The sequence below is a fragment of the Falco rusticolus genome, chromosome 10 (assembly GCF_015220075.1).
Source record: "Falco rusticolus isolate bFalRus1 chromosome 10, bFalRus1.pri, whole genome shotgun sequence".
NCBI lineage: Eukaryota > Metazoa > Chordata > Aves > Falconiformes > Falconidae > Falco > Falco rusticolus.
Genome location: NC_051196.1, coordinates 27,874,880 through 27,946,968, shown reverse-complemented (window position 1 = coordinate 27,946,968; position 72,089 = coordinate 27,874,880). Strand labels below are relative to the sequence as shown.

Here is a 72,089-nt window from a genome sequence, read left to right as displayed (position 1 = left end):
TTATTAGGCAGCTGCATGGATGGACTTGGTTGTGGCCCAGTTTGCAGCACTGCGAGGCAGAACAGATCTCGTCAGGTTTTCACGGGAGGGTTTAGGCGTTAACGAACCCTCTCTGCACCTTACAGAAGGGTGAGATAGCACCACCTGAAAAAGCTGCAACATAACACGCACCGGTGTCTGTTTTTCCAGATGTTGCCTTTCCTGCTCTGCTTCATAACTAACAGTAAGATGTGGTTTATTTTTACCTAAACCGAGACAGGCTGCGGCTTCAAACAGGGAGCTGCATCCTAGAGACCTTACGCTGCTAAACCCGTAGGTGTCGGTGAGGACAGGGGGGAGATGGGTGAGAACTTAAGCATTTAACTGAACAAATGACTTCCTAAGGACTCACATCTCCAGATTCTCACTGGCTGGTATTTTTCACACACTGGCTTGCAGGTTTCTAGCAATCTGGATTTCACCAGAGGTTTTTATAGAAACTGCCTGCGACCTTGAGCTGTTCGTAAAGAGCTTTAGCTGCTTGCCTTGAAATGTTGTTTTTTTCTACTTTTAGTCTTCTATTTTGACCTTTAACCTGTCTGTTTAGATCCAGACCACATGCAGATTATGATCCAACATGATGTTTTCCATCAGCAGTAGGATGTTTTTCCTAATATTTTTTTAGTACCAACTTCTCTTGTCACGAGTTCTCTCTCTGTTCATAGTCCTTATAGCACTTACGATCCCTCTCAAATCAGAAAATATCTATTCCCGTAACTAAGTAGAGTCATTTATAAGCTACGTTAACCTCAATTAATTACTGTCAGGCATGTGGTAGTAGTTATGGCTCTGTCAACTGAACTCAAACACGTGCCAGTGTGCTTACCTGGGGTTTTACTTTGGCTATTGGAAACACTGAGCGATGAGCTGATGGAAGCAGGGAAACAAGCTGCAATCCTAGTTGGAGCTGGTTTCCTGTAACCCCTTTCCCACCCTGTATAACACACTCTTTGCCTTCTGTTACTCTTTATCCCCACTCCTTCCCTCAGTGTGCGGATCTGAAGGAGGGTGGCCTTAGTAAATAGTCTGAGGATTATCACAGTAATCTGCTATTTATGTAAAAGTGTATTATCTGTGCACACACAACATGTTCAGAAAACCTTGGCAGACGGCAGTGAGTGGAACTTTATGAAAGCAGTCAGCAGGATGCGGGGGGGATGCTGAGCTCATCAGTGACTCAATATATCTTTGTTAACAATCAGGACTAATTTTGTTCTTGTGCTTGCTTCGTGTTGGAGAATGAAGAATTATCAACCAAGTTCCCCGAAGTGCACCTTTTCTAAGCTGTGGCCACAAACTGGATGCCTGAAGCATCCAAAAAGGACAAGGCAAACAGTTTTGTCATCACCATGCAAAGAAAGCAAGTGCCAGTCCCCCTAGACAGAAATGCCCTGCTAGAAGGTACTTCTCTGTGTCCTTGCTTTTAAGCCTGTTAATTTGACTTCCAATTTTATAGGCTCTGCAGTCCTTCTCATTAAGAAAAGATCTTATCTGTGATGCTGAAATGTCATCAGATCTAGGTTTGGAGAAAGGGTTTGGTTCCAGGTTAGGAATAGACTGAGTCTATATAGTTTTCAGATGCAAATTCATTAGAAAATATCACACTCTCCCTGAGCAATTGCAGACCCAGTAAATTAAAGGCTTCAGCCAAAGGCTCGTGAAAGCAAGTAAGACGATTTTAGCCATGTCAAATAGAAAACAGAAATAAGCAGAGTTGGCCCCGTTTACAGATCAGCAAGTTAGATTCTTGTGAATCAGCCTCTGTATTTGCAAATACGTCTTGCATTTAAAAGGTTCGAACAGCTATCATGAACAAGCTAGCTGTTGGTCTGAAAAGGAGCCAAATACCTGATTCAGTCACTGTATTCATGCTTTACTGGCCATACTAAACTGCGGGGGGGGTTTGCTCTCTGTCCCTGACTGCTGGTTCCTAGAGTAAAGGCTTGCTCAGCCTGCAGCTCTGCACCCGGGGGGGAGCAGGGTGCTGCAAAATGCACTGAGCTGTCCAGTTCCATTGCTGCTCCTTGCTTATGGCTTTTTTTTTTCTTTTTCCCCAAAAAGAAACAGTCTAAGAGACTCAACCAAAGATATAAAGTATATAAATTAGGATTGCACTAAAAATGTTTAATGTTCAGGAGAAAAGTGCCTTAAGTATGGGATAGCATAAACCTCCCAGACACTCCTCTGAAATTCATCTAAGGTTATTTTACCCCTAAACAGAGCGTTCACACTGAGACTTTAACGTGCTGCTTCACAACAAAGACATGGGATGCATAAGGCAGTATAAATTGACCTCCATACCAGTGTCTCAAATACACGAAGTTGCTGACAAATCCCACGTATTTCAAGATAAATCATCCAGCCCATCCTGAGAGCTTTGCAAAGTTGTAAATATGCAGAAACTAACATAAGGATGAATCAAGCTGAAGTTCCGGTATGAAATATGTATGATTTTTTTTTCCCCCCACAATTTCTATAGAAGTAATTCCATTTTGAGTTTGGATATGGCTTTTACTAAAACTGGAGGGGTGAACTAGGACTATGTGTTGAATTTGGTTCCCCCATCCCTAGAAATCTGAAATTCAAGATTGCGACTTAGACCTCCCTTCGCACATCCCTCTGCAATACGTAGCGCTTTCTGCAGCGAGGTTCCTATATCAAGTAAGAACGCTGTATTTTAGGGATCTGTTGGACACACAGATCATCTGTTGAGTGGATCGGTTCTGGCCAGACCAGAGCCATAAAGCATAGGTTTTCCTGGTCTGGTGACCATATTACCAAAAATAAAAAGCAGTAGTGAAGGCTTTTGTCACCTCATTCATGCACCTGACCTTGCTTTATTTCAAACCCCAGACTTGGCAGCCAGTTGTGCTCCTTTTATAGCCCCAAGGCTTGCAAATTAAGTAGCCACAGTGAGTGTGAGTGAGCCCCTATGGTCCCAACTTGAACTGTCCCTTCTTCAGCTCCCCTCACACCGATGGCTTTTGTAGCTGATTTGTAGCTGCCTAGGAGCTGATTTGGACTGAAGCAGAGCCAGCTTTTTTGAGCTCTGACCCTCACTTAGCACATTAATTTATTTATGTGGCTTACAGCCATTTCTGTAGCCTACAGAACCGTAGTAATGAGCACAGAGCTAAGGAAAACTTTGCTAAACTGCACTGTTGAATTCTGTAATAGTTTTGTAAAACAGTAGCTGGGAAGAAAGCTGAGAGCAAAGAAACGTCTCTGTGCTGTCTGGTTCTCACCTTCTCTGTGACCAATTCCAAAATTCTCCAACATCAAAAAGAGGAGAAAAAAAGCATAGTTGATGTTCAATTTTCATTGCCTTTGAACACATTACTCAGTGTTTAAAGGGCAGGCATTTTTTTACTACAACTCCAACAGATGTGGAGATTTGAATTTAGAGTCTGGCCATTAATTAGATGATTTAATCCTGTTTCGTTTCAGTCCTCGTTTCAGTCCTCAGTTCTGGTTTTTACTTATTTAACTAACAAGGATATCCAGCCCCCTCCCATGGAAAACTCATGTGGCAGGTGAATTAAGTGCAGTTGTATGACCAGCACTGAAAGCCATTCATAATTGTCTCTAAAGTCTCTGGTTTAACTACGTTTTAGCCACAGTGCTGTGTCCAAGGCTAGTGACCTGGCAGGTCATTGCCACATAAATTAATCTTGCTTACAAAACAGTTCCTAGCAGTATAGTCATATTCTGCAGTATTATAACTTCACCCAGACTAACATTTATAAGCCTAAATGAGGACTGCTTATCTGTTGGTAAAGAATAAGCATCTAGAAACTATCATGCATAAATACATAAATAATCCTGTTCCTAACCATTTCAAAGATAAATGCCAACCACTCGCCTCGATCTGTGTAGACAACATCAGACGGAATGCCAAAGGGAATCTGTGTATTCCCAATGCCAGTATGAATTTTGAGAAAGCATCTTTAATACATTAAAGGATAATATATTTTGTAACCCCCTCCGTGCACTGGCAATAACCCTGGGTTTGGGGGAATAAAAAAATGTGAAATATTTAGAGATGATAAAGCAAGTATAGATTTCCAAAACGTATATAATGACTCAGGCTTATCAAATCTAGTGTGTCTCTGTATAAAATACAGGACTAGACTGTACAGGAAGGACTGAATTGTAGACTCTCACTCTTGCAAGTCCAGTCAATCCCAGTATGTATATGACAATACTCTGCTTCATCGCCTAGGTCATGCTCCATCAACAAAAGATGTTAAAACTGCATCTTGATGAATTTGCAGGAGGTCAGATTCAACTGACCAGACAGGCTTTGCGCTCCTGTTTCTCTGGAGGTTTTCTGGCATGCCTCTGCGATAGCAATACATTTTTTCCAAGCCATGACCCTGCTCATCTTTCAACCGCATTTTTGCACCTATGTGTTGCATAGTTCTTCATGTAAGTTGAGTTTTCCCTTCTTTACACTGAGCTATATGAGATCATAGTGAAGATCATTGCTTAAAGCAGTTTTAATTGCTAAAGGCAAAGGAATTGGTTAGAGCATTGGAAGGCAGATTTTGGGAACCTGAGTTCTGTGTCCCTTTCCAGTAATTATTCCCTGGATGACTGGGGACAAACCAAACAAATTGTCTAGGACTCAGTTTCACTACAGCTGCAATAAGGACAGCTCTGCAGTGTTAGACTATTTTGAGATAAGAAAGGTTCCACAGATGGAGAAAGCAGTATGAAATGTATTAGCACCGTGACTCATTCAAAGAACAGGAAGACGACTCTTTCACAACACTTCTCCATCTTTTTGCAGTTATGTGAAGGAAGAAATAATGATCAATTCTGCTTGTAGGAAATATTTCTGAATCTTTGCTTTCACTCTTTCTTTTTCTTTGAGCAGAATAGTTTGGCTTGTATAAGTTTGCAGGGGTCCGTTTCACATGCTTTACCTGTTGTGCAGGCAAACTCTGTTGTCACACGCTGCATGGAGAAGTGCAGGGTGGCAGCTTTCTGCCAGCCTGGGCCAACGGGAGGGTCCTGTAGCCACAGGAAGATGCAGCAAGGTCAAACCCATTTCTTAGACCACCTAGAAACAGGTTGGTTCAAGAGCATCCAAAGTAATTTAGGAGCATCCCAGGAGAAGTCTCTAGGCATGGTACCTCTAAGAGACCAAGTGCTCTGGAAAGAAGTTCTCACTGTATTCTTCAGAACTGAAAAAGGCCTCTAGGTAAAGCAAAGAGAAATTCTTGGAGGCCTATCTTCCCACCAGGTGGGCAATGAGGAGTACCCCCAAATGAGGGAGGGCTCACCACTGCTGACTGGCAGACAGTGTCCCCTGGAGATCAGCTCCTTTGGTGCCCGAGAAGAAGAAACTCTACCCTGTGAGAACAACCCTGGAAGAGCCGATGTCATCTTTAGTCCAAAAGAAGGGCAGGGACCTGCCACGAGTCCCATCCTGCGCATTGCTCCTTTCCCAGCCCAGAGCCCAGGTGGGGCTGGGATGTGGGGGGCTGGTAGCAGCTAAAGCAACATCTGCTCCCATAACCCCAGCTGGGCTGAAGGGGGGGGGGGGGGGGGGGGAGGGTTATGTCATATTTATTACCTTGTCGTATCCCTTCCTTTGCTAGAAGACAGCAGATTTTTTTATGAATACTGATGTGAGTCATCATGGCTTTGTCCTTCTCTGAAGACGGGGTCTGGTGCCCGAATCCACCCACACTATTACAGTGCAGAGACTCCTGAAAGAGGGGAGGAGATCGCATCTTTGAGCAACTGCCTTAGTTTAGCACAGTAAGAGAAATTTGGTTGGGTGATCACATGTCGAGTTACTGTTTAAAGCATTACCTATTCCTGTAAAGTGTTTTCTGTTGTGCAGCATAGAATTAAGCAGACACATAACTTTAGATGTGGAAGCCAGGATATCAAAATCCATGAAATCACTTCAGCTTTGAGCATTATATGTGTGCTTAACGGTAAGCAGGATCTTGTCCTGCTTACGTGTGTAATGATTATGTAAAGACTATTCAAGGTATGACTTAGAATTATAAATAGCTATGGGATCTTTTTAAGTCTTTATTTTTCCAGTACCAGAAAGATTATGATACTCAAGAATTTCTCCAGTAGACTGGTTTGCCTTTCACGATTCAGAAGACATAAATAATGCCTATACTTTTCAAGTTAATTTAAGTTGGATTCAGTATGCCATCAGTTTAAATCTCACTCCAAAATTGAATCAATCTTTATTCAGCTTCAAAATGTGCTAAATTGTTCAGATATTCTAAAACTCTTCTTCCTTAAGGATTCTGAGTGAAATTCTACATTTATTTAATAAAGCAGCCAGGATTTACCACACCAGTGGTGGTAAGCACTTTTTACTTTCCTCAAGATAGATTAGAGTTGACTGTATACTTTTTTTGCTACAACTGCACAAGTTTACAAGTCACAATTGAATTACCAAACTGAGGAAAAGAAAGATTATTCCTGTGGGTGCAGTGCAGGTTGCAGGCTTGTTTTCTTTTAAGGAAGGGTTTAAAGAATTAGCAATAAATGTTATCAACTGCAGCTAGAAAATGATGCTGACTTATTACTTTGTGGGGACCCTAAGGGGCATCGTGAAAACCAAATTTCTTAGCTGAGCTTTCCAGAAGAGAACAGGGAAAAAAAAAAAATCTAACTGCCTTTTGAACACCTTAAATTCAGATTTTCTGTAGAGAAAAAGACTAAGTTTATAGGCATCCCTGGCTCACCCCTAAAGTTGCATTGCTCTACGGTGCTTAAACGGTTACTGATTTATTTACTACTTAAACAATATGTTCCCATTGTCACTAACAATGTATGAGATGAGGACGTTTCTATTGACAGTCACACAGAACGGGAAAGCAGCCAGCTCTCTCGCCTTCAGCGGAACCCTCCAGCAAAGCACACACTCTAATAGCCGAGAGGAGCACCAGGCAGGGCTGTAACTTTATTTCATGTCACGCTGGGGTGAATGCTTTGCTGATCTGGAAGCCATTACTTCTCTGAATAACTTCCCCTTGTTACCTACCACCAAATAACCTAGTGGCTTTAAGGATACGTTTGAGGTCTGGAAGACACAAACTCAGGGCAAAGCATAAACTTTGACCTGACTCTTCCATATATCAGTTGGGTGGCCCTAACTTGAGGTAATATCGTGGTGTTCCAACAGGCAGAGCTGTTTTTTAAAAGGCTTTTTGAGTGTTGTTTTGGCAAGTTTTGCTGGTGCTGTTGCACATCAGGGTTTTTTTCCTGCATCTGAAGGAAAACAATATTGTGAGCCGTTATTTTTTTTTTCTCCATAAAAGATACTTACTACATTTTGTCCAGCTCTACAGAGCAGTCTTTCATCTTGAATCCCTTAGACTATATACTCAGTAAAATTTCTCATCCCAGGGTAAGTTTTTGACAAACTATCAGAGTTTAGAAATACTCACAATGTTATCTTGCATGCTGTCATTACTGGACACCCCATTTAAGCCAGCTCTACGTCTTAGCCAGGACTGACACTGACAAGCACCAAAAAACCCTCACAGCCCTTTCCACCAGATGTATGTGCGTAGTGTTCAATACAACTTATATAAACTGGGGACTTGGACTGCAGCCTTCAAATCTGATTTTTAAACTCAACATATTTTCTATTTTTAATATTCTTATTCAGTCAAAGTGATATCCCTCAGCTGTCTTTCAGAGACCTGAAGAAAAATGTCTTCCACACTCATTCAGCTAATTCATTCCAGTACAAAAAGTACATGACAGCTGAATCATGCCCAGTGAATCACTGTTTACAACAGACTAAACCTAGACTATCTTACTTAACCTGTATTAAATTCAAGACAACTAAGACAGATGGTCTTGGAGTTATCTTCTTCAGAAGCCTTTATTATTTTTGTAGGAATCCATTTAAACAGTCCACAAAAACTAAAACACATGATGCCACTGCATAATTCGTTTCTCTTGTACAGCAGTGATACTCCTCCCGTGTTTAGGTATTTATTTTTCATTATTTGCATTAGGTATTCCCGTGGTTTAGGTATTTATTTTTCATTATTTGCATCACAGTTTTGCTTTCTAGAAAGGAACCAGAGCTTATTTCTCCCAAAGAAATAAGAAACAAGGTGTCCTTCAACAGGTTATGTGTACATCAGCTTATTTATGGCTGTTCTAGCTATACATTTGCATTGCATTGAGTAGTTCCACCTGTACACTTAGGACTACGACTGCTCTGTACAACTTTTTGTAGTTGCCACGCCTGGTGCTGAATGCCTTCTGAGGCAGTTGGTTACTTTCTCTCTTCAGTGCCCATAGAGGCTTCTGGTTGTCTTAACTTATTAAAAACAAAAAAAATTTAAAAATTGCCCAACGGGACCAAATCATGTAGAGGTTTGTTAACTGAGCTAACACCTGTACAAATAACTGTTGATCTAAGCCAACAAGTTTACCAATGTTTCAGTATCGATATTGATTGCAATATTTCTGGCTGGCTGCAAGTCCACAGAGAGGAAAGGAATGCAGGACCATGTTGCCTGACGTGCAAAAGGTGAAAGGACAAATGTCCCTCTTTCTGAGCTTTGAAGGGATTGAGTTTGCTTCTTGGCCAGCGACTCACAGTGCTGAGCCAGTTCTGAGCATCTAGCAAGACTACCAGACTGTGAGTCTAGGAGAAAGCTTAAATAAACAACGGAAACAGACTGGCCACCAGCATCATATTAGGAAGCAGTAACTGAGGATGAAGGTGGAGTCAGGTTGTAGGCACAAAGAAAATAATATTTTATGTGAAAGCTGGACCCCTTCTTCTACACCCCCTGACCCTGTAGTGTCAAAGGTCTTCGTGAAAATTTCCCTGAACCTAAATACTAATAGGAGCCTCTAGTGAAATCTTTAAGCCAGGTGTGCTTTACATGATTCAGGTTTTCTCAACAGAGGAAATTTGCAGTGTTTGATCCTCCCTGAAGATGAAAACAGCATTCCCCATGACATTTAAGACACATTCTGAAATTAAACACAGCACAGTTCATGAAATCGTTGTGCAGACTTTTCAAAAGACAGTTCTGTATGCTTTAGTGAATCAATTAATAAGATGAAGATAAAGCCTGTGGGGAAACATTTGCTTTCTGTTAAAAAAATAAGGAAAAAATGATCAGGAAGTACAGTCATCCAAAAAATCTGAACAAACTTCCAAAATTGTATCATTTTTACCCAGATGAAATTCTAGTGACAAAAATCATTTTAGAGAAAAATGGTTTTTGCAGAATTTTATTTCAAAACCTTGGGTGTTTTATTTCAGTTTTAATTCTTTCCCTTTTCTATTTGAACCAACGTAATCTTTTATATAAAGAGTGAGTTTAAAAAGAAATACAAAAGCTTTTTGATCCAAAACAGTTCCCTCCTTTTATTTGCAGAAAAGAAAAAAAAATTCATTTCTTCTAATGCATCTGCTTTTTGCAAGCAGTAATTGAATGTAAATGGTGTTTCCTGGTGGGGTATTGCTTCAAGTAAAATTTTGCAACCTACCATAGGTCAGAGCATATTGAAGGCTGGTCGGGTCTGTCAGGGTGCTTGAGAGGCTCCGGAGGAGCTGCATCAACAACTGTTGTTCCAGGAAAATGCTCCAACACCAGCACCAACCTTCCCCACATGAAAATGCACCTCAGGAGCGGAGCCACGCCAGCGCTGCCAGGTGGGGCTGCCCAGTGGCTGTTTCTGCGGCTGCACAGTGGGAACAGCCACATAACGAGGTGTTACACTGGTGTACCCAGCTTCAGAGCTGGTTTGCAGGTATGTGGGACAGACGCCAGAATCAATTTCGTTCCTTTATGTTTAGTTGTGTAGTAGAGCACAGATGTGTATCTTTAATTTGCTTTGCTACTTAATTGCATGCCCTCAACTTAAGAGAAATTTAGCCTTGCTATATACTTAGAAGAACTTTTTCTTAAATTTATTTTCAGACAGTGTTAATTTCAAAGATTGCCTTTGTTTGAGAAGCCCATATGTTCACTGTAAATAGACCTTCATTTGCAAAGAAAGGGACAAAATAAAACCCCAGGCATTGATTTTTAACTGGAGTAACACTCCAGGACAGCTAACAGCAGCCTGTCATGACACTGCTCTGAGACTCCTAGAGAGACCCCCACCGCTTGGGTCAATCCAGACCATCCATCTGCGGCAGGTCTCGGCCCCTCCACAGGGCTTTGGTCACTCTGCCCAGGCCCCATGAAGATGTGCCTGCCTCCAGCATTAGGACCGTACAGCACATTTCAATGTCCTCACCGCGAGGTCAGGGTACCGTATTTTCCTTGTGTCAGCAGTAATTCAGAAGTACCCATATACCCCCAGCTTGGGTTTGTGTCAGCGTTCAAACACACATTTGCCCTTTGCATCAAAATGCCCCAGGGATGACAGACCTGCTTTGTAGGAGTAAATCCAGGCACACGTGTAAGGACAGAGATAAACTGTTTTATTTGCCAATCTCCAGTGCTCTGCACTTCTACATCTAGTTTCCTCCAGCAGAATTAAAAGCTATCAGATTACAATATGGTGGCCTTAACAGGACGGGTCAGTATCATGCATTGTAGAAAAGTAGTACGCATATAAGCAGAACATTTTTAGGCAATTCACTGAACTGGACGATAGGTCAAGAATGTATTTAGGTTGAGTTTGTCATTTCCCCCCCCTCCCCTGCTCAGTTTTTTCCCCCACAACAGATACTGGCAAAAAAAAAACCCAAAAAAAACCCCTCCCCCATCCCTCTTCAGAAATGAACTTTTCTTAGATCGTTTCTGATCGCTTTTTTTTTTCTCAGCTAAGCCAAAGCACAAGAAAAAAAGGAAAAGAACCTGTTAAAAATGATGCAACTGGCTTTTTCCCTTCCCCCAAACTGTGAAGATTAAAATAGTGATTGCTTCCATCAAACGCCTTAGATCACAGCTTTCACTAAACAGACTGTTCGAGCCACATTTCCATTATTCTCATCATCACTTATATAACAGTGACTGATTTTATCATTATTCCTTGTGTGTATCATTATTCCTTGTGTGTATTTCCCTTAGTGCTCTAGAGTAGGAAAGGTTTTTCCCCCTCTATTCCTAACCAGCAACAGATAAATAACTTCAGCTCAGTGTCTAAGCCAATGTCTTTTCTCAAAGGAGCCTTTTCCATCTGGACAGCAATAGTACAAAAAATATGTTGTTGTGGCATGTGCCAGCCAATAAATTCTGTCACTGGGGATCTTCATTTATTTACATTGAGTCATCTGGTTAACATTGTCTTTAAGAAGACAAAGAGTTTGAATATTATAAAGACCTCTTACAATATGAAGGGCATCTGTAATGAATTGCTAAGGTAAAACATGTTACCAACTCAGAAACCCTTATAAAAGGAGGAGAACATATATCTGCTTCTCTGCTTCAGCTCGTATTTCACATTAATGGTTTGACTTCCTTGTTGTGATTATGATATACTGCTTCTTGCATTTATCTTCTCTATCCTACAAACCTGCTTGTAAAAATGCTGTATGTACTGCAGATGTGTTCCTTTGGGGGCTTGCAAAAAAAAAATAATAATAATGAAAAGACAGAGTTGATTGATAGCTAATTGTGAAGTTCTTAGGGCAGTTACAACTGTCCTGTTTCACTGCATGCATCTTTCTAGACAAACATTGAAATAATGTGGGAAAGGAATTACTGTAGTATTGCATTTACTCAGAAAACATCCTTATTTTTTTTATATGCCTTGTACCAGTAACAGGATCCGTCCAGCAAACTGACCAGGACCAAGCACCAGCAGCGGCTGAGCTGGGAATGGCACCGGTCGTTTCCCAAACCCTGTCCCTGTTTTCTCAGTAGTTAACGCTGAGGCTGCAATACTTCCTCTGCCATGACCTTGCCAAAGTAATTTAATTAACACTCAGAAAATGTTCAGATACTACTAGAAAATGACATAACACAAAACAAATACAAAAATGTTGCTTAAAAAAAAAAAAAAAAGCAGCAGCATCTTTTCCTTCTCTAGGCTTCAAAGTTAGTTTTTCCTTTTTATGTAGAGACAACTGCCTGTGAAATTTTCAGAGCTACCTCAGTGCCTTTTCCAGAAAGATTTTTGTTACCCAGGCTTTTTTGAACGGTACCTTTCTTGTCCCCACAGTCATTTGGCATATGTAGCCTAAACTCTTCATAGCAAATAGGATTCAACAGAACGGAGCAGCTTTCTCCACCAGCTGAACCGAGGAAACCAGAGTATTCCTGGCTCTACCAGAAATACTTACATCACCTGATGAGGACAATATAGTTCTCTTTTTTTCTCTCCTTAGTTTCATAATAAAATATGGATAAAATATAAATAAAACACAGATAAAACCATAAAAATACTGATCTCCTTTGTTAAGAGATCACTGATAATAACAATTGATACATTATGCTCAGAGAAAGTAACTTTTATCTACCACACATGGCCAGAAAGTTTTCTTGCACGATGAAACTTCGCAAGCTACAAAGCTGCCTGCAAAGTGGGTGTATGCTGAAGGAGATGGGTATAGATCCTCAGCGTGTAGCAGGGATACACGGAGCGGGAAGTTCTGCCCTCCCCAAAATCAATAAGGCTGGCATCATCGAATTCAACAGGATCAGAAATTCGGCTCTAACCTTTACAGTGCAGCTCAAAGGTTTAAGTTCTTTCAAAAAAAGTATGAAACCTCTAATCTTAAATACCCTTAGAAATTTGAAGTGTCTCCTGAGCTGTTGCTTCTGAACAAGAAAACGACTGTAGCAGTAACAGAGGAAGGCAGAAGGAAAGGGAATGAGGAACGGGAGCACGGGGAAAAGGTAGCAGCCAGCCCAGCCCCACCTAGGCTCTCTCAGCTCAGCCCCTCTGGGCGACACTCCGGCTGACATAACCGAAGTGTGGAACAATACAATGAAAATGAGCTCAAGATCTGGAAAGTAGCTCAAACTGTAGCCTAAAACCCACAGCTCACTCTTATTTAAATGTTTTGCTGTGAGCCGAGAGAACTGCCACCTCTGCCCGCGGCCCTTGCAGTCACTTCACTGAAACTTTTTTTTAACCCCTGTAACTAGCAAAATAATTAGTAGTAATTCGGATTTTAGAGGCTTAGGAAGAAAAATTGGGACATTTCTATCAAAAAATGCATCTCCTTAATTTAATAACTTTCTAGACTCTCTAAAGTTTAAATAACTGTTAATGGCTGAAAGCAATCAGAAATGCTTTGCCAGGGGAAATCAACAGTATATTAAAATAGTCCAGTATTATTGCCCAAATTCTAAAGGCAACTTTTGAACTTCATCTGTTTACAAACTAAAGAAGTTAGATCCATTGATCATTCTGAAAACGTTATACCGACACCTTTAATGCCATTTTTCTTCTTTTTAGGAACAACGTTTCCTTTACATTACATATATATCAATGGGTAAGGTCAGCTTTCAGATTTTATCAATTTTATACAAAATACTGAATTCCCCTCTGAAGTAAACTCTTATGACAAATAACCTTTTCATAAGATCATGCATACTAATGTCCTGCAATCGCTGCTTTTTTACAATATACACATATATATACAACACACACACACATTTTGGGTGTACAGTGGTAATATGTTTTGGTAGTCATAATGGAAAACTTTGTAAAATTTTCAGTGATGTCAGTCATTCACATTTCTTGCCATGTGTTCCCACTTCCCCCCAAACTGCAGGGTTCTGCACAGAAGCGATATTGCACCTAACAAATGACTTCCCCATCTGACTTATCTCACAGGTGTGCCAATGTACCCACCTATCCTCCTGAAATTCCCAAAACAAATCTTCTACGTTGGGCCTAGAAAAATAAGGAAATTGGGCCAATTCTGTGCCACTGATTCCCTGAAATTTTTCATCAGGCACATCAGCCAGCCAGCCATTAGACTTCAAATCGAGTGAAATATCCATTTGCAGCTGTAGAGCAATATGATACACTGCACTTGGCTAACAAGTCAAGGAAATCAGAAAAAGATTACCTAAAACAGGAAATTGAATCCTAAACTGGCTTTTAGAGAAGGTCCTAGGTTGCTGGATATGCTTCCAACCAGAAACATTCTCAAGTACATAGTATTTTTTTAATTTAGAACCATATCTTTCATGATATGCAAGGCACAATATCCATCAAATTCGGGTAGATTTGGGCATGAGAGATGAAGGTTTCATGAGCAGTTCATGTGAAAATCATTCTTAATTGGTATTCAGTTTGATATCACTGGAGTTTAATGCTGATGACAAAACCTAAAGCACAGGTCTCATCCAAAATCCTTTGGAATCAATGTGATTCTTAACACTAACTTCAGTGAAGCCAGGATTTCTGCCTAAATGGTTTTTTTAAATAAAATGCATAGGTTATTTCTAGATCACTCTGATTACCTCTAGGATTCTGCCAGACTAAATTATGACAGTTTGCCAGCCTCCCAGGACAGTTTCTGTGAATCCCAAAAGCTTACACTTTGCATACAATAATTACATCCAATAAAAAAATAGCATGAAGTGACTTCCAAAATCCAAAGCTCAAAAATTCAGCTAACATACTATTAAATCTTTATTGTGTAACATGATATAATAAATAAGTTTATGAATTCATATGACCTGTACAAAAAAAAAATGTAGATATTGCACCAAGTTAGGTACCAGCTATTTGGATTTAATATTTGTTTTAAACATAAGATCTAAAATTATATACAGTTGTGAAGTTAAGGCAAAACCAGATGATACCTTTAACACAACAGAAGGTTTGAAAAATAGACGTAATTACAAACAAGGGGATCTCATCTCCAGCTAATAAGTGGTTGTGTCTAAGGAAGGAATCCCTTAGGTTTTAATAAGCAGTTATTATCAATCATGTTAATTAAAATTGAAGAACGATGTGTGAGATTTCCTGCAGGGCAAATCTGTTTCACAAAGTTGCACCTGAATGATCACCTTTAACCCTGGTAAGAATATTTTTCCTAACGGTTATAATCTGCTCTCCTTTTTAGAAAACAGCACGTGGAAAAGAGGAATACCTTACATATCCAACTAAAATGCAATCATAACCTCTTAGCTTTACGTAGGCTAGACTTGATTGTGACTGGTGACAGAGCATAAATATATGGGTGAACCATCCAACACACTACACGCAGAGGAGAATTAAAGTCAACCACTTATCAATAATAATTACCTTTCTCAAGACAATGGAACAGATCATGTCAGTTAAGTCCCAATGACAAAAACATGTATGACCAATATATCAATATACAGTTCTTTGGCAGCAACACACTAACTCTTGATTGAAGTCTGAACTCAAACTCTCCTAAATCATAGACCTGGTTGCCAGTCTTTCCACAATTAAAGAAAATCCATTTCTCCCATGAATCCAGTAAGTCCAGTAAATGAAATCGGAATAAATCTTGCAGGCAGCTTTAGACCATAACATTAAGCATAGATATCTATCGTCTGCTTTAGTCTCAATCCGAATTTATTGTATTTAAACACACAAAATTCTGTGAAACTTCTGAGTAGTTCAGATGGGGCCAAAATCCATAAAGAGAATCCATATTCACCCATGAAAAACCAATCAAGAAACATCAATCCCATGATGATAAAATGATCTTCATGTAACAGAGGCAATGATGAGTCCACACCTGGATGAATGTCACAGGAAAATTGACTTTACAGGGGAAAGACCAGAAAGCCAGAAAACGTAGAATACTGCCATCCACCGACCAGATTACCTTTCTCCAATTTCAGGTAAACCTTATCCTCCTTGTCTAGATAGAGTAGGACTCCATTAGTGGCGGCCTCACGTGTGACATCCTTGTCCCCAGCAAAAGCAGAAATGACTGGCTTTCCATTTAGCATCAAATTAACCTACAAGAGAAAAACCACTGAAAAGCTCTAATTAACAGAAAAACATCAGGAACTATCACTGAATATTAACTACAGCATAAGAGGTCTTCTAAGGTCCCAATCTTCGTTGCTTTTTTTAAAAAAAAAAAAAAATACATTTATTTGGAGTGTACAAGCACATCCATTTTGCACGGGCTTGGCCTGCAGCTGCGTGAGGCCAGTGGGACACTGTCCCTGGCTGCCGTGGTCCGGGCTCAGTGGTGTCAGAGGTAACATCCCACTGCTTTCATCTGATGCTTGGGCACCCTACGTGTTGTAACTGTCTGGTAATATGGAACTGTGAGCTGTTACCTCAGTTTGTCTCATTTTGCCCACTTCAACAGGTTATTTAGACACGCGCTAGCAAAGACGACATTTTCAAGAAACTTGGGCAACCAGAAAAGTGATACAGGCACCTAACGAAATGCCAAAGGTACTGCAGCAGGCTGGGGGCTCACACCTCATTGAGAGCAAAATATGTGTCCCTTCCGCTACCGACAGTGGCTTAGTTTTAAAGTCTAGAACAGACTTCTACCTTTACGAACCACTGCACTGTGTTTTGGTCCTAAATCTATTTTTCTATAAAACACTTGTAAAAGTCAGCACAGCCTCTGCTCTGAAAGCAGCATCACATAGACCCTCTGTAAATAAAGATGGGCAGGAGCTGGGGGAATGGACAGATCCAGGCATTTTTCATTTCCTGAATAGCAGACTATTAGCTTTCTTCTGCTTTTTTCTTTTTAAGTGGCTATAATGCAGTCATAGGGGTGAATTATGAAATGCTTATTCATATCAAGTATGCTGGCCTTGCATATGCTCCCATTAATTTTAATGGGAGTCACCACAGAATAAATTAGTGCTCAGCATAAGTCAGGGCAGCAGAATCTGGCCCTGATTTGGGATTCTCCTATCTGGGAAATCCACTTAATCAGATGTCCCCAGGGAACCAATTTCAGTTTAATGATATTTAATGGCACTAACAGATGTTCCAGGGGCATAGTAATATCACTTACGTAGGAAGCCTTCAGGTGATTTAGTGGCATTTAAGTCTGCATGTGGCTGAGACGCAAGCTAGTTTGCTCCACTGCGATGACTTTTTAGTCCTCCCCCCTAGTTATCACACATGCAAAGAAAAGGGCATCAAGAGTTTACTCATTGCTTGGGTTTGGTTCATCTCGTTCCTTCTGCACCATCTCTCTAGGTCAGGTTCCCCTGCAGATCATCTTACGGCTATTTTAATCACAGCAGAAGGCACATCACCGGATGGCTCCAAAATGAGGCCAACCAAACCCATCCATCACTTTAGGGACTCTTGATCTATGGAAGATTTCAGGCCGTGTCACAGGTGGTAACATTCCCTCTTACGAGCCCCAGACCCCCAGGTCTGAGTACCTGGTACATGAACCACCAAAGTCTGCACTGGACTTCCAGAATCCAAGCCTTGACATGTTTTTTGCCAATATGTGTTTAAAACCCAATGAAGCTGGCTGACTTACAGTCACCCTAGGCCATTTCAACCTTCAGTATTTAAGAGAGTGAAAGGAACAAAGTCTGAGCCTACTGAATCTCTTACAAGCTCATTACAGAGATTTTCGTAAGGTCAATATTTCCTTTAAGACTTCTGTCATTGACCTGACTGGAACCACGGTTTCCTGTTGTAAACTGAAGGCGAATGGCACCAGGGATGCAAAGATGTCTCGCACCAGCCTTCTCTGCCAGCTCTACCATTTAGACTTTTCCCAGGAGCTTTCCCGGCAACCCAAAGCCAGAGCAGCCACAAACGGCTCATCACCCCTCCTGCTGAAATCCGCTTCATCTCAGCCTTGTACACCGACAACCACATTCAGGAGCAAGACCAGTCAAGGGAAAAGCATCAGATAACTCTAGGAATCTGGTGGTCTCATGGGTGGAAACAAGGGAAGCCACAGATGTTATTCCAGATCTAGAAAGCCAGTATGTATTTCACAGAAACTGCATGACCTGGCACGAAGATTAAAGAATGTACTTTAAGGAAATTACTGTTGGCTCAGCAAGCGAATATTCAGGAACTTGGAAGCTTTTCCTCTACGCTAGTACATACTTGTATTTAATTAGGTAGTTCAGCTGCTATTAAGCTACACGAGAAAGTGCAGAATCACTCCTTTATTATTTTTTTTAATATATGACACATCTTTTATGTATTATGTGGTGAAAAAAAAAAGTTTAAACTGCTATAAAGGCTCCCTAGAAGACATCCCTATAGAGACATAACATTCTGGTGTAGTTACAGAACAAGCAGACCACCTTAACTAACCTTGGTCCACAGCCGGCTGATGCCATACGCAGCTCCCTGGCATCGCGAGCTGCCAGCCAGGGCACCAAACATTACAGGAACAGTCAAATATGGTACGTAGCCCCAGAACTCTGCTCGAGACAGCGAGTCTAACCTGACTCGTCAATAGTATTTATGCAATTAAGTGAAATTTAGAGCTCTATTTTACTCTTGGATGATTCGCTCTATTTAATACTTTCTATCACCCCAGACATTTAGTTCTTATGGTATAGAAGTGAAGCTATGGCAGTTTAGCTGAACTGAGGATACTGCCTTATTACAGCTGTTCAGTTTAAAAGTATTTATTCTACTGCTAGGAACTCTGCACCACAGGTTGCTTTAAACTAAGCTATTTTTTCTTGACAGTGTGTTAAATACTCCTGTGCTCAGTCAAGACCCTATTGTAAATAAACAATTTAAGTAAAAGATTTTATAATCATACTTGATCAACGTACCTGAATTGTTTGACTCTGATAGACTTTAATTACGTGGAAACTGAAACTGTAAATTCCTTTCCTTGGTGCTACAAAGACAGACTCCAATGTGAAAAAATTGCCCACATTTACTAGGATCTACAAACAAAAAATATAGCATGGGAATTAGTACAGACATTCAGTGCTAAATAAAAAATACAGTCTATTAACTTTAGAAACTATTCACCCATGGAAATTTCTTAATCTACATCTATGCTGTTTTATTCATCATTCTCTCCATTAAGCTGGAATATTACTCATAAAATGGATATTTAGTTATATTTATAGTGCAACTTTACTCTAAACAAACTAGTGTGGAAAATATTTCTTACTTCACTACTATATCGTACCTTCAAGACCTTTCTTCTCTGTGTGCTCAGAGGAGATTAAGGAAAGGCAGTTTTATTCATCATTCCCCAAAAAATGACATCAAAACCCTAATTCAGGGAGTGTCACACTGCTTTTGGCTAAAAAAGTGATGGTCAAGTCAGCACCGTCTTCCCGTAAGTATCAAGCTGTGAGGAAGGACATGCGTGAATGACACAGTTCATTCACCAGTTTATGGCCAAGCCGAGTTAATGGAATACCTGGCACATCTGAGCAAAAACTGCCTGAGAGCCTTCGCCGCTGTATTGGGATTTGTGAGCACTAATAATAATTTGGTTTGATTAAACCGAGACAGGTAACAGAGGGGAACATATTAAATGGGTGCATCAGCCATATGCTAAATAGCTTATTTAACAACTAAATTTTTCTTTCTTTCCACTTAGTTATGCGTTATTTTTAATTGATGTTTTCAGGTTCCTTTATGCCAGGCACAGCCCTAGAAAGCCACTAAGACTGGCCATGAAGTTCAAGTAATTTACACCGCTAGCAATAAGCTGTGTGACATGTCTGGCTTCAGTTGTCACGACAATTTACTGTTCATTGTAATATGGCGTGGGAAGAAAAATAACCATCTGTCTCAATGACTCTGGACGTGCCCTAGGACGGGAGCTGGTACATGAAATGTGTGCTGGCATCTCTACGTTACTGCCAGCGGCTGGGCTGAGCGGAGCTGTGCTATGAACCTCTGAGCCTTAGAGAAAAGTTATGTGGTTTTTCCTTAAATTTTGTCCTTATTTCCCCCCTCGAAGGCTGCACGAGCCGTCTAAAAAGCCAGGCGGGCTGCCTGCCCGGGGCAGCCCTGTCCCCCGGCCTCCCGGGGCCGTGTCCGCGCCCGGCGCCCGGCGGGGGCAGCTCCCGGGGGTCGCCCAGCCCCGGCTGCCGCCCCCCGCCTCCCGGCGCGGACCCGCGGGGACGGCTCAGGGCCCCACGCACCCGGGGGGCCGGGGAGCTGCCGGAGGGGCCGGGGAGCTCCGGGGGCGGGGGGGGCCGCCCATGGCCCCGCCGCCCCGACGGCGGCCGCTCCGCGCCCCGCTCCGCCCCGTCCCGCGGGGAAGCGCCGGGCGGCGAGCCGTGCCCTGGCGGGGGCGGCTGGCCCCGCTCCCCCCGCTGCCACCTGCCCGGCCCCCCCCGGGGGCTCCCCGCAGGCAGCCGCCCCCCGCGCCCCAACTCTTTGCTGGAATTCAGGAAAGGGGCGAAGCGGGGGAGTGGGCGAGCGGGCGGCGGCACCTGTTGATGGAGGCCCCGCGGAGGGGGGACACGGGCACCCCGGCCCCGAGGGGATCCCCCCGGCGCCACCGCTTACCTGGTCGAAGTAGATGATGCGCGTCTTGTTGCTCATCTCGGAGGGCTCGTGGTTGGTGCTCCTCACGGCCGAGAAGGCGACCTTGGAGTTGGCCGCCCGCACGGAGATGCCCAGGGGGGAGGAGGACGAGCCCTTGGCGTCGGTGGCCGGGTTGGAGTCGCAGACCACCAGGCACTTGCCCTCCAGGACGATGGGCTCCGTGTCGTTCTGCGCCCACGCCGCGGGGCCGCCCAGCGCCAGGGCCAGCAGCACGGCGGGCAGCAGCCGCCAGCCCATGGTCCGCACCCGCGGCCGCCCGCGCCGCCGCTCCGCGCCCCGCTCCGGCCACCGCGCCGCGCCGCAGCGGGAGGCAGCGCCGGCAGCAGCCGCAGCCGCTCCGCACACGGGCGCGCACACCCCCGCGCGCACGCCCGCGCCGCCCGGTAACGCGGCGCCCGAAGTCGGGGGTCCTGCGGGCAGCCGCCCCCCCGCGCCGCCCCCCCCCCACCCCCCACCCCCCCTCGCCGCTCGGTGCCGGTTTGTTTTTCCTGTCGTGCTTTTACCCCGCGTCCTTCCGCGAGCTTTTAAACCACGCCGCAAAAAGCTGCCCGGCACCGCACACACTCCCCGATGCCCCCTTTTCTCCCCTCTCTCCGCATCAAAAAAGAGAGCGAGGAGGAGGCGGAGGGTGTGTGTGTGGGGGGAAAGCCCTCAGGTGAATTATTGATGAGCGAGAGAAGAGAGAGGTCATGAAGAAATAAACCCATCTGACGTTGCCATGATCGCCGCTGCCGGCGCGCTCTCCCCTTCGAGCCGGATCCAGGATGCTCCGAGCGGCAGCGCGGAGCGGTGGTACCCGACCCCGAGCTGCAGCTCCGCTGTGATCCCGCTGCCGGGGTGCTGCGGGCTCCGCTGCTCGCTCGCTCTCTTCCCCCCCGCCCCTCTGCCACAGCCCCCCCCCCCCCCCTCCCCAAAGAGTTATGTCATAACAAACCTGCCCAGCTCTCACCTAGCTGAGCAGACACCACGCTTCGTTACTGGAGACCCTCCTCTTGGAATCGCCTGCTATGCAGACACGCACGCCTGTCTTCCCAGGCAACTTTTTCAGCAGCTAGCAAGCCAAAGGGAGAGCAAGAAAACATTGAGACGTCCGTCCCCCGTTTTCCAAAGGAGGCAGCGGAAAGAGCTGCAGCCCCGCTGAAAGGCACCATCTAAACCTGGAGGAGCCTCCCAGGGCACAGCCGTCCGGCGCCTTGCATCTGGGCATGACACCCCAGCCCCATGCACCCTGCCGCCGGCTCCCCATCAGCAGCCGGGAGGGAAGCAGCCCTCCCCAAAGCCGAGCGCTCAGACGCTCACATCACTGACAGGACTTTATTGACTGCTCTTTGAGGATTGATGTTGCCAGGTACCACCTCGTGGTGCTGCCAAATGGCAGCTCCTGGTAATGTTTTGATTAGACATTGCCTAGTATTAGTTTCTTTTGTTAATGTGTGCTGAAAGGATGGCGAGACTGAGCCGGTACCTTAGCTTAGTGCTCCCACATATTTCAAGATTACTAAAAATGTGACTGTTTTGGTGCTGATGATGACTTCTAGAGAAGATCTTTTCTGCATCACCTGGTCCCATTTGAAACAGTGTCATGGCAAAACCTGAACCTTCTTCAGGGACCGGCAGAAATGATACAGTGCTCCCAGAAGCAGCATCAGCTAAATGATTTTCCATCCCAACTAACAACAAAGTGCCTACAGTTTGCAAGAAATTGAGCATATGATTTTTAGATAGATACCTTTCAATCCAACAGGGTTTTGGTGCCTATAACAGCCTTGCAACCCATCTGTCCCATGTCAACCATTAACCACCAGCAGCCTTCATTCATCCACTCCTTGCCCAGAGGCACCTCGCTATCTGCGTGCAGCCCTTGTACCTTTCAAACCCAGCTGGGAAAGGTGCTGATGGGTTGTGGAGCTGTGAACACCGGCACATCTTGCCACCTCCCGTTCTGTGGAGGAAAAGGCTTGGGACACAGACAGCTCACCCAGCACCTCAGCTCCGTGCACTAACAAATGCTGGCCATAAATCTGGACACTAACAGACAAAAGAAATTAAAAGAAGAAACAGAAAACTCAGAGGAGGAATAAAAAGCATCGAAACCCACCCTCCAGTCAACACCAAGGTTTTCTGCAGGCAAACGTGAGCTGGGACTGTTTCTCAGTTGATGTGGAGAACTGAGGGGGAAGCATTAAGTCTGCAGAACTCAGCAGTGTTTGAGAAGCCATAAAACAGCCAAAAGTCCTCTTAGCTAGCAACAAATACAATACCCTTTAAAATTCAGAAAGCCAGACTCAAATTTTAAGGAATCCTCTTTGTCCCACAAAAGGTAAAATGAAAGTTTACTGTTTTCTGGGAATGCATCAACATCATCTTATTCAGTGACACCAACAAAGAGTCAGACTGCAAAGCACCACTTACTGAAGAAAAAGGAAACAAGAAATAAAGCAAATAATACTTGCAGCACAACTCTGTCGCTTTGTAGAACTTGGATCTGCAGTTTAAAACGTTTACGCCAATGCATAGGAACACCTGTCTGGAGGACTCTTGCAAAACAAAGCTGTATGAAAACAGGAAAAGATTCTGTGCCACAATATTTTGTAAATACATATAAATGTAGAACTAATTCCACACTATTTCAAGATCCCGTGCTTAAAAGCTCTTCTGTTCCTCACACTGCTGAGTAGCCTTTTAACACTGCACAAGTAACAGCAAATATATTTATAACGTACATAAATTTGAAACTGCTGACAATTTTGAAAGATCAGTCATTTCTCAGAGACTAAAAACTTTACAATAATTTCAAACATGTGGTTTTAATTTCCTTTTGTTCTGGACAATGACATCAGTTGTCTCGGGGGGGGGGGGGGGGGGGGATGGTAAAACAAGAAAATAACCAAAACTCAGATGAAGACACTGAAAAAAAGGAAACTAACATCAAAAAGGAAACTAACATCAAAAACCCAACTGATCAGCAAGACAAGATATAAGCTGAATCAGATTTTTCAAAGGTTGCCTTTCCTATTTCCTTCTCTGCAGGTGCAGGCACCTGCTAAGTCTGGCCTGGCAACACCATTTTCCCATTCCACTTCTCTCACTCGAGTATCTAAGGACCTGCTTTGCGCAGAGCAGACGCTGAAGTGCAACAAAGTCAAGAGGAGAAGCACCCCTCACTCCTGTGCTTCTCTCCCAGAGCCATGCATGCATTTCTGTGCCGGCAGGTTACTTTAGCTGTGTGAACAAATTAATACATAAGTATGTGTCTCACTGATCACAGCCATTTGTCAACACAGCTGCTTAATTTCAGAGCTTAGTTGCGATAAAGTTAAATGCAAGTTAGGAACAAATTTGCACGCATCTTCTGCATGCAGTTACAAACCTTCTTCTGAGATCAGAGTCTGCCAAAGCTAAGTGCTCCTCATCTCATACAATCTATTCTGGAAAAAACAGAAAAATAGAACAAAAATTCTCTTAGAACTACCTGCCAGTCTGCACAGGGAACGTAAGATACATTAACAATTAACATCCTACTTCTCATCACCTATGAAAGGAGATTGAAGTGGACTCTGTCCTGCGGCACAGAGAACATTTTCAGAAATGTCAACAATTCCCAAAAATGTTTTGGCAGATGGCATTGCATTTTGACATCAGCAGTATCCTAACCTGAAGGAAGTCCAATTAAATGAGGCTGCTAATAAAGATAACACGAAGGCGGCAGCAGATTATACCCCTCTATTTTGCCCACGCTTATGCTGCGCACGTGCCCATAGGTGGTTTCAGTCTGAAACTCCTATTTTCTTTGACAGACCTTTTGAACTGTGGTGTTGGAAGGGGAAAACCTCCGACACCAGCCTGGTGCCTTTGACTTGGGACATTTTTTTTCTTATTTACAAAAGGGTATGGACAAACCCTTTTCATCATTTCATCATTTTCTTTTCCATGTCTAAAACATATTCTGGAGTACTACTCACTGATGTGTTTCTGGCTTGATTATAGCTCGGTAAAATTAGCAGGTTTTACGGAGCTGAAGGCACGGGAGCGAGCAGAGGCTGTACAGCAGCACCGGCCCCTGCCTGCCGCAGCTGGTGCACACCGGAGGATGGAGGAGCTCCCTCCCTCGTGGAAACCTCAGAATTTCTGCTCAAGCAGAAATTTTACTCCATGCTTGGAACTGAAAGGCACTCTGTTTCCATAAAGTATTCTTTCCCCTGAAGGGGAACTGATATTGAGATTTCAGATGACATTTATTAACAATATGAATTCAAGAGATGAATAAGACTTGGCAATAAGCCATTTGCAGGATGGAGGGAAGGCAACGGAATAACAGGACAGGCAAAATCCAACACAACCACCACCATTTAACAGCCAAGTCCCACGAGCACAGAGGAAATCCTAATAAATTTTCTCTGCTCTGGGAAGAGGAAAGGAAAATAGAGACCATCAGGGAAAGTGTATTTTGGGAGGGAAGAGTGCTGAAAATACAAACTGAATTCTTCCTTAATATAATCTACAATAACGTTAGCATTCTTGGGTGTTCAGAAGTAAAGCATCACGCTCAATGCTGCTGTAGATAAAGTCTCTTTTGCCATTCAGACATGGCACCAAATCACAATTCAGGGAGTAATGGTGGCAGTTAAAATAAATTCTTGCAGACGAAGGATCAAGCCCTTACATGGAGACCAGAGCCTGCCATCAATAGTTTCCAAGCTGATGAGGGGGCTGTTGGGGCTGGTCCTGCAGCCAGCTCCATGAGCAGGGCATCCTTGGTCTTTGCCAGGGCGAAGCTCACGCATCGACCAGCGCTGAGCTGCTGGCATGGCTGCAAACTGTACTCACATGATGCTGCCAGAGAGATTGGGTCTATAAATAACGTACATAATCCAGCCTCAAATCCATACCGAAGTAAACGGACTGAAGAGCCCCTGTCACCAAAATACCTGAACTATGTCACAAAATACCTCCTCCTGGTTTTTTCCCCACCCATACAGTGGGAAGAGAGCTTAAAGGTTATTAGTAACAGCCTTTGGTTGGGTGGTTGGGCTGAGCTTTAATTGCTGGCAAAATGAGGGAAGGTTGCTGGGGATGCCATGGGAAAGACAAGTGGAAAAGTGAAGTTTACATTTATTTCATAAGCAGCAAGGTTAATGATCATTCTTATTTTCTCTGACAAAGAATTTCTTCATATCGATCCAGCTCCCTCTAACAGGGATTTTATTTTTCTTCCTTTGAAAGAAAAATGCATAAAATAAATAGCAACAATGCTCAAGAACGGAAATTCAGTTGGATTAAGCTCCCAGCGTCTTTCCCTTTCTGGACACATACTGCAGAAGCCTAAAACTGTCTCCAGTTGGAAGTATTTTGCCCTTTCACGGGGAACTTTCTGCACTGAGGCAGGCATGCTAGGCATCTTTCCGACAAAGGGAAGAGCCACAGGGAGAATAAGGAGAAAACACCGTGTTTACATTTACATTTTCTTTTACCTCTTGGCTTGTAAACCTGCATTAAATACAATTTCTGTATCAATATTGCATGATACCTTTCAAATCTGTTTGGAAAAAAAAATATCTTGCTTTGTATAATTAGTCATTTGCCTTACAAAAGGGAGAAACAATGTGCCTCAGACTTCCTCTCCTGCTTTTGAGCTTCTTCCTTGTGTCTAGAGACCTAATGAATTCTACTAACCCCTCGGTAACAGGAGCCCTCCTTCCTCTTCTTTTCTTTTTTCTTTATCCTAATTAGATTTCCCTTCTGTCAAGCTGAGCTTTCTGTTTGCTGAATGTGTAACATGGTTTTGTAGTGAGCTGGTTGAGCATCCATCAGCCTCCTCCTAGGATGAACCTCCCAGCTCCGGCGCTGCTCCACTTGGCTTTTTGCTGAACTCCCCCTAATGAGGACTCACAGGTGAACCGGTGCGGGAGCAGCGGCGGGGAGAGGGGCACGGAGCCTGGAGTCGAAGGCAGAATACTGATGAGGATTCAAACCTGAGTTTGTGGAGCTGGGTGGTCAGACTTTTTACCGCCTTTTGACATTCTTTCAGGCTAAATATTGTATTTCCCGAGCTGGCTGTCATCTCCATCTGGCTGTTGGCTCCCGTACAGGCTGACTTGCCTTTCAGACAGCTGGCTCTGTGGCTCTCAGCTAGTTAAACAGTTTGTTGGCCAAATCCAAAACAAATTCACCTGGCTAATGAGCTTAATGGTTCTTAAGAAGATTCTGTAAATATTTTATAAAGAAATTTTCAGTTCATTTATTTAGGCATAAAATGTAAAGAGATCCTATAGGAATCTAATAAAATCTTCAGGCATACACATGCATATGGCTGGAATGACTAAAAAGAACAAAAGATTTTGCTATTTGATTAAGACAGATGTAGAATCAAGCCTAGGTTTTCCTTGCTTTATTTTAATCTAAGCTTTTTAAGTAAGCTTTTTCTGTATGTTCGCCTATTTTTAATGTACCTCTTTGCATGCTGTTCCGTCTTTGTTTTCTTAAACTTTTGCAGCAGCAGAACAGAGAAACCAACATAAAACAATTGTCTACTTGTATTTGTTGGGTTTCTTTAATTTCCCTGGCACTCTGCTATAATAAATTTGTGCTTTGATGGCCATCTTCGGGAACAGAATTTTTAAATATTGTGTGAATTTTAGAAGGTGATTAAGAAAATGAACTCAGCAGGATGACTGCATGGGCGTAAAGGTAAGACTGGTCAGATATGCTGACAGCATTGGCATTTGAGGTCTTTATTCAGCATTTCTTGTGCAGCCAAACCTTCTGTGTGTCCGATACTGCAAACCTGAGCACACTTCAGGCCCAAGCACAAACTGCAGATCAGGGTTTGAAATGCTTATGGCCAGATCCTGGGACTCCTTACAGCAGCATGTTTCTGCTGTCACCCTTTGATGGATAGCTGGAAATATTCCACGGTTACACTGTTACACTGAGCCCAGTAGGCTTAGTCTGGATTTGCATCAGTGTAAAACCAAGAGCAAAATCTGACCCTCTAGATTCTTTTTACTCCTTCATAGATCCTAGCTAGGAGTCAATAGCAACATCAATAGGCCAGTAAATTTCATCATTAATTTTGGCTGGGCTGTCTACAAATGGTTTAATATTTCTTGTTTTTTTCTTTACTCAAAATATTTCCCGTAAATCTCTTTCTAATTTACATGTTTAACCCTCTTGTAAAACAGGGCTTTGGTGGATTAAGACCATAAAATCAATTTACATACATTAACTGTCTTGATAGCAGGTAGTTGCAGCTATAACTTTTTATAAAGCAAAATTTAATTCTTGTTTTACTATTTCATTTCAGTTCATGTCTAGAAAAACCTCCTTCTTTGGTGTGTGTTTTAAACTAATTTACCTGATACATTTGTGCAATTTTATGAAATAAATAATTTTGCGAAGCGCTGTGCTGACCTATGCAATGGTCTTAGATTTTTCAATTGCATTTTAATGAGGCAAGAAGTGCAATTTTTGCCAAAGTGGAATAAAATCAGATGATACGGTCAGAAAACCAGAAAAATAGCCTAGCGGGAAAAGCTTTCCCTTTTAGCAGGAGGGAAGGGGAAGACACATGATTTGCTCCCTGCTCAGAGCTTCGGAGCCCATCTCCCTGAGCAAGGTGGTTTCAGTGAACTCAGCATGGGTTTTGCAAAGGCTTCGGCAATGTGCTGGTAGTCAATTTAGCTTAAACTGTTGAATACATTTTGTGGCTATAGTTTGCTAATTTGGTGTCAAGGAAACCACAGAAAAATTAGATCCTGAAGTGATGTAATTTAGTGCATCTTCTTTGACATCAATCAGGGTACACAGATTACTTCCCCTCAGGAGAGTTTAGCCAGCTAAATTTCTCACTGAGTGGTTTTTATAGCAAGGGCCAATGAAAAACTAAAAATAGCATTGCTGAGGGAATAATTTGTGTTAAAAGAAGTGTCTTGGATAGTGAGTTAAGAGGCTGTCCATTGGTTGTACTGCTTGTTTGATATTTAAAGGCAGTGGATTGACCGGCAGACTTGTGATGCTTTTCAGGAAGGAAGCCACAGGGAATGGCTTGGCATCAGGATTTTTAGTGCCATCTATTGAGATGTGCCAATTTAACAGAAGGTTTTATATATGTATTGTAGGTTTCATTTTTTAACTTACCGACTTTCATTGCATCCATTTGCTGCTTGGACTAGTTTCCAACCTCCTTGCAGCATGGGTCATATCAGATGGTCCTGCTACATCCACACACTATTGGGAAACAGATCAAAATCTCAGTATGGTACCTTCAAGTAGCTGGTTTTTCTCCTCTCATCTTAAAATAACTATCATAAGAGCAAATCTCCGAATTTGGGCACAGCCCTCCAGATCTCTAGAAATGCCTTGGCAGCCAGGACAGAAACATGCCATAGCATTTTTTTATCATTGTTGCAACCACCACAGGAAAGCTCCGCATGGAGCTAAATGAAGCAAAGAAGCTTCATTTAGAAGCCTAAATGAGCAAAGCTGAGTAAATAAAGGATTTCTTTAAAATTAATTAACTGAATAAAAGATTTAAAGAAACAAAACTATTTGGGAATCAGTTCCCAAAAGTGTGCTTTCCACTGCAAAGAAAGAAACGGTCTTAGATTGAATTAATCTTTCCTTTGAGAAAAGTACAGAGGTTTGTTTTGTCTACAGACTTTTCATGACTAAATGCTGGCTAATTTCTGAAGGACAAACTTCCAAAGAAAGTTCTTGACGTTTGTTTTGTTGTGTCAGTTTTAACATTTCCACTTTCATTTCTTTTTATTTTTTCCCTTTTTTTTTTTTTTTTATTTGTTTTGCTAGAGATCAGCAGCACTAGAGGAAGAAGAGAAAATTTGACCCCAATTCTTCTAAAAATTTCATTTACAAATTTCTTTCCAGAAACTGTTTGTGACTGCAAATGTGCAAAAGTACCTCAAAGCATCCAAATTTTACTTCAGTCTTTCAAACACAGGACACCAGTTTCTCCAAACCTTGTTTCTGCTGTTTTCCCCAAAACATACATATTTTTAAACCAGTGTGTAATTTTCTTAACTTAATCTTTTGGTTAACAGATCATTTGGATAGAAAATATTATAATCTCAGTGTACATTTTCTTTAATAAATTGTGGAGTTAACTTATGGAGTGTGTTTAATTTACATAACTTAAATCTGCAAAATATTTAACATGAAGTGTCTATTCAGTTCTAGTATTTGTAGTTCACAATTGATAGTGGGTTAGAAAATGAGTAAATGAGTCTTTTGATCAGAGAAAGGAAATACTACTGTGTAACTTACCCAACTGTTCAGGCAGCTTGAATAAATCTCTTACTGTACCGGTGACACTTGGTTGCCTGCTCGAGGATTCAGGACCAAATTTCACTTTCTTTTGTATCTGTACCATTACCTAAAGTGATCTAGAAGTAAAGCTTAATACACAATTTTAGAAGAAAGGATGCAGGATGCTTGGGTTTGGTTTTTTTTTTTTCATTTCTCTCTGACATCAATAGTTGGTATAATGATTTTCAGCTGTAATTTAGCAACACAGAGATAAATGTAAAGTATGAGTAACCTAACCTTTGTAGCAGATGGGAATTTATTAATCTGGTTAAATGTTGTGATGATTTTTAATCAAAGCAAAGCCATGCAAGACATCCAAAACTTTCTTCCAAGGTTTACTTCCCTCCAGCAAGCCCAACCAGTGCTTCTCCTGCGCCTCTCTAAAACAGAATCCCAACAGGAAAACATTTTTCTCCTTGGTCAGGTGTTTAAAACATAGTTTAAGTGATTTCACATCTGAGATTTCTGTTTGTGTGTCCCTATAAATGTTTAAAACTGCTCTTGTCACAGAAATTACGTGACAAGAAAAACAGTGGGGATTACAATGTTTTGCTCTGCTATTTTTTGTTTGGTTTGGTTTTTTGCAGGAGACAGCTATACATAAGCAGTCATTCCCCAGGTGTTTATACTAGACTCCTCCAAATACGCCTGTTGAAGTAGCATACATGGATGAGGACAAAAAATCCCTAAACGCTGACGTTTGAATGAAATATTAAGACCATGTTAGATACATCCTTATTTTTCAGCACTCAGCCCTCTATAAAGCTTGACACCACATTTGCAGTGTTCCTCTGCACTGTGCATACATCACTACTGCAGTACAGAAGCATTAATTTTTCTTTTCCATCTCCCATCCTTCCATTTCTTCTTAACCTGAAAATTGTGCCAGCAGTATGAAGGGTAAAACACATTCCCTACGTGTCCTGCAAGGCTTGTCCATTAAACCAAAAGATAAATCCTCACAATTGCTCATGAATAGCATTTTTCACTATTATTTGTAAGTGTACGTGATGCTTTGCAAACCACACCCACAGAAAATATCCTGGAAATCATGCACTTACCATCAAGGACCAACCAAGAGGATACCATGGCAGATGATCAGGCAGGGCACGGGAAGCACAGCACTGCAGGAGCTGGGCTAGAAGTCTTCCTTCAAATCCCCTCCAAACTTTCTAAGGAAAGCAAATTTATCCCAGAGTACCCCAACATTGTATAATTAACTACATGTAATCTAGAACTTATAGATGAACTGCAGCCACCTCTGGGATAGAAAAAGATCAAGTTTTTAAAAATATTTTTCCATTAAGTTTGAATAATTTCCTGAATGTGTCACTGAGTAATTTTTAACCAGATCTTTCTCATTCTGTCCAAGCAAAGCCGTCAAGAACGATAAATACCTATTTTCTTGGTTGTAGTGAATGCTTCAAAAAGATGCAAGAAAGAAAACAATATATATATTTCACAGCCAAGGAATCAAGTCTATCAAATGCACAGATTTCTCTCCCTTGGGCTGGTGGGTGTCTTTCCCAGGTGACAATCTGCTGTCATTTTTTTAACCCTCTTTCTTAAGAAAACGAGGCTCCTGAGCTCACATTCTGTCTTTCTCTTGGGCCTCAGGTAATAACTTCCAGAAATATTAAACTCTGCAAAAAATTGTGACCTCTCCATCTTTTCCATCATCAGAGATATTCAAAACCCCACCAGACACAGTCTTGGGCACCCTGCTCTGGAGTAAATGACTTCCAGAGGTGCCTTCCAGCCTCCATCACTTGTTCTGCTAAAACTCTTTTTTTCTCTCCTGCCCTCTCCAATGAAGCTATCAAAATATGTAAAAGAAATAATATATATATATATATTAAAAAAAAAAACAACAACAGAAAAAAATTAAACAAATGTCTAAACAGTAAATACTTCTGAAGAGTTAATAGCATTCAGTAATCACTCTGAGGCCAAAGTACTTGGCAAGGGTGTCCTTCTCTGAGACTTCCATTCCAAAAGTCATTTCTTAACATGCAGTGTCCTGTTTCCCAGTGTTATGCCAATCCTAATCTACGAGATTTTCAGCCTGAAACATTGGCTGTCTTTCAGCAGACAACAAAATTTCACTGGCTGCCTTGCACTGAGCTTTCTCTATGGCTGCTCAGAGTTTTTCTACAGGATATTAAGGTTCACCTTGATGAACTCAAACAGCTATCTGAGTCTCAAAAGATTCAGGTGAAAAAGCTTGAACACAGAAGCTATTTTCTGCATGTATTCCAGCCCTTTGAGGAGGGTATCAGAACAGCCTCCCTGCTTGCAGAAAGGGAGAGATAAATTGATAGAAAGGATTTACTCACCTAAAACACAGGTTCTGCATAACTTTTGGGCATTTGGTCCTCAGAACTGGATACAAAATCTGGGTGTAGTCACCATGTTCACAGAAATCAGGGTCTGGGGTTTCTAGCTCCTCAGCCTATAGTCAAAAGCCTTTTCTTTGAGAGAGGTAGATATAAGGGCTGGCCTCTCTGCCAGTGGTGGTTCTGTATTTTAACCAACAGGTTTTGATAGAAAAATACACAAACGTTTCTTGAAATAGCGCCTGGCACTTAAGTTTCCTCCTTCCAACCGACTCTCTGCATCTCTGGACAGTCCTGTGCTATGCACAGCTCAGTTTAACACTTGACAGTTTTTGCACAGCTGCAAGGGGAAGAGGTGTGAAGGACTGAAGTGAATCACAACTGTTGTCTGAATTTCATTCCCTAAAATGTCTGTCTTGCCCAGAACACCCACACGGCCTCAGCACAATCAGTCCCTTTACAGGAGAGGCTGCGAGAGCCAGAGGATCATCCGTCAGCTTGGCGTGCCACAGGCTGGCTCCGCGCGGCTGCTCCATCAAATGTGTCTCTTCAGCTTGGAGAGCAGAGTCATCGCAGCTGGGTTGTCCTTTAGCAGGGCAAGTTCAGTAAATCCGTAATCAAAAGGATTTTGGTTGGGTTTAATTTTCCTAATCAGCTTAATTCCTGACAACAAAGTGAGACATCAGATTGCTTTAAATGGCAAGATTCCAAATAACAAACCAATTTAAGCATCAATGACAGCAACTTGGGATATTATCTAGGAATTATTTACTGTCTGAGACAATTTCCTGTTTTGAAATTGAGTCAAGCAAATTTCTACTTATAAAAACATCCTTTCAGACCAAGTCCTGTAGAGCTTGTTCAGGAAAATTTCTACGAGCTACAAGAATTTTGGTATAAATATGCTCAGATAGTACTTGATCTTTATGGTCAATAACCTTTAGGGTTATTTTCTTTTTGTAGTGAGCAAATGACATCACCATAGCATACAGCACCAGTTATCTATCCTTGTGCAAGCAGAAAAGTCTCAATTATTTATGTTTCAAAACACATTGCAGCATTTTTAAATTGCATCCAGAGACTTAAAATCTGCACCTGAAACCTTTCGTTTCAAATGTCTTATTTGTAAAATGAGCATAAAGCAATATTTACCTACTTCATAGTTTTCTGTTGTTTAATTACTGCTGACTGTCCTTGACTAAAATATTCTCAATGGGCAAAATTCATCCCTGGGTAAACAAGCAGCAAGTGTAAGGCTTAAGCACATTTAGCAGTCCCTGCAATCATTTCAATGTATACCCAAGGAAGTGCAGTCTGCTGCTTAGACGTATTGCATCAGCTGCAGTAATATGCTGTGCCATGAAATACTCAAGTTAATGCTCAATAAAATCTTATTTGCACAAAGTATTCATACCTGCATGAGCCCGAGTTAGAGTTGCCATTCAAAGGCTCTTCCTTCTTTGTTACTTCGGGAATAAAGTAGATGGTTCAACTTTTGGTACTTTCTACTTGGGCAGTGAGCAGCAACAGTGGAAAGATTTGCATTTAGTTTGGTAAGAAAACTTAACAGTCAAGCATTTTGGCAGTCTGGAAACATCTTTTAAATCAGGGAATGAAATCTTGGTTCTATGAATATCCACAGCAAAACTTCTGTGAGCAATGCAGGGAAGGATCTCACCAAGAGCTTGCTGAGTCCCTGCTTGAGTCAGAGCACTTCAGCACTTCATCAAAGCAGCCCCTCAGTTTGATTTTTTTAATATATTCTTCTTTAAGGCGAGCAGCTTGATATTAGTTTGTGGTTTTGAGTCATTAGCAGCACCTTCTTAAGCACAGGAGTGAGTATTTTCTAAGAATACTTTCAGGCTTTAGTGGTACAGTGGACGCCCAACAGGTTCCCTTTTAGAGACCCCATGTTTTTATTTGCTTTGTCTAACACAATTTTTTCTTCTCCTACAATCGGTGTTTTTTATTTGAAAAGCATTAATTCAAACTAGGAGACCATCATACATAAGTGACTTCAAAGCCTTTATGCATAGAACACCTTCCAAGTGACCACAATTTTGATTTTTCTTTTATAAAAAATTCATTTATAAAAATTAGCAGGTGCACTCTGCCTGTTGCCCGGCAGTTCAAATCAGAAAGGAGAAAAAAAAATTAAAAACTGGAAAGAAAAGGATAGCCATTGTCCTAGGATATAATTGTCCGTTTGTGAAAGTTAAATTTTTCCCACTGAGTCTATTGCTGGACAATCTCAACTCTTTACATTTTTTGGTTTGAAGAAACTCTGGGAAAATTTCTACCTCTGGGGGAAAATATTTGTATTTCAGACAGCGAATTCATTGAAAGCCCTTGTGAGTGCTGGTACACATGTTACACTGGCCCCTCTGGGAGCTCAAGTCAATGCAGTGACCCGTGCCTGTCCAAGCTCCATTTCTTACCGCATTTCTTGGGGCAGATCTGAGCACGCTGAGACACTGGGCAAGTGGATAAAGCCAGGGATTCCCATCGGGAGCTCCAGTCCCAGAGGATGGGGCTTCTCTCAGGCACGCTTTTGCTGAAGACAGCTCATGTCTAATATGAGATCCAGAAATCAGCTTTCCTGTCCTCACTGAAGTGGCACACATAGCAGCAGCAGTGTGAATTTTAAAGAAACTCACTATCGAAAGAGAGATGATCCTCCTGGAGCAAGAGGCCCTTACACAGCTGAGCTGTCACGAAAGAAAAATCAGGGCAGTGTCCGACCCACAGCCTTACTTCACACAACCAAATATTGGTGCTAACTTTACTGAGCATAACTACTCATATAACATCATCTTTAAGCTTTCATATTTCATAATATGCAAAACATCAGCTTTCTGGGGTTTATAGGGAAACAAACAACCCAAGTGTAAAAATACTAAAGTTCCTGCAGGTTGCTACTTGCCGGAGTGCTCCCAGTTGTATTTGTTTCCACAGACTGAAGGCTTACCTGACACTGTGACTTTTATGACTACAGGTCTGCAGGATAAAACCGTCAGCTGCCAAGGAAGGGTTCCAAGGACATTGTCTGCACAGAGGCTTAGCGCTTGTCTATGCAATTCCAAGTAAACGTTGAGGTCTAGCAATTATCACTCTATCTCACTAAAAGTTAGCAATGCAGTTGACTCTAGGAGACCCATTCTTATGCAAAGTAACACTTGGGAAAAAAAGAATGAGATTGGGAACAAAGTCTATTTATTTACTTTTACATATAAATCAGGAGACCTCTGAAACTCACAGGCACTGAAGAAATAGCTTGTTTGAGAAAACTTAAACATGTCTCCTCAGTCAGCTCCCACTCCATAGGAAAGCTCCGTGCTCTCTGAAGGGGCTAGAACATCTAGCCAAGAAGGTATTTGGACATTAATTTTTTAAATTAATGCTTCAGGATATTCACACAAAGACACAGATATCAACTACTGTGTAGAATATATTTTTAATTGGAAGAGGCCATGCCAGCTGAGCTATAAAACAAGTACAAGCTGTTAGATATAATAATAGAGAAAAGGTGCTAGGGGAAAATAGTGAGTCATGGAAAAATTAAAAGAAAAAAAGAAAAAGAGAGAGAGAGAGAGAGAGAGAAAGCTAGTTAAAGGAGACTTCCCAGGACTCCTGAGCTAAGGTAACGGTAGAAAAACATGAAACTTATCATGACCATCACGAATACTGTTCAGGGATGCAGGGATCTTGATACCATGGAAATGGCACTTGTATTCAGGATTATCTTACATGATTCACATATAAATGAAGATGGTTCAGATTTTGGAGCAGTAACAACGCACATCAAAAACTGCAAGTGTTGTTTACAGTGCACGTACATGCACTGTATACGGCATTGTGATATAGATGCAAGAAATTAACAAGGAATTTAATTTTCCGCTTTCTGTCAGAAGTGAGCGATGCAAGCCGTAGGTTCTGGTACATAGATAGCTGCCACTGATTTCAGCGTCAACCAGATGTCACTGCTCTGATGCTGACTTGAGGCAAATGCAGCCAACATGTTTTCTATAAAATTAAATCCCTTTATTTGCATCTGTAAATAATTTTCCCTAAAATAAGTACCAGGGGTACTAACTTTGCTATTTGCTTTTTATTTTACTCCTTTTGCCTCTGAGAAACACAACTGCATGTCCTTAACTGGAAGCACAGTCCAGACAAGACTGTTGAGAAGCCAAACTGATGCACTTTGTTAGTGCAGACCTGCAAGAGCCTGCGGACGGCAGCACCACGGGCAGTACAAAGCCGAGGGGACCCACTGGGTGCTATGCTGCTGCTGCAATGCACAGCTCTAGCTCAGCACCCTCTACCTCACACAAGACAGTTTGTATACATATGACAGGTAGGCGCCTGGAAGGTGATAGTGAGCATACCAAATGCATAGTCTGTTGAGCCTCTTCCTCAAAGATCTCAGGCATCCTCTAAGACGAGGGGTGGATGGAAGGCAGAAGTGGAGCAGCGGCATTCACAGCTGGGGCCAGGTTTGCTTCTCACAGAGCTGGAACAACAGTTGTTTCTTTGCTCATCAGTGCAGTCGCTCAATGCCCGATGCCTCCTCTTGAAGGCATCTCACTGGGGTTATCATTCACTGGTCTGGAACGAGGTGCTGCCTGCTCAGTGCACATTTTGGCCAGAGCACTCCTTTAAATAGGAGGATTACAAGGATTTGAATCTTTCAGGGCAGGATTCCCTTTCCTCAGTGACTCCTCGAAATACAGGTGGGAACTATCATTTTAAAACAGCACATATGATCCCTGCTCATTTCTTTGACACAGAAGTTGTACGCTCCTGCCCTCGGGAGCGGATTTGGCTTCCAAACAGGAGCACCCCTGGAGGGCAGGGGTTCAGCTGCAGCCCCTCAGCAGCTTTAGAGAGATGATGTGGAAAGAAGCCCTTGCCTTTGTGGCGGTGGACACAGCTGCAGGAATGCTTTGCTGCCTTTTCATACAGGGGTGTGCTGCCAGTCCTGGCACAGCAGAAGCTAGGAGCTCCCAGGAACCACAGCCTGCAATGCCCTTGAAAGTACTGAGGCCAAGACAAGAAAAAAATCTTGGGCTGCTTCTATCCCTACTTTCCAGTGTCCAAGAGTCTCTGTATTCCTGCTGGTTGTCCTTTACTGTCTGACATGACCAGCACTAAAAATCTACATATTGCAGCACCCACCTGGTGGGTGTCTGGGTTCGTTACGGACCTTTCCCTAAATCCCTAGATGTTCAGCAGTGCTCATGTCTAGAACAGCAAATGAAACGCTGGATATAGAGAATTTTTATATGCCAGCCGAGAGGGGGTTGTGATAATGTAATTTTTAGATGTAGGTGCTTCTAAGCCTTTCAGAGGAGTCAGCCCTAACTCCTTTTAGCGCTGAAGTCAGAGAGTGTTCAGCATTTCTGTCAAAGCCCAAACACTGTGAGACCTGGGCAGTCAGACCTAAATTAAGTCAGGTAATACACTTTTTCTCAAACACCGTTTGCAAAACTGGTAGAGAAAATGCCAAATTTTGTCAATGACATTTTAGAACAATTTTCTGCTTTCAATGTTAAGTACATCCATTTTGTCTTTGCATTTATAGGTCTCCTTTTCTTCTTGTATATTTGAGCTCCAGATAATTATTCTAATTAAAAATATGTAAAAGCAAGCAAATGCAACAGCAGTATTTTCTCTTTTGAAAACTATGGATAATTACCTCCAGCATCCATTACTTAGATGCCCCATGACACATTTTTATTTTGTTTCTCTGATATTTTTCTCTTCTTTTTCTCTTTCTGCCAATGCAAATCTTACATATTGATTGACTTCTATAGTATTTTACCTGAATGCATGACATTAGCCATTAAAAGCTCTATTTTACTGTACTACTTTGGGGGTGGCGGGAGGGGTACACAAAACAGCCAGCCAGACACTTTCTCAATTATGTATTAAGGCTGCAATGCTTTAATACCAGAAAGACAAACAAGAATTTTCACTAAATATTCTCCTCTGTGGGTAACAGCTCCCCATTTCTTTATAAAACTTGTAAAGTATAATTTAGAAAACTACAGCAAAAGTAATTAAAAATCAGATGAACATGCACGAACTTATTCATTGACAATAACAGCTAAAACTCAACTCATTCAGAAAGTTGGGTATCAAAGGAAAAGATTAAAAAGAGAAATTAAAAAATGTTAATAGTGCCTCCTTTATAAATATACAGGCATCTCAAGGTACAAAAGCACATACATCAGAAAAAATGAGGGAGAGACTTATAAGTGATCTGCAATCCTACAGGTCAAATAGCACTTACAAATTACACATTATAAATTTAATATCTCTCAAAATCAAGGTATGCTGTGTACAGACTATATACCGTCTCTGTGCTATTTATTAGTAGAGAAACTTTCAAGCCAATTAACTTAAAGATTGTTTTCTGGGCTTCTCTTTCCCTCACCTCTTTGTAAGATGTGTGTTGTTCTTATGGTGCGACTTCAGCACAGGCCTTCCTAAACTCACTAATGAATGAAGATACCCAGCCAAATAGCTCCTGAGAGTCTAGGTCTTGTGGCTCCCCAAATTTTACCTGTAAATTTGAAAGAGAAGAATATTTTAAATTAGTAGAACCAAACTAATCTAAACCATGTCCACTATCTTAATGAAATTAAAAGAGCAAGATGAAAGTTAAATAGCTTCATTAATAATAATATTAATACTGCCAAAAACTTAGAGCTAGCTAAAATCTCCAGCAAGCTGAGATGCAAACAATTCCAAGTAAAAGTGGCCCCAGGAGCGGTCACTGAATCACCTCAGTAACCTGTGTTTCTGTATAACTCAGTCTCTTTGGCTGAACTACAGATCTCCAGCTGAAGAGGAGAAAAATCAGTAAATCGTGACATTTTCTGGCTCTGCAGTTTGTTAGATAAACCCATTCATAAAAGGAAATGCATACATTAGGGGAATGGTTTACATTCCACAGTAGGCATGGTAGCAGCACATTCAAGCCAAAAAGTTTTCCTTTTCTGTCATTTTGCTTTACAAACAAACAAAACTATTCACAGGGATGCAGACATTTTGGGGAGAAGAAGTAATCTGTCAGAGAGCCGCCTTTCCTTGTTCTTTCCTTCACCTGAAAACGGTGAACAGATGGAAAGTTTTTGAAAAAGACATGAACAATATTGACATTGTGTCTGCTCTGCTATAAAAACAGAGGTGAAAGGCAGTCGTACCACAAAGTTCAGTACTAAGAGAGCAATTCCTGCATTAATTAAAATCACTTCCACATATGTTCTCCAGTTCCAGGATAGGAAAGGATTTTTGATATTAAATCTGTTGCTAAGGTTTAATTCCAGAGGTTTGTCATCATTTTCAAAGATTCCCCCTTAATGGGATCAATGAGTTAAAGAACGTAGCTCTGCCTGCAACCACTTTCTAATTGAGCAGAACAAATTTCAAGAACGTGCTCCAAAAGCTCCATCAAAAAATTTCAAAAGGCATCTTGTGCTACGACAAGTTGTTATCTTGGCTGTAAGTGAGAGCTGCTCTGTACCAGGGGGATACAACTCTCCCAAGGCCGAGCAGTGATGAAGTTGTATTGCAGGATTTCAGATCGCAACTGAAATAGACTGAAGGGTTTGGACAGGTACGTGTCGTTACCTACACGTGTTCACCTGGACATCATCTACCCTTCTTAGGAGCAACTCCTCTGCCTGCAAATCAGCAACACAGTAAAAACAACCACTTGCATATAATCCCATCACAAAAACTTTAACATTAACCAGTGACACCTGATTAATAGTTTTGCTTGTTGTCTTCCTAATTGCACCTCCTGGGTGCTCCAAGCCCTTGATCTTTGGCACGCCTCGCCACTCACCTATGGTGTACCATCAGTTAAACAGTAATGAGAGAGGCTTTTCCTGGAGCTAATGACCATCTGTGAGAAGTTGATAGCCCACAGCTATACCACAGGCAGCTATCCCCAATTTATTGTTCATCCCATAGAAGTGTCACATGCCAAGGTCATTATTGACTTTATAAGCAGAATATAAAATCATAAAGGTAGGCCTGTGGATTTTTGTTTTATGTGAAACATGATCTCCATGGCTACCTACAACACATATCCAGATCAAATATTCCCCCAGGTAAGCTGGTTTATTCCTTCCTAGTGCTATTGAGATGATAGTCTGGTCTTTGATCACCCATCCTATCTTATGTTTGCTTTACATTTTTGCTACTTTATAAATATGCAAAAAGATCTGCCTAGAAATGACATTATTCAGAAGAAAAAAAATCCATTCTAAGGGAACGAAATATATTAAATGCCTAACTTTAGAGAATAATGGGGAAGGGAGGGCAAAACCAGTTGGGTTAAAACTTGAGGAAACTTCCACCTACATGGAAAATGAAATCCTCTTCAGATGCAAATAAGAGCCTCAGATAAAAGTTTCCAACAGAAGAAAGGCAAGCAAAGAGCCGCACACATACATCTGTAGCACAGCATCACCTGTGTAATGCCTCCTGGCTGAGGGTACACAGCTGGAGGGCAACCGCCTGTGCAGGAGGGGTATGGCAGAGGTGCACATTCAGGAGGGCACAGCCAGCGCTCGCTGGGCATGACACCACGTGCAAGCAGGACCAGCCACGCAACACTAATTCCCTGCTGAGGATGACTTTTAGGTAAAATGGGTCAGATTCTTCAATACCCCATGCAAGTGCCCCCTGGCCCAAGGTTTTACAGCACAGATCATCTCATGTCTAAATTTGCTGCATACTTTCCAACCATTTCCACTCATTTAACTTGATTGTAAATTCTCTTTTTTTCACTATTTTTTCCACCTTTTTTTTCTTCTTGCTTTATTCCAGTCCTGCAACCTTTTTTGAAGGCCTGGTACAAACTTCTTGGTCTGTGTGCTACATACAAATTTGGCTTGCTACACTGAGGTGTTTTTCCTATTTTTTTAAAGGCTGCAAGAGACACAAAGAAATGCTGCACACTGGTACAATATTGCTTTTAGTACAACATTAGTAATTAAATTTCCTTGGTCAAACATCTTGCTAATCTTCTGTCTGTTCAGATAGCTCCCCAAAGGTCTTCCTGGCTGCATCTTCTGTGCAACATTTGCCTGTCATAAAACTTCTGTACTTTTAATCTCTCACCCCCATAAAAAAAGAAAAGAAAAAAAAAAAAAACCACACAGAACAAAACCTACAACCATCAGTTAAAACCACGTCCTAATCACAGGACCAGGAAGCAGTTATTCCAGTTTCAGAGATTAGCACTGCATTTCAGCAAATCTGTCCCTTTCCTTAAAGCCTCCTAGTGTGACTATCTGCCGGAGAATACTGTTCCCATAGCAGAGACCTCCTGAGTTTCTATCACACTCCAAGAGCATTGTACTAAACGAGGAATGTACATGCTATGTTGTTGAGAATTGCAGCGTGGAGCTTTTATCATTCATTCTGGTGTGACCCTCTGACCCAAAAAACATTTTCTAGTGTATTGGACCTAGATGGGTTGCTTCTGTTCAGAGGAAAAAAAGATTAAGAAAACTAGGTGCTTCTCCAGTGCAAGTGTGGGTGAATAGAACAGGAACAAACAAGAACAGATGGTTTCTTTATCAGAAATCTTCTGCTGGAGCTTCCTTTCTGCTCTGCTCATTTAGAGATCTGTGCTGCTACTAACAACTCTATCCCAGTGTCCCTCCCACCCGAATACCAGTAGCTAAATCAGTGCCCTGGACTATAAGCTTGTCACTTTAAGAAACCCTCAGCCCAAGTAACAGATTTGCAGCTGTCTACCAGCCAAAGACACCATTGCGAGTAGGAACCAGAAAACACCGGGTTTTCTCTAACGTTTTCTATAACGCATTGAAAACATTCAACAGTTACACTCACTGAATTTATAAAGTTGATGAACATCCACTTTTCTTTTTGATATTTGGGCCACAGACCCTTTAAAAAGCAGGCTGTAAGACCTCAAGAAAAATAAAAGTCAGATTTTCATTCAAAACTTTCCACCACTGTTAGATGTTATTTCCTCCCCCCAGTTTCTGTGGACAGTATAACTGTAGAGCATGTGGAAGTATGGGAAGATCTTGCAGTTCTTTCTCCACCACCACCCCCCCTTTTTTTTTTTTCTATAAAGAAATGTAGATTTATTTGCATTGCATTTAAATATGGTATGTACCAGTATGTTGCTATAAAGCTTCTTCATTTCATCACATCTTTTTGACAGCTGGGATAGATCCCCTTCATATTTCTGAATTAAATCCTGTAATAAAATAAAACTTCTTAATTTGGTATAGAAGCATAATATTAAAGCAGGAATTAAACAGCAGTGAAAACAAGATAATTCAAGTCAAAATTTTTATGTCACAAAAATTTCACATTTCACAAAAGATAAGCATACATCAAGTGCACAGATTTCCTTGCAAGTATTAAGACATCAAAGACAAAAAAAAAAGAAACATCAACGTTAGAAATTTTTTTTACTCTATCATCCAATGACACTACCTAAATCTATTAAAATGGGCAGAACTAGATAAACATCATAAGGTCCCAGTTTCCACCCGCATTTGGCATAGTCGAGCCTTTCTGCATGTGGAGCAAACACTCCCAGTTGCTGACTCTTAAGGAGACAGAAACAGGGCCTTAGAAACTTAACTTTTGAAATAATTCTTAATCATGGTTCCTTTGTAACCTATGTGGTTTTGACAATATGTATTGGAGCAGCATGCTGTTGAGGTGTTCCAAGGGAGAAGGGAATATACGGATTGAGCAGACGCTGGCACTACCCAGCGCAGAGGGACCCGGGGCAGCAGAGGTGAACACGTGCACACCACAGAGCGGGGAATGCCTGTACTGGAAGTAGCCCTGTTCACAACCAGCACAGCAGTGCCATCGAGAATCAGTTAACTCGTCTGTACCTGAGAAAGCCCTGTGTGTGACTCTGCTGGCTCCTGGCCAGAACTGGGCTTCCTACAGCCTGCTCAGCTGCCTCTCAAACCGTCACGTTCACTAGCATGGGCAGAATCATCTTAGACCAACCTGTATTCACAATTCAGGCATGCCCTTGAGTGGTCGCTTTTCCTAATTAACAAGTGATAGGAGACAAGAGGAAATGGCTTCAAGTTGTGCCGGGGGGATTAGGTTGGATATTAGGAAAAATTTCTCCACCAAAAGGGTTGTCCAGCATTGGAACAGGCTGCCCAGGGACGTGGTGGTGGTGTCACCATCCCTGGAGATATTTCAAAGATGCGTATGTGGCACTTGGGGACATGGTTCAGTGGTGGCCGTGGCAGTGCTGGGTTAACGATTGGACTCGATGATCTTAAAGATCTTTTCCAACCTAAATGATTCTGTGATTCTCTATGTTATTTTCCTTTCTGTCTGAGGACAGAGAAAATTATTACAAATTCATATATACTTTAAAGTTGCTATTATTCCAAAGTGCTTATCATGGGCAACCATGGGGCTACCTGGTCCTCATCCACTCCAGCCCATTTGCCTGTGAAGCAAAAGCAAGAGATGCCAAAATTCTGCAAAACCCTTCCAATGCTGCAGCTTATAGTATGAGACATTATCAAAGGGGAATAAAAGGCCACTTTCCCTCAGATGCTCCTGGCTCTCTTGTCAGGGCAGGTCTCAGCACAAACCAAGCAGATTACTCATCTTTTACCTCCAGCCCACAACAAGGTTATAACAACGTTACCTTTAGTTCCTTGCAGAACTGTGACTCCTGGGGTGTTGCCTTGATTGTCTTGGGTTTAAGAAGCCGTCTCCACTGAATAATGTTTTCCAATTCTTTTTTTAAAACTAACAAAAGAAAAGCAAATGAGAAATTTTACTAGCATGCACTTGTGCCCAAAGGACTGCAAATGCCTAATCTAGGACATCTGGAAAATTTAGGAAAATATGGGTCTATAATATATTCATCAGGAATATTAATTTCTGTTTTGAAATAGAAATCCTAAAAGAGGCACGGGGCTTATGGCAAAAAGTAGTACGTGATGACATCACAGCAACCACAGAATAACGAAGAGGTCAATAGTATGGTTATGCAGCAGCTGAAAATCTGACTGTTCCTAGCTGTGAGCATCAGGATTAGCAATGAAAATAACATTCTTCAACCCTACGTTTTTCTGTAGGAAGTTCAGGGTTCCTTTAAAGATAAAAGAACAACAATTCTACTCTATCTAACAGTAAGAAATCATGTCAGTTGGCCCTAAGCACTACATTGGGACTGCTACTGTGGGAGCTCTTGTGGTGTGAAATGTGGGGAGAAGAGGATACAGCCTTGGCTCCAGGGCTTTGGTCCTGAACCTGCAGTCTGGTATCCTCCCCCTCTTGTGCTTCCAGCAAATGAGCTCCAGGATGTGCCTCGAACCATGGGGTGAGAAAGGCTGGTTCAGTGGCATTTGGTCCATCTCTTTCCCTCTCTGCCTTGCCAGATGGGACTCAGAAGATACAAGTGACTATGCTGACCCCCATCAGGAATCCACGGAGGGAGGAGGCCAGTCAATCTCCTCAAGTTCCCATGATTCACCTCCTTTGACAGCTCCCAAAAGTTTCTGGTACTGTGCCCATTGTACCGCTTTACCCATGACTTTCCAAAATTGTCTTTAAAATATTTAGTGATTTTGAATTGCTACCAACACTGTCCCCAGTGAAGAACACAAGTGACTGAAGGTAAATACTGTTATTTTTAGTTACTTATGCCTCCTAAAAAGTTGATTGGAATTTCTTGGAACAGAATAAAAGCACACTTTAGTAGCCTCAAGCTACATGCCTGGCTGACTCCCAAAGCCCAGCAGAATAGGTACAAGGGTTTTTCAAAGAGAAAGCTGAGAGCAACTGTCATTCAGGTATCAAATGTCAGTCAGAGGCTGAAATATGATATATTGGTCTGTAGTTACAGTTAACACCCATGCCACATTTTCAAAGGATAGATTTTTATAAACTTTCAACATAACGCAAGTCATTTTCATCCACATGTACACCTTCTCTATCAGCTCCCCAAGGGTTCAATCCAAAACCCATAGAATTCACTGGTCAGCTTATGATACCGTTCAACAGCAAATTGCAAACATCTCCCAAAATCTACCTTACATTTGAACAATCTTATTGTCTCCCCTCCTGTTGACTTCATGAACATTGGACTCCGTTCTAGAGAAGGAGATCAGTTTGGTTCTTGAATTTCAGGAAGGTTTCTCCTGCTGCACTGCCTGCTCCCAGAGACTCCGCCACAGGTGGAACTTTGATGGAGCACTTGTATCACTTAATATTTGTAGTTTATGATAAACTCTATTTACCATGGGCAGTATATTTTTTGTATTTCTAAACCATCTGGACACACTTTCATTATTTTCTTTTTTTTTAATATTTCACAGTAATGTGGCAGATTAAGTATCACCATAGCAACACTTTACCTCAATGTTTTGAACCTTTACCACCTTTTACAAACTACAGAAGTGCAATGAAAACCTATTCCAAATGACTGCACAACATATGAAAATATTTCTCTGAATTTAGAAACCACATTTACATACCATCAACTTCAGCACAGAGGCCTTTCATGGAAGCTAGAAAGGAAGAGAGGGAAAAACACGCTAATAAGTATCATTCATATTGTGAGAATGGGAGTTTCCACAGAAGCTGAAGGACTTCACTTTCCATTTGTTGATTTTTTTTTCCCCTCCCTCCTCTTACCATCTGGTACAGCTTCAAATTCTGTCAACTCTTGAGAAAATTTGGCCAGATCAGGCTCATGTAAGAAGATCTGTTCCACAAGGGCATGAAGCAAGGTGAATGTCCTCTCTTTACCCCGCAACAGAGGTAACTGCAAATAGAATAGAACAATAATTGACAGACTGAGCTATTATACTTTAAAAAAAAAAGAAAAAGAAAAAAGAAAAAGAAAAAAGAAAGAAAAGAAAAAAAGAAAAGAAAAAAGAAAGAAAAGAAAAAAGAAAGGAACAGCAGGGATGTTGATAACTCCCATGTAAATTTGACAAGAATATAAAACACAATGAAATTAAACTTCTTTTCAATCTGCCATTTCAAAGACATTCTTGATTAAGATCAGCTTTATACTTTCATATCCACTGCCCTTCCCTGTTCTTTTCTGTTGTATGTATTTCTCACGTTGTCTTTTTTTTTTTTTTTAAGATATCCTAATTGATTGCATTTTGGAATGATTTTGGACATCCAAACACAGTTATTATTCCTTTCCACTTTAAAGCAGTGTGCTGTGTTCACAAAGATAGCAAAGTTCCTTAAGTGAATCTGGGAAGATGCTCTGTGGCAGAAAATTATTTTGTAGGCATTTTTCATTATGATACATGTGGTATTGCCACCATTAGATACATATATACATATATATATATATATATATATATATGAAAGAGAGAGAGAGAAAGCAAGTTGTGTCTCAGAGTTGTCACCGCAGTTATAAATCACTCACTCATATATTAAAAGTCTCCAGATGGGAAAGATACCTTACAAAACCAATAAAAATCCTTCTCTCTTCTATTTACGAATCAGACATAATCTTACAGTAGTGTTAAAGGTACAAGGCAGCTTAGGAAATTCGTATTTATTTCTTTCTTTTTAGGATAAGAATATGACGCTATGCCACTGTTGGGTGGAGGAAGGAAAAAAGCCCACGTGCTCAGTAGCAATGTTTTCTGATGGCAAATTCTGATGAGGAGGGGAAAGCAGTTTCCATAAAACTAATGGAAAACTCAGCTTAATGTCACACAAGTTGTAGGTCAGTGAAGAGGCAGAGAACCAAGAGCGAGGCGATGCTTCTTGTACAGCAGATCTCTGTCAGAAAAGAGTAACGATCACAACTGCCACCTTCTTTCCCTATTCATCCAGCAGAGCGGGGGGGGGGGGGGGGAGGGGTAAAACCATTGCAGGCAAATTTCACTCTCTTTCAATTTAATATTCTGCTTTTGAAACTGTACCTTAAAATGGCATTGTACCACTTGTTGTAAAAGACCTTGCACCAGAGCAAAACGAAGCACTAAGAAATCACCGCAGTGCCACACGTGCGCACCCATCACAGAAGTGATGCTGCAGAGTTACAGCCCTGACCGCATGGCGAGGGTCCATATAGCAGTGCTCTGCACAAAACTACAAAACACACTTTATCTAAACTTTCATCTAACCAGGGGCCTGCAGCTCAGGCACCTCTTCGAGCCAGGAGGTCTTCACATCGGGGTAGTCAGCATGCTGATGTTCTACCTCATTAGAAACAAAGTACTGAACATGGCAATGCCCCCACCTAGCCAGCACTGCGGTCCGAAATGGGGGAATGCATCTTGTTATGACCAACATTAAAGTATATATTGTTAAACAGGATCTTGTTTCTAGAGTAACCAAGAGCAGATGTTAAAATGCTAGCTACTCATTAAAAATGATTGCCTTTCTCCAGATTCAGGACAAAACTGAGTTAACATTAATATTTAACATACCTTGGAATATGATTTTAATGACAAGAAAAATATTTACTCACTTTGGTCAAAGATGACAAACGAAATCCTTTAGCCTTATCTTTTCCAGCCTTTTCATTTAAATGGTTCCCAATGGCTAAAACATACTCCAAGACAGCAACAAATTTCTGGCTGGATTGCAGCTGCTTACTCGCTTGGATTTTCTGGTTTATTAGCTGAAACACACAAATCTTCCTTCAGTTCAAATTGAGAACATGAGTAAATCAATGGTGTCTATACCTTCCTTTTGCCAAAAGCCTCATTGTCCCCACCTGAAGCAAGTCACAATTTAGCTGATGATATCTTCTTATTCAACTTCCCTGGGGGAACAGGCCAAGGGTTTTCAGGAAGAACCAGTAAAAAGTCTCCCACTAAGATAAAGCTGGTGTTGGCACAGTTACCCTGCCCGCAATGGAGGTCACATCCTTTCTGGCTGCCAAACCAGCCCTGCCAAAACAACTTCAACATCATCTCTTAAAAATGCTTCCAAAGAAAAAGTATTTTGCTGTTTGAATGCACCAGATTGCACCAAATGTCAGGTATCAGGGGAAGCAGATAGCCTGAAGCGCAGTATAAGGTTCTCCATCCTTCACCTCCCTCCCTTCTGTTTATACCAGCTGAAAACTGTTATCTTATCAAAATTCTTAGCACAGTTTCCCCACAAGGAAGAAGAATAATTTCCTGTAATCAAACTCAGTATCAATTTGTTTTCCCAGGGAAGCCACCTCCCTTCTAGGGCTATAGACACAAGAGGTGGGTTTTGTTTTAAATTAGGAAATGTATATTTTTTAGCACCACACCTCTCTTCATCAGTCACCAACACACAGGTTTAAAAAACAGGAAAAGAATGAAACACAAGGGAGAGCTGAAAGACATTTTTACAACATTAATAGCACATCACAGGGCCTGAGAGTGCTGAAAGCCGGTGTTCAGATTGCCCTTTAGAATTTTAGGTGTATAATCTAGTTTACAAACATGTTTCAGCACACATAAGTAAGAAAATACTTAGATAACTAATCAGCTCTTCAATGAACATTAAAGATCCATCAAAGCAAACTATATAAAATAGCTTCCAAATATTCAAATATTTGGTTTCAGTGGAAGACCACAAAGGTGTAGCATTGTACTAGGCAGGGTCAGAAATCTGTGCATCTCCCCAGTGTTGCCCATCTGTTCCTCTTCCCAGTTTTTTTTTCCACTGTTACTATGGTTTGAATCACAGCCAGGCAAAGGATAACAACTCAGACTTGCAGAACTTTCAAATTTAATTTTCGCTCCCATGCAGAATAAGAGCAAAACATTTGGAGCGTTTTCACGGAAACAGAATTGTGTTGAAACACTTTGTTTTGAATTAAAGCATACACAAACCCTGGCAGGGAAGGCAGGAGTCTGGAACAGGATGATCCGGACCATGAGATTGGAATACTGTTTATTGCATCCCCCCCACACCTAGGTCACCCTCAAAAAGGCAGAGAGGGACTTGAACTCTGGTTTGCAACATTTCAGTTCAGTGTTGTAGTCCTTAGGGTGAACAGCCTCCTCCAGTCTTCTGAAAATAGTGTCTACAAGATGCTGGTCAAATAAACTTGCTCTAAGTGTCTGTGACTTCAGATTGATTGTGGCAAGAACCTCCTCACAAAAGGAATCAAATTTTAATTATGAAATTCACTTCTGTTTTATCACTGGCTAAAGAAAGAGGAAAGTTTAGCAACACCAAATAAAAATTTGAAAATTGTTTCCTGTTCTTTTCTTCCTCCTTTGTGGAAGTCTATTCCACTGCCAGGCCCACCAGCAAATGCTTCTTGAACTGTAGTGGAATAAGGATGATAGTAAATGCACATACATGTATATAAATGTGTATCATTGCCCTCATTTGACTTTTTTTTTTTTTTAACTGTTTTGTTTTGAACCGGTACTGTGGAGTACAATCATTAGCAAAACACCATAAAATGAATGGGATTCCCAAAAGCATTCCAAACACACCAGCCAACAGTGCCACTGCATTTCAAATGTAGCCCACCTCTAACAGTTCCATGTCATTTATAATTCCTTTGCTATCAAAGCCATGACCTATAGGGATTTTATTGAAATTTTATTGAAATTTTTTTAACCTTTTTGCTTGTTACTTTTGAACAGCACCATGAGATGTTTCTTTCATACAGTAGGCTGCCTGGATTATTACACTATGAATTGCTTATGTTATGGGCTGGCTACAGGGGGAACAAAAAAAAAAAAAAGAAAAGAAATCCCAAACCTTTCCTGACTACACAGCTTTGAAATCTGCCTTGAGGCTGCTTGGCCCTCCACTATGTATCTGGTAGATTTTGATTACAAACACACTACGAAGGAGTCACGTTACTCACAGGCTCCAAATCTCTCATGCTCACAGGGAGCTCACGTACGGTAAGCAGGAGATCCAGCCTCTGGCCTAAGTGGGGGATTTTACACATCTGCAGAAAATTGAACAGAAAAAGAATCAAATCGCATGTTTATATCAAAACACGCACATGCCTTCCTAATTTATCAAGTAATTCAGCTGCACCATAGTTTTCCTAATTTTACTGATAATTTACATATTTTATTCTAAGCCTTAAGTCTGCAGATACACTATGGCAGATACCTGAATGTGCATCGTTTGCTTATGCAAATTCAAGAAGACGCTGTGTGCCCGTAGGGCCAGACATTATTAAAATCAATGATGCTCATTCCTTGTGAACAAGAATGGTTAAATGCATACAATTTTATGCTTATAGATTTTGGAAACCTTGCTCAGAATAAATCAGCTCCTACTTTGGAGGAAGGGGAGGGTGTGTGACTTGGATACACGAAGGGATCCATACAGTTCTCTTCATAATAGCTATATGCTATAATAACTTATCATTATGATATTATATGATACATGATAAGATATCATATGATATCATAATATGTATATGTCTTAAACTGATTCTAATTGAGATTGTAAATTTCAGTTTCAAACAACACCTTCTTGCAATGTTCTGTCTAGAAGACTTTTTTAACGCTGTGCCTTCTTACCTCTAACATAAACTGATCAACCACATGCAGCTCTGAAGATGACCCCTTGAATGCCTGGTACCTTTCTGCATCTTTTGGTGTTGGCATGTATCTGCAAAACAGCAAATGAAAATTCACTGTCCTCTTCCTCTTCATTCTATGTTGTTGTAACATAAAACAACCATTCCATGCCATGCATCAGAATTTCTTACTGTTTAGTGTGGTTTACATATTGCATATTTATTCTTTAGCCATTGGAACTTCATAGATATTTGAGCCAACTATGCGATGGAAAGTAGAAATGATCTGCAGATACATCTGCAGGTCTGGAAATGCTTATATATACGTAAGGCTTGAAAATAAGTCAGCAGTGTTCACCTGCAGATCTACAGGCGATCTACAGAGGTGTGGGCTGTTTTGGAATAGGTAAAACCATGCAACAGAGGAGTTAAGGTCATCGTTTCCAAAGAGGTTCCTGACTTCTGTGCTTAATACATACCTGCCTTGTTTCCACTGATTGCACGAGCGTACCTGACACCCTTTCCAAAGCACCTAGAAACAACATACGCTTTTTGAGCAGTTATGGCCATGCTGGCTCAGCTTGTCTCCAGCAACAGCTTCTTTGAAGAACTAGCACAGAAGCAGAGCAGACTCATGCTATGGTGTAATTAACCCCTGGGCCCCACGGTCTGACAGACTCCTACCTCTGAAACATTTTTAATTGCCCATGAAACAAGAGTGGGCAATGACACTTCTGTCTCTTGAAGTGCTGCATCACACCTGAGATCCGTGTCTTGGTTTTGTTATGATAGTGTGTAACACGGACGCACAACTTTCTTCTTTCTGCACAAGGTAACAGAATATTCTCCCACAGTACTCCAGAGTCACAATTTTTTAGAAAAACTGATGTCTTTAAACATGCCTCCACTTGGAAAAGTAAACACACGGCTACAGTTCCTTTCCTTTGGAGATATTCCTGCATGTCTGACTGATACACTGTGGGAATTCACAGCATATCTTAAGAAAAATGAAATCGCTGTTACAGCTAACATATGAGAAGGAGTGTTAAGAATCTTAAATAAGTATTCAAGTCTACTATCTCCTCTTCTTTCTCTGCAAACAATCTACTAAATTTGTAGCAAGTGTGATTAAACATTCATGGAGACAGACATAAATTTTCATTAAAAGTAAGGAAATTTATTCAAAGATGGAAAAAATAAAGCAAAGATTTTAGCATGTTACATACAAATACATGCCAAACTGTTTTTTTTTCACTGTGGTCAATAACTTAGTATGACATTTCAATTGAATAATTGCTAGGTTTTGAATTATTGAATCTATATTAAAGCAGATTACAAAATATTCCATTCATCACCCTTCATCATGAAGAAAAAAAATGAATTCTCATTTAAAAATAACAGTTATCTGTTGGCAAATAAAAGGGGGTTTTATTTATCATTAAAAATAGTTTGATTTTTTAAACAAATCCACAGAACATTTATTTTAAAGCGGACAGTAAATATCTTCATTTAATCAAAAGTCTGATATCCCACCAAATTGTTTTATGTATTATGCATATGAAATGAAATTAGCAGATTGTCTAGAAGGTTTAAATCTTAAAGCATTAAACAATGGAAGCCACAGAAAAGAAAGCACAAGAATATGTGAATGCATTCCATAAATATCTTTTTACATGAATGCAACTCTAATGGAATTTGTGCAATGAAAAATCTCCCACTGCTTTGAAAAATCAAGTTTACAGAGACAAGGAGTGCTTTGCTATTGATTTTAAGACATCAGGATAAAGAATCATTCAGAGAACTAGGGAAAGGTTTCCATATCAAAATAAGTCTTGACGTTTCTAATAATATTCTACCACCTCCACTAACCTGCATTGGATACATGGCAGAACATTTTGCTCACTGGTCACAGTCTTGAAAATGTAATCTTAGTTTAGGCTTTAAATATTTTTCATTCTACATTCTACAATAGTAGAAGTGAGACCTCCTGCTCAGGCTCAGACAGTATGATGGGTTTCATAGAGAGGAATTTTCCAGCCCCTGCAGGCCACAGGTTTCAAAAGTAAAATTTTCCACCATGGCACCTAATTCAAGTGGAAAGGTCTTCAAAAGTGCTGTGTCCTCCTACTTGTATTGTGCCAAGCCCACTACAGGGCATTGTACAAGAGAAACTTCTGAGTGCCAATGGCTCGAGAAAAGCATCAGCTCCTTGGATGAGATGTCTGGACAGGAGCTGTAAGACTCAGGACCACCTGGAAAATCCAACCCTCAGTTCTGAAATGTCTCTTCTATTTCAGTAACACTTTTAAAAACTGTTGGGGTGGAAAAAATCAGCTTCATTCCACTACAGGATTTGTACATGCATTCCTAGATTTTGGCAATAAATAACAGGATCTTTGCTTCTATATAGCATATAGCAATACAGCATTCAATATCTCTTACACATTCCATTGCTAGAAAAATTTCCTCAGCGTTATTGCTATCAAAGGAAGACTCTGAAATCTTCAAGGAAAAAATAAAATCTTTCAAGCTTCATTGCCATCATTATTATTATTATTATGTTTGATGGCAAAGAGCCCAGATGCTATAAATCAGTAATCTCAGTGGTGTTACACCAGTTTCAACAGCGTGGAGATCCTGGACTGAATCTGAAGTGCTGCATTAGGGCTTGAACAACAGACAGTGTTCAATGTTTTCCTTCAATCCGAGGTGTGAGCAGAGGCTGCCCTCGCACGCGGGGCTGGCCAGACCCCAAGCACTCGGCTGTGCTGCAGGACTGGGGGTGTTTCCTTATTCTGCCTGTTCCAACCATTTGTTTCTCCAGAGATATCTCCTGACCAATTCCATCACTGCAATTAGAAACTGCAGTACTGCAGTAGGATCTTTCATTTTTAAATGAAGCCTTTAAGATCAGCTTTTGAAGGGCAACAGAGCTCCATCACCTCCAACGCCTTTCGCCAGCTCATAATCTGCACCAGCGTGGGGTGTAACCAGTAAAGCACTGGGGCAGCTTGGAAGCTTCCTCCAGAATACTGGCACATACAAAACATAAAAATTTGGTGTCTTGCCCATGTCACTTCATACTTCAGGCAAGCGCTGTATAAGCCATCTCACAGAATGACATTAATTCCATACGTTACACCTCTGTTCTTCCTGCTCACATCACTTTCTAAGTACAGACCTGATTCTGCAGACTAAAATTGCTGTTCATGTACTGATTAGGATCAGGATTTTAAGGCCAAAATTAAACTAATTCCACAAGAAGTAGAAACATCACTTATTTACTTCCTTACTTTCTTTGCCAGCATCATCTTTTTCCAAGCTCGTTTTAGCGAAACACTCAATTTTTTTCTGATTTTGAAGCAAGAAACAGTTTCATTGCAAGTTTTCATATAAGCGTGTTCAATAAAATGGCCTGAGCATCACATGGGGACTGGGATGTATAACGGATACTACTCTAAGATCCCATTTCTTTCCTTTCTTTCTATGTCTTAAACTGTTCAGAGATACAATCCAGTTCCTAAAAAATTTGCGTGTCAATAGTTTGCTTATGCTCATGATATCTATTTTTCTCAATACAGCAATTCAATTTTTTTAGATAAATTTGCATTTTCTGCTTTAAACCCACAAATCTCTGCCACACAGAAATACTGATATTCTTAATATCCCATCATCCTATGAAGCCCCTTAGACACTTGTCTGCCTTCCTCCTGTCCAAACCAATTTCAAGTCTTTCATTTCTGATCCCACAATAGACAGTAAGTCTGTAGTAAAAGATGTAAAATTTTCTCTTCAAGTTACCCCTGCTCACTGCCACAACTTATTCTTTTACTAACTCTCTTCATTGTAACCGGTGCACAAAATCACGTCATATTTCCTATCATTTCTTGCAATCCCCTTTCCTGTACAACGTGGGGAAAAAGTAGCATTTGGGGGGCTTACTCTAAAATCTCAGTTGCAAGAACTGATTTCTGTGTGCAACCCTAATATTCCAGTCACAGTAAGGACAGACCCAATGTCTCAGCAGCATCTTTCTTGAATTTCACATGATTTGCAGAAGAGGATACCTTCCTCAAAAGGTAGCATATATTATAAACACTGAACCCCAAAGATTACCTTCTCAGTGCTGTAATCTGCTCATCTGTAAGTCCACCACTCTCTTCATGTATAATGTACAGTTTTTCTTTCAGCTCACTTGGTTTTATACGGAAACTTTTAAGAAAAATGTCTGGAGGAAAACGATTCTTAGATTACTTGGAAGAAAATGCTCAAGTGAAGGCAAATCACCAAAATAGTTCATATTTACTTTCCATATAAAAAAAAAAAATAAATAAATAAAACACACACTAGAAAAAATCCAAAACACAGTAGCTGCTAAGCTAAGGTAAAAACTCAGTGTTTGTATGTTCTTTAAATATACATAGCAGTAGTCAAGCAAAAATACATTTCTGTCAGAACATAGTCAATGCTCAGGACAGATCAAGATACTGTTATCAGAAGGTACTCAAGTACTTCCCAGCATAAATTTCTCTTATAAACAGCTCAACAGTCAAAATATTTTTTTCATAATAACAATAAAATTTATTGGAATATTATAATATTTTGAAGGTTAAAGAAATCAAATTTTGCATTTATTTTGGGTCTTTTTACTTGCTTTGTTTGATTTCCAGGATTCAAAAAGAAGGTAGTTAAAGGGCATGCAAGTCAAATTACTTCCAAAATGAAGGCAACCTGGGAAACAGAAGTGGTCTCTTCTTCCACACTGTCTGACATTCTAAAATCTGATTAAGAGTTTTTATAATGTTTAAGAACTTGCCTGCTGATGTGGGACTGGCTCATATACACATTACGACAGGAAAATGAAAATAAGATGTCTCTTCCTCAAACAGGTGAGGAACCATCTATAAGGCTGTTGCTCCCAAAAAGACCACTTTGTCCTACCAGTTACTTGTTAATTACTGTCTGTCTCCATCATTATTATTAAAGGATGAAGGTAAAAAAGGGAGCACAAGGAAGTGAACAGAGGGCATCATCAAAAAAAGTGAAAAGGTTTAAATGCTACTCAGTGTTGGCATGAACGTCCTACAGTCTCCGTTATGACAAAACTCCTCTGAGCAGCACAAGGGGATTGGGAAGGAGAATTCAGGAAGGATGTGTATAATTTACCTTTTCTTTTTTCCCTCCAGTTCTAAAAAGGAACAGGTTTTCAGGTTACAGGAACTTGCTGTGGCCTGTATCAGGTATTAATAGTTCTCATTGACCAATGGTGTACCATTTATTCTTTTTCTGACACAATTTCCACCCTTTTAATTTTGTTATAAGCTCTAGCTTTAGTGCTAAGCCTGGCAGAATCTTCCCTTTTTCCTTCTCAGGCTTTTTATGCTTTATATCTTTTGCTTCGTTATGCCTTTTAAACCATGGATCTCTTCAGGTGTGGCGATGTCTATGGACCATAACAGAGCGAATAACTGATAGTAAAATGTTGAATTTAAAATTTTCACAACCTGTCTACAAAGCATTTAATATTTTCTTGAATGTTTTCAGTAGCTGAAATTAGCTGCTGAATAGATTCTAGCCATCAGACTTTGCCAATTTTTTTTCCTAGGGAAAATGAAGATTTATATGTGGGAAACTGGGTCTCATCCAGAGAAACAGGCACCAATCGAGTCACAGAAGCTGGTATTTTGACTCCTAGATCAGTTTTTCACCCACTAGACCCCATATTCTTGGAATAACATACACATTATAGTGTCTCCCAACACTTTTTCATTGGAAATCTGAAGACGTTTTTCTTGTGTCTGCCTTTCCAATACCTGCTCTCTGTACAGCAGAAGTATATTTTGTCTACAGGACTCCCCTAGATAACTTAGCTTTTATTTGCATTTTCTCATACCCTGGGCTTGAATTTAGTGTGTAGATCTTTGCTCAGAACTCCCATCTTTCTCTTGTGTTCGGAAGCCTACTCAAAGTCTCAAGAAATTTTAACCTACTGGCATTTTGGAGCTTCATCATTTTATTCGCTAATTTAAGAACTGTGGTTTGCAGCACTTGCAAGGAAGATTAATCAGAATTTTCAGGATCAAATTAACTTTTGATCTAAGTAGTGTCCATTATAATAAGTATACACCAAAAATCTCACTGATGGGGCTTTAAGGATAAGATTAGGAAACGGATGTAGAATGTCTCAATGAAAAAAGTTGTAAGAGTAATAGGATCAAAAGGAAGAATGGTGCTATTTGCAAACTAAAAGAAATTTCCTCAAAGAAACTGCAATAATTTGATAGATAAAAGTGTTATTACAAAATTCCTTTTTATCTGCAACAGTCCTTTCGTATTACCAACTTCCTTTTAACCCTTCAAATTGTTAGTCAACGGATGCAATAATTCCAACAAGTTATCTCCATTTACAGTTCCCAATTAAAACTTTACCCAATCTCCAAAATATATTCTTTCTTATCAATATTCATAAAGATTAAATCATGACAACTTCAAAATTAACTACCCCGAGTCCTTTACACATGTAACATTTCTTAAAACATCACTACATTACAGAACTTTTTTGGAAAGACATCTCTGTAATAGAAATCAGTAGTCTTTGAAGAGCAATTACTCTCCCTCCTTTAGTATCTACCACTTCTCATCAAAGTAATTGAAAGATCTTTACATCATTTTATTAGTAAGGCCAGAACTATGTGTTGAACTGCTTCATCAGCTGTGAAAGACTGTTCTGAGTCAGGCCTTTGGCAGAACCTTTTCGGGGATATGAGAGGGAAGGATCCTACCGTGACCATTCAAGACAGCTGCACACAGGTAAGCTATGGGCCAGAGAAAGGCCAGAGAGCTCCTGTGACCTGGCTGTAGCTGCCTCAAAGGCTTGTTGCACCAACCCATCTACACCTAGGTGAATATTCGTGAACTCAAGGTAGGAGAGGGACTGAGCACAGCACTCAAAGTTCTAGCTACCAAGCTGTTTCTGTTGATTTGTTTCACCTGGACAGCCCACAAAATTTGAAAAGCCTTTGAAGGCAGAGTCCAAACGCTAATTTCACAGGTGTCATATGTGATTTTACGTGTCTACCCTAGTGCAACAGCATCACAGCTCCATGGCACAACCATGTTTTGTACAAGAAGAGGAGAAGCTTCGTGCTTCTACTCTACATCATAAAGGACTACATTTAGAGCAACTGAGCCATAAAGTTTATTTTTTATAAATGAGTAGAGGGGCACTGAATTAAAAGGTAATTTAGACACAGGCTTGTATCATTGTCTATAGAATGATAGAAAGTACAAATAGAAAACGCACACACTGCTCACCCCAGGTTTCCAGATAGGAGCACACAGTTCTTGCTAACATACTTACTAAAGTTATGCGCAACTTTCTGATCTAGCATGATGTGCTGATTCACTGAAGGCTCGCTGCCTGAAAATGCTGCCACGTCCTGGATCTGGAACTGATCACAGAGTCTGGATACATCTATTTTCTTCTTGCATGGGTCACATGATCCCCAAACAGATTTTTGGATCTAAAAATATAGAAGTGACAGGGTGAACAAAAAGCCAAAAGAACAGAGGCACTTAGTTTCATCCAAACATAGAGAAGGGCATGCAGGTTGTTTTGTAGCACTACTGTACTTTTATGATAACTATACATGTAATACAAACTACAATATTTATTTTTTAACAGCTGCCATCAGTTTCATCCTCACCTTATCACAAGGAACAACATCCCAGTGAAAGGCTTTGGTTCTCTTTGTTGATGGAGAGAGGCTGCAGGGCTGCAGGAACACAGGTGGGGCTGGTGGTACCTCTGCCTTACTTATGGGAAGAGATGGTGATGCTGGGGCTGCTTCTCCCTCTGCAGGCTTTGTCTGGGGGCCTGAAGACTTGTTCACACAGGTTGTTGCGGAACTCACAGCGAAGTGGAAGGCCTCCTCTTTCTGTTCATTCAAAGGTACAGTAAAATCCTCATAATCAGCTTCAGAGGAGGTGCATCCTTGAGATCCCTCCTGAGGCAGCGAGGCACCCTTGCACGGCTGGCAGTACCTTTCTATGAGAGACACCCATTCATTCTGGAGCTTGCTAACATCCTCTGTCCTGTTATTTTGGACAGTAAAGGGTATTCGAAACCTGAAATATAAGGATGTCATATATAAATGCAAGGAAGTGTAAATAACACGCTGACTAACACAGCCACAGATATTTCTTATTTAAGCAGAATGATGTTCAGCAGGTTTACTTGTCAAAGAAGCCCAGTGCTGCTGACTCTGACCTTTTCAGGCAGAGTTAATTGCTTACGAGTCTGAGGTTAGAGAGCTGAAATTTTGCCATATATTGACTCTGTGGTGCAGTTACCTCATAATTCCTCTTCTCCACCTTGGGGGAAGGTGAACAATGTGCTACGTCTTACTGTGCTTGTTGCACAAGCTAGGCAGAACCTGTTCACACATCAGTCCTATCAAGCTGAATGATGTATCCCCTTCACTGGCTCCTGACATGACAACTAGACAAGTCTTTGTGGGCAGTATTTCAATGTATCTTCCCCATTCCATAATGTGGTACTATTGATTCCTCCTTAAAATACTCATCAAATCACTGCAAACCACTGGGAGAGGTAATTATATATAATTCTGGTGGCTGCGTTTCTCCACTGCTGCATTTTGTTCTGAGACACTGAGATTCTCTGTTGCTTGACCTTGTTTTCAGTAGTTCTGCTTTAACAAAATTTTAATTACCAACTATACTTACAAATAATTGTGTTCTTTGGTCTGAACTGAAAAGGTACTGCATCCATTCTCCTTGCTGACACTCACATTACCACCTGCCAAATTAATTGTATTCGTTACAGGGTCTGCAGTCTTGTTCTTTCCTCCCAGACCTATGCAATATAAAGTCAACTCTCCTTCACGTAGTTGCACCAAGTACCTGAAGGACAAGGAATGGAGATATATTTTATTCTTCACTGACTACTTATTTACACAAGCCTTGCCTTTTTAAAACATTTTCTAATGTCAATAATCCTCCACATTTATAGCATCTTCCATGGAACAAAGAGTACCAATACTAAAGCATAAAACCTTTGAGATAAGAGCTTCTTATTCTGACACCCAAGTAAACTGTGACATAAAATATGAATTTCCAGCCTGCCAAGCCTAATGAAAGCACTAAAACTAAGATCTGACAATCAACTGAAAACTACCCCAGTCCTGTTAATTTGTTAGCCACACAGCGTCCCTCCCACTCCATTTATTCTTCTTGTTTGTTTGGGACGGTGGGTCTTTTGGACTACGAGCTTTTAAATGAAATCACTGATTGAGTTTCTGTGTCTTCCAGGTTTCATTGCCACCAAGCTCTAAAGAAGTCACTGTAATATAAGTCAGTGCCCAACCTTATACTCCAATAACTCTTGCTCTTGGAAATACCTCTGCACATGCTCTTATTCCATGTGGACTGATCCTGGTTCTCCCTTGTTCCCACAAGTCACTTGACAGGAAAGAGCCAAAGCATTCTGCTCTCAGGGGCTTCTATCAGAAGTGACTGTGCCAAATTCTGGGTGTTACATATTGAAATGATATATTAATCCTGGCAGAAATTGCCTAACCATACACAGCTTCTATTACAGCAGAATCTTCTGCTTCAGTTTCTCCTCTAGGATTCTGCTCTGCTGCTTGTAACAAAGGTCCCACATTCAACAGCAAGTGGGGCTTTACTGTATGTGTTTTTTATTCTTATTTAAGCATTTGCATTCTCATTTTTCTTGAGGGTTACTGCATTTCTTTATCATTCTGACAGTTCTATCAGACCTTTCTTTTCCTCCAGTCTCTCTTCAAGGTGTGGCTAGTTGATTAAGGTGTTCTATGAGGAATTTAAATAAGTTTAGCAGCTCCAGAAGGATTAAACATAAAATATAAATTGCATCTATTCCCACATAAACAGCCAAAGTGATAAGAATTGTTTAATGGAGCTGGCAGTTATATTGATCTACCCTTTCTTTAAAGCAGGGACTTATAGTTTAATCGGATCTCCAGATGTTTCCACCATTATTTACTTTGCCAAAAAAAAAAAAAAAAAAAAAAAGAGAGAGAGGTTTAATATCAAGAAGAAAGCAACAAGGGCTTTGCTTCACAAGATAAATAAAAATCAATTTTTGTTTGTTAACAAACTTGTTAAATGTTGCAATGTAACAAATCCTGGACACACTTGAGGATAGTGTTTACAAGACATACAGTGGTAGCCTTTTAAAAACAATTAAAATCATTTTCTGTGAACTGTGAAGTCTTTTGAGATAATTGCCCTGTGCAGATAATTACAATGTTAAATTTTTTTCATTAGGTTTTGCTAGACAGGTTTGGGGTTTTTTCCCCCCTCTTTCTCTCCTTTGATAGTATAAGCAATTTCCAGGTATTTTAGGAGCTGGCTCAGGGGAAGGGTGGGTTTCTGGAGAATGGGATGCAAACTATGTAAACTCATTGCAGCTGGTTCACTAGTTCAGTAATAGAATAAGCGGAAGCAAAAGCCATGCTTATCTGCGGCAGTTCAGGGGCTGAACGAAATAGTGGTGACACTCCATTTCCCAATGAATAATGATTCTGGTCTCTGCAACCACCACCCCATTAGGCCACCTTGGATGGTCATCCCACAGGAGGGGAGTTCAGAACATTACAAGAACGAGCTACAAATTTTGGGGCAGCCATTTGGCCAGTGTGAGTCAACGTTCTCCAGCAGGGCTCCCATACCCCTCATCTGCTTTGCCAGCCTTTTGTTTTTTCCTTTTCCTTATGACTGAAAATGGAGTAAAAAGTGAGAAGCTAAACGTAAAGAAGCCTCACCATTAAAATCACTCAGAGCACCATCACCATTACATATTTTGTTAGTAACGCACACAGCAGTCTCTTGCACACACCAGAATTCCATTTTGTTGGGTATTGCACTAACAGTTAATTTCAACATTTTCATTTCATGCACATTTGGCCTCTACGTCTTAACTTTAAAAAGCAATTAAATAATTAATTTATTATCAGCAAATGAAAATCTTAAAGTATTTGAAATTTTAACAAAATCCACAGCCCAGAGGTCTACAAAAATTGCTGTTCATACTTCACCCATTCAGTGGATGTCAAAGTATTTTGCTGCAAATCCAGCAGTCCTTCATGTATCACTTCGCATTCTGCAGGTCTTCCAGAGCAGGACTCTGCTGGTCTCTTGTATGAATTGCTCTGTATAACTCTGCTCAGAAGGTATGTTATCTACGTAATAAGTGGCAGCAGAAAGAATATATTTTCCATGTTAATTCTTTTGAAAAAGACATTAAAGGTGGGTTATTCAAGTATAAAAATGATAGACAGCACTATACGCAGCAGCCAAATAGGTAAAATAAATTAACGTTAAATAAATAGCCTCTTTCTATGATGCTAAACTGCTTAACTGCAATTTGGTTTTATGTCCACAGTTCTAAACCTGTCGGTGTAAGGAGAATATAATTTTATTCTGGAGGGGTTACTGTAAAATATAATTTTACTTTTGTAATTCATATACGAAGCAATCTAGGGCAAAGTTTCTGTTCAGCTCTGTCCAAGCCCAGGTAGTACTTGATTGCTTTGGCTCAAAATCTCAGAGAAACCCAGCAGAAAAATGAATGCTTGCCTAGAGCTGAAGATAGCATGGATTAAGGTGGGTGTGAATTTAAAGTGCTCTTTTTGTTATACAGGGGCACATTTGAGTGTTCTTACTACAGAATACACATACCTTTTTGAGCTCTTCTGCTAAATATAATATATTTGGAAAATCAAGCCAATCAATCATGAGACACTGTTCAACTGGAATAAAAGTTTCTGCACATGGAACGAACAGTTGATTTTCACAAGGGGTGTATCCCTGTGTAACAAGCCCCTTAATAATAAGTCACAGCACAAGTTTGGATGCAAACTCTTCCATGCTTTTTGAGAGTTTGTGCCTCAGCCTAAATCATGCAGCTTGCTGCAGTGCCTCCGCAGTGGGATGACACAAGCCCTAAGACATGATCACCCCTGAACACACAGGGCATCTGCATTCAGGTGAAAAGCTAGTGCTAACGGCAGAACTAGAATTTCTCAAGTTTTAGTGTAGACCCTAGTTATCCTACCTGGAATATTTAATTGGACCTAGAACTCAAAAGGAGCTGAGACCTCAAAATGAAACAGCTCATACAAAATCTTGCAAAACTGAATCATTTCATTAAACAAACATCTAGTTGCACCTAGTCTATCTTCCTCTGATAATTTTATAATTCCAGTGTATTTTGACAGTAAAAGATGAACTACCAGGTCTTTTCCTTTTCACAGCATCAGATGGCCTCATTCATTCTTCTTAAAAGCATGCATTTTAATAAATATCTTATACATAGAAAAAAGAAGTGTTTAGAAAATTTCAATTAAGATGCAACTGTGCACATCATCAGTTTTGTTTGCTGGTTTTAATACAATCTCAGACCAGTTAGATTCCAGGTATAGCTGAAGAAATGCACCCGCTTTCATATCGCATCTTGAGCTGGCTTTACATCTTCAGTCCCAGTGAACTGTAGCAAAATCCTAAGGCCAAACATTATCCTGAACTCACATTTCCTTTGTTCCATGTATGAACATACACAGAATAAAGACATACCTACTTCTTTGTTTGCACAATGCACTGCATAACAATTCCCATTTATGACTGGGACCTGCTGGGTTCTACCATAACGTTAGCTGTTATTTATAGCAATCTGTCTATGACATTGTAAAAACTTACCTTCCTTTTATCATCAAGAGACACTGCTTCCAGCTCATAATCTTGTCGTCCATGAAACACAATGCTGAAGCGCCTCCTTTCAGTATCTTCACAGGCTTTGACTTGTGAGAAAGGAAACTGTTTCTTAATAATTCCTTTTTCAATGTTAAAAATGGTCCTTGTGTTGAAATCAATCTGGAATAGAAAGTTCTTCATTACTTGACTCCATCGCTTCTCTTCATTGAAAGGGAAAAACAGCATCCTCAATATTACCACGCAAGGGCATTTAGATAAAGGACCAGCTTAGAATATGTATCTATCTTGCCGATGACTAGAATATAAAAATGACATTCCATCATCAAGATACTGCCCTATATTTGTTTTAGTTACAAAACAAACAGATATTCATTGTAACTGTGTTTCCTTATCGCTTTTGATGAATATGCATCAATTTGTCACTCTGAAATATTATTTCTTTTTAAATTCCTTTTGTCTTATACAACCCAGTGCAAAAAACCTCCCACTCAGCAGTAGTGATAGCACAAACTACTGGCACGGCCACCTCAGTGGAGATTCGGTTTCTAACTGCTTCAGCCTGTGCCCCTGTACTAAAATGAAAGTGGTTATTTCTCCGATAGCTGCTTCTGTGTCAGAAAGAGACACAGATTTCTCTGTTGAGAAATTACTTTCTGATATAAATACTATTGCATGTTGATTTAGATCTTATCTAATACAGATAATTTTTTTTGTCTATGTCTCTATACATATATGTGCACATATAGGTGAAGGGAGCAATGATAACAGCCAATAAAGTTATTTTAGTGCTGTTTCACAGCCATAACAATTAAAAATTGTTTGCTTCAAAATAAAATTATTATTCTTCCACTGCATCATCTGTGTTTGCAGTGTTAAAAACTGGTACAGACAGATTCTGGTATCTGTTCTGTGTGTAGGTCCCTGCTGAGCAGAAACAGCTTTGTTGATACAATAAGATGTGAATATTATCTGACCACCCAGCCTCACTGAGGGCAGCCCACAGAGAAGGCAAACTCAGAAGAGTCTCAGATCTTGCCCAAGTTAGATATTTACCTTCTATCATAAATGATTGTTGGCACCTTTCATTGCTATAGTGCAGACCACACCAACCAAACCCTTACATGGTGCCCTTTCCCTCCGTTCTGTTTATAGCAGGAAATCTCCAAAGCAGAACCATTCTCATTATTACCTCTGACTTTTGAAGGCTGCTGTAATTAGAGATAACTTCCGCATCTAATATAGCTTTCTCCAATTTTCCATCAGCTTTATGTCTAAACGAATAATCTTTTAATTCCAAAAAACAGTGGATATTGAGGGAAATAAGGAGATTATATTTCCTATGGTTAAGATGTAGTAAACAAAAAACCACCCTCTAGCATGTATGACTTGGACTTGCTTATGATCAAATTTTGTCCAAACTACAGGAAAAATTCAGTGGAATCCAGGTTCCCGGAAACATTAAACCTCTGTCACTGATTCTACTTCATGGAATCAAGAAATCACCATCTAGTGTTATTGACAAAATTTTGCTTTAATATCGTACAAGTCAATAAAGCCTTAAGGGTTCATAATGTCAAAAAAAGAATTCACAGGATAGAGTAACCAGAGGTGAGACGCATAGTCCGCCACATGAACCCTCTGAGCATCCCCAGGAACATGTCTTCCCAAGCTTTAGAGAGTGCGGTTGAAGTGATGTCATGTCAAAAGGGACAGATATTTAAGTATGTCTACAGCACTTGTATACATTCACTGTTGCTAACTCGGCAGAACAACTCCCAGGCAGAACCCATTATAATCAATCATCTTTATGACAAATCATGTTTTTCAGAGGTGAAATAACCTCTTAGATTATGAAGTCCCTTCTACAGCCTTCCCAGGGACTTAGTAGAGGCAGTTTCAGATATTGCCCACAGAATACTTTTGGTGTAGAAGGTAGAAATTTTGTTCAATACCTTATACTCTCTGATAGCTCCCTGAACCACAAGATTTTTTTTAAGTTATCTCATAACATTTACCAAGCAACCTAAACATCCTATATTTTTGATACATTGCTTCAAAAGTGAGAATTTTTAAAGTTACCTGCAAAATTCGTTTCTGCCACCGATAGTGTTTGTATTTGTAGATAATGAAGTTAAATTGTGAGCCAGTTAGCAAGTCCTGTGAATCCTGAAAAACAGAAATCAGCAACATGTCCAGCACTGCCAATTTTTGTCCACTCAAATCCAGTCATTTCCTCAGGTGAAGTCTCCCTCAGTGAACAGTGTTCAAACAGCGCTGGGGGCTCTGCAGAAGAACTCCACTTGGAGATACATGGAAGCATCCTCCTGACCTGATTTCCACAAGCACAAAATATCCACAAGTCCTGCTGAACCAATGAAGGGATCACGGATTGGGACAGAAGGTGAAAGGCAGAGCAGAAACAGGAAGACGGGATGGAGAAGAGCAGAGCCCAGGGAGTCATACTAAACATATTTCGACACACGAGAGTAAAAGCAGTCTATCAAACAGGCTAAGTGGCAAACAACCACCATATGTGACTTCAAAGAAAAACATTTACAGATCCTTGAATGCAGTGCAGTAAAATGGAAGATGTTTGTTCCTTGGTTTATGTGGGGCTATACCATTTTTATCTGGTCCCTTACAGTAGCTGCATTGTGTGCATAGAAATAACTAATTTTGCAATCTTCAGAAAAATGTAGGGAAGGGAAGGCCATGATCCAGCTATATTAAATTTCATTTAATTCTAATAATTAGCTATCAAAAAACTTGAACATGGCAGAAGTAGAAAAGGAACCCTTTCTTTTCTTAGTCTGAGAATATATTTCCATGTAGTCTTACACTGCTGAGTTTAATATTGTTGACTGTATCCCTTCTGCAAAACTTGCATTGCTTTTTTATTAGTATTTATTTTTGCTTCTCCTTCTACTTCTTTCCAGCCAAGAAGTTAATAAGCAGTTCAGAAAGCTATTTTTAAAAATTCCAAAAAGCACCAGGTTTATCTCAAAATCACTATCAGCTCCTGTGATGCAAAAAAAAAAAAAAAAAATAATCCAGATTGTGTCATTAGCACATCACAAGATTTCCCTGTTTCCTGGAGATGCTGCCATAGGGAGGCTGGTTCAAAAATACAGAGCAGAAGAGGAAATAGTGAAAATTTCTCCAAATAATTCTCTGCTGGCACTTCTGTGGGGATGATGGACAAAGATTTCAATGACAGAGATACTGGACAGGGATTATGGAGAGGAGGACAAGGGTGATATACTAATGTACAAATTAATGTGCTCCTCATTCTCAAACCATTTTCACTCACCATTACCAACTTCTACTTTTCTCAGCAAAGAGCTTCCATGCTTTCTATAAAACAGAAAGATGCTAATGAGCCGGTTCTGATCGTCAGTGAAGAGGTGAAGGTTTTAACAGCAGAAAAATTAATTTTTTGTGTCTCAACCTGATCCTGAAGAAATCTCTGTACTAGACCTCTTGGTCCCCTTGACCTATGCTCAGCAAAGCTATGTTGTTGTGGGACCCAAAAACAGTTTTAAGCCACCTTTACACTGATTCTGGTTTTGCCTGATGGAAGGTCAGAGCCAACCATAAGCAGTGTTAGAACTGAAGTCACACTGGCCAAGGCTTTGTACCTTGTAGCCAGCCGTTCTCATGGCCATGCACAATGCTAAGTTGTCAGACGCTCTTATGGTGACCAGTCATGCCCCAAAGACAACCCATCGCTAGAAGAACCCTCAAGGACTTGATCCATCATTTTCCCAAGGATTTTGCTCTACTTTTATTGTTACAGTACTTAATGCTGCACTCACAACAACGAAACTCACATGGATGGGTCTGATCTAGATTTAACTACTCATTCCAGGTAATGCCAGCCGTGTAGCTGCAGCATCTGCATGGGATATCCATTACATAGGATACAGGTAGCATTATTTCCTGAAATATTTGGTTATAAACTGGAGCGTATATGTTTGCACAAGTTGGGATTGCATCTTTGAAAGCAATACGGACATGCTCCTAATGCTCAGCCAGCCTTTCCAACAACAAGTTCATACATTTGAATGTCTTGCAAAATAGATCAAAGGATTGACCTTACCTTTTCAGCATACACCTCTTTCTGTGCCAAATGTAAAGCTCCTTCAACGCTCACTTCTTTATTTTTCACCATGTTCATAATTTTGAGGAGTTTTTCCTGGCTTAACTGGAAAAAAAGGGTCAAATGCTTTTAAAGACTGTTTTTTCACTGCAATATTAAGGATACAAAGTGCTTGTGGCAGTTACAGCTGCAGTATCTGACATAAAATTACAATTTCTTTCATATTTTATGTTCTATCGACAACCTGCCCAGCAAATATAATCTGCCTTTGAAATCTGGTGAGAATCCACAAGATATCAAATATACAGGGGCTTTTACAATTTTAGAAGATGGGGTGGTAATATCTGGAGGTAGAACTGCAAGGAAGAAATCTTTTTTAGTTTGAAAATCTGGCAAGAAGTGAAAACATCAATTTTGCATGCTTGCCTGTGTCTTACCCTTAAAGTACTGCATACAGGGAACATGAAAGCAAAATCAGGGCCATTTGAAATTTCCAGGGCAGGGGGGTGGGGGGGCAGGCATGGGGGGGAATCGATGTTTGTACCAGCAGGTACAGCTGCCACATTAACTTATCTAAACACATTAACAAGCCAGCGTTACACTTCCCCTTTCTTTTGCCAAAAAAAGGAGGTTGCACTGACAATAAACTTACACACAAATGTATGTTGCTCTTAAGTGAACCAGGTGGGGATTGCAATGCCAAACAGGAATCAAGCACACAAAAAAAGCCAGTGGAGCTACCAGGGCCCCAGAACTACAGCAGCTTACACTGTTGGCAAAGCTCTTTCGCAGACTGTGTAGAAAGAATAAACAATTCCCCTTTGAGACAGACCAAAGAGTTCCCTTGTGTGATATCCATTCCTCAACAGTAGCAGAATTGGAAATTTGGAAGGAGTGTGTAGGTTTTATCACCAGAGCTCAGGAACTTGTGATTATTTTATCCAGTAGCTTAGCTACAATATTCAATTAGCTGCAATATACAGCGCTTCCTATCCCCCCGGAGAATGACTTCACTGCAAGGAGGTAAGTTACTACAGTAAAATCTTCCAAATCATCCTTTTCAAACTCTTTCACATGGACATCCAAGGTGAGGAGCCCACCCCAGGAGCACTGCCCAGCCTGCACAGGAGCAAGGGGAAGGGGCAGGAGAGCTGGCTGTGGGAATGGCAAGTCCCCCCCTGCCCCACATCCCTGTTGCTGGAGCTGCCGGGAAAACCAGCATATTCAGAGCAAGGCAGCTCAAAGCATCTCTGACTTTGGCTACCCCAAGGACAAGGCACCGAGAGAGCATGGAGTGGGTTTTGCTGTTTCTGCCATAGGAAAAAGAAGGCAAAGAGCTATAGACAGGTATCCCTAGAGAGCCCGGTCCACCACTCGGGAGGGGGAGGCTGGGTGGAAGTCAGGGCTCCAGAGAGCTGCCAGTTTTGCCGCCTGTGACCTGTGATGGTTATGCCCAGCAGTGGCCACTGCACTGCTTCCCAGCCCTCCAAGGCAGCCTCCCACCTGCTTTGCCACCCCCAGCACCTTCTGGTCCTGATCAATCCCTAATCCCTCACTTTACCTACGCCTACAGCTCTCCACAGATACAGCAGCTTCTCTGCTGAACACCCCAGCAAGGCAGCCTGAGAGAGATCCTCTCTGAGACCCTCTCTGAGACTGAGATCCTCTCCACCCACCCAAGCACCACAGCCACCTGGCACACATCCAACGGGCAACAAAAATCACCAGTCACACCGCAGAGGTCAGGGACCGCTAAATCCACAGGTTCTTTTTCCAAGCCACACTGCACCAAACACACTTTAGCTCACCAAATTTCTAACCTCTCAATCAGTTTCTGACCAACAGACATGTTGTATGTTTTTACAGCCTACAAACAAAACTGGGAAGAAAAGAAGAAATATTTTGTTTTTAAAGCCTTGGAATTTTCAATGCTAATATAAAAGTAACTTATGGCATAGCTCCCAGCTGCAAATAGTAATGTGAACAGTGAGGAAAGAATGAAAGCAGTCTGATAATTCATTCACATTTGCTGAGGCACAGAAGGTTCCTACAATGACCTTCACATTCTGTATTTGAATTTTAAACGGCCATATATTTACACCACACATACATTGTATACAATTAGATCTTAACAAGATAATTCCCCACTGAACAGACTCTGCGTAAGCAAACAAGAATATGTATGTATCTGAATTGAAAAATATAGTTTCCTTAATACTAAGATCTCTCAGCTTTGAAGTGCAAGATTCTATTTATACAGGATAGCAATTCTTGATAGGAAGTTGGATAGTATGTTTGCAACTGGTAGGGCTTTTTGTATGAAAGGTTCAAAGATTTTGCAGCAGGATGACAACGATAACATAAAGATAACATTTTAGTCTTTTTTTCAAAGGCACAGTCTGATTAACACAAACAAGAAAACTATTTCCCTCGCTTCAGTACACAATTCGATGAACAAGTTCAGTTCTCATTTGAACCTCATGGTGTTGTCCAGCTACACAATACATCATACACAGCTGCAGGGATGCTTCCTAAGAGTGGCCAATAAAACAAGAGTTTCAGCTTGAAAACTCTGAGGTTTTGAATTTTTTTTCTAGGATATAGGTGATTTGGGTTACCATCCCTGTTGTCATGCAAGCAGGCTCCATACTCTGCAGTGCCCCAAGCACTGGGTATTTTAAGGTCTGTCTTTCTGGCCAAATAATCTATCTAGGACCAAGAAACCCTGCCACAACACCTCTATCAAAACCAAGACATTTTCTTGTAATTCACTGTGTTTCTCTTTTGCATTACTGAAAATTTTCAAAAGTTGTTTGGGTTTGGTTTTTTTTTAATTTTTACCAAAAAAAATACAGAAGGGAATACATTTTTGGCTCTACGAAGTATTCAACTCCTCATTCCACTTACCTTCACCAAAGTCTCCTGTAAACTAGAATGATATTCTGCCCAAGACATGAAAACAACAGGGAACATCTCTTAATTTGCTTAATAATGTATGCACAAAAATATTTGCAAAAGAGAAGCAAACCATTTTGTATATTGCAAATGCAGGAAGGGTAGTTAGTAAGTTAGGCTACTGACAGTTAATGCATTCCCCAGAGAGCACACAAAAGATAGTGCTTGGTACAGGTTATTTTTAACAGCACCCTGTTGTTTTAACGTCTCTGTTAACTCTCTTTCTCTCTGCACATCTGCAAGCAGGAGGGAAACATTTCAACACATGAGAGGCAAAAAAGGCACTTTTCAGCTTATGAGAACTGTCAAAATTATTTGTCAGAAGTCTGTCTGGCTTGCTCAGGTTTTTGACAACCACACGTTAGCATGGTATTTTTACTTGCAAACAAGACTTGAGTAACAGATCCTGACCTTTATCATTTTGTATCTCTGGGGCTTTTCTCTCAGCACATCACCATGTTTTTAATGCTCATTCTTGTGTTTGTTTTGGTGGGGTTTTTTTCTTGAAAAGAAAACAAGTTTTGTGTTATTATCCACTAAAATGCCATTAAGTCAGATTGTGTTATATTGCCTAATAGAATGTGAGTGGTGCAACCAAACAGAATGTTTTTATAAAAGTTTTGTTATCCAACCTTGATTTAAAAAAATTAAATGTTTCTATTATACAGCATGCACATTAAGGAAATACATGAGATTGCATTAATAATGCATTCATTTACCTGCCAGCTTAAAGAAGCTTGTTTAATACAAATTAAATCTTCACGACCCACCCAAGAGTCAGTATAGCCACATAAGTGATTCGAAAGAAAAATCAGCGCTCACAATTGAAGGAAGAGCGTGGGGCTCCAGGCGTTCTCTGTATATCCATTACTCTGCAGGGCGAGGTATTTATATTTTTGGCATTGACATGGTATTAAATGTGCTTAGTGGCAAGATACGAGATTTCTGGCTTATTCTTGGGCAGCTGCCACCACAGTACTCTACATGACCCCTTCCAGGGCTTCCTGGCACTCTCCCTTTGCCCAGCAGAGTCTCACAAGAGGCCCTAAAAGGTATGGAAGGTCTTGCATGTAGTCTTCATACTGTGGAAATATTACTCTAATGACTCCAGAAATGTTCCCATTCTGATGCTCCAGACCTTCTGAGCATCAACCAGAAAGAGGGGTTAAAGCCACATCATCTTCTACAGCTGATTGAGTGAAGCAGTGGAAGGCGTACTGAGCATGTTCAAGAACAAGACAGGCTAACAGCATCCTGTGCCTCCTCCTTCTGACACTCGCCCTCTAACACGCACTAGTCCCCAATCCCATGGTTTGCTGTCTCCTGTGCAGTCAGCAGAGATGCCTGGGCTTCTCTCGGTGGCAATTCACCGCATGTTAAGACCCGTCTCATTATCTGACAACTCTTTCTCTCTATTACCTACAGAAGAATTTGAACTACGTGACTTTTGCTCAGCTTATTCTTATTCTGCAGACCATCCTACCCGGATCGTAATATGACAGCAATCTCTCACAGAACTCCTGGAATGTGTGTACGTATACCCACAGAGATGTAAAGCAAGAAGTCTGGCTGCCAGTCAGCTATAGATATGATCTCAATTATTACAAATACTGGCACAATTCAGCAAGACATTATTTCCAGTTTACTTAGG

At 40.8% G+C, this 72,089-nt stretch overlaps 2 protein-coding genes across 3 annotated transcripts; both read right to left on the bottom strand.

The window, feature by feature from the left end:
- Window positions 1-14,582: 14,582 nt before the first annotated feature.
- CBLN4 (cerebellin 4 precursor) lies at window positions 14,583-20,782 on the bottom strand. Of its 2 annotated transcripts, XM_037402578.1 has the most exons (4): window positions 20,404-20,782; window positions 18,696-18,812; window positions 15,776-15,911; window positions 14,657-15,685 (listed from the first exon to the last, which is right to left on the bottom strand). In XM_037402578.1, exons 1-4 carry the CDS (start codon window positions 20,677-20,679, stop codon window positions 15,477-15,479), a joined length of 738 nt encoding a protein of 245 aa, XP_037258475.1. In that variant the 5' UTR covers window positions 20,680-20,782; the 3' UTR covers window positions 14,657-15,476. The 2 variants fall into 2 exon arrangements, with proteins under 2 accessions (XP_037258476.1, XP_037258475.1); XM_037402579.1 differs by having other exon boundaries at window positions 14,583-15,911.
- Window positions 20,783-35,876: 15,094 nt separating this feature from the next.
- LOC119154782 (formin-F-like) lies at window positions 35,877-70,456 on the bottom strand. Its single transcript, XM_037402687.1, has 18 exons — window positions 70,391-70,456; window positions 67,484-67,588; window positions 65,464-65,550; window positions 63,370-63,543; window positions 61,705-61,853; window positions 59,356-59,532; window positions 58,317-58,737; window positions 57,971-58,133; window positions 54,727-54,838; window positions 50,612-50,702; window positions 49,939-50,025; window positions 47,599-47,751; window positions 45,789-45,918; window positions 45,629-45,661; window positions 43,792-43,895; window positions 42,268-42,351; window positions 38,539-38,667; window positions 35,877-36,612 (listed from the first exon to the last, which is right to left on the bottom strand). Exons 1-17 carry the CDS (start codon window positions 70,454-70,456, stop codon window positions 38,563-38,565), a joined length of 2,241 nt encoding a protein of 746 aa, XP_037258584.1. The 3' UTR covers window positions 35,877-36,612; window positions 38,539-38,562.
- Between the last annotated feature and the right edge of the window lie 1,633 nt (window positions 70,457-72,089).

Excerpts from the sequence above, each read along its gene's own strand:
- CBLN4 (XM_037402578.1), bottom strand. The coding sequence starts at position 20,679 with ATGGGCTGGCGGCTGCTGCCCGCCGTGCTGCTGGCCCTGGCGCTGGGC. Across the intron at positions 18,813-20,403 it reads GCATCATCTACTTCGACCAG|ATCCTAGTAAATGTGGGCAA; the intron begins GTAAGCGGTGGC and ends TTTTGTTTGTAG. Across the intron at positions 15,686-15,775 it reads TTACCTGAAATTGGAGAAAG|GTGTGGACTCATCATTGCCT; the intron begins GTAATCTGGTCG and ends ACATTCATCCAG.
- LOC119154782 (XM_037402687.1), bottom strand. The coding sequence starts at position 70,456 with ATGTTCCCTGTTGTTTTCATGTCTTGGGCAGAATATCATTCTAGTTTA. Across the intron at positions 67,589-70,390 it reads TACAGGAGACTTTGGTGAAG|TTAAGCCAGGAAAAACTCCT; the intron begins GTAAGTGGAATG and ends CTTTTTTTCCAG. Across the intron at positions 58,738-59,355 it reads ACCAAAGAACACAATTATTT|GTTTCGAATACCCTTTACTG; the intron begins GTAAGTATAGTT and ends CTTATATTTCAG.